Genomic DNA, 72,089 nt, shown 5'->3' on the forward strand with positions numbered 1-72,089 from the left:
GGTATCTCGTTAGACAAGTGACTTTGTTCGTAATATGCTTTCCATTCGACTCCTAAGAAGTTGTTTGATCAAAGTAGCAACATTCAAGGGACCATTTTATGGTGGAGGGCATTTCCAAATTTGACGCATTAGTGATAAAATTGGTATCCGATACCATCCCCTATTTTGACTTGTATCATATGTTCGTGGGGTTTTTAGGTGAACAATTGACATGCCTTTGCATGTGTTTCTAACGGGTGCCACCGGTGAGGCAGGATACACTCACCTTTTCGCGAACACATTGTATCATCACTATTTGATAGATTCATAAATGTTTGCTCACGATACTGTCCGACTCTGCTTTCGGCAGAGATTCCTCGTGAATATAGAAAGGGTCTTGTCGCTTTTATCTACCCAGCAGTGAATGGGTAACCGACAGGATGAGATGGTAATTTAATGGGAATTTAAGCATTCTAGCGCCTCAGACTGAAACACAGTAGGCATGTTACATGTGGTGTCTCTTTAGGCAAGTGACTTTGTTCGTGATATGTGTTTCTTACCCTGCAGTGAATGGATAACCGGTAGGATGAGATTAATCACTGTCTGATCCAGATTCGATTGTGTACAGGCACGTTAACTAGAATATAGCCGAGTGCGGCGTTACACAACGACCTACCATATTAATACAATCTTGTATTACTGACAGGGTTATTTCGAGTATGAAAGAACAAATTTGTATGTCTTTGCACAATGTTTCGCCACCATGATATAGATGGATAATGATTATTGCACCAAACAACATTCATCCCGCGAAGGGAAACACTTAAGCTAAAGGTTTGCACGAGATACTTTGAATGCATATTCATTTCAAGACTGGGCGGATAGTTTGCAACTGAAATGCAACCAGGAAACTTTAATAACTACCACAGTGTTGTTAACATGTTCGGTGCGTGTTGTTATTTTGATGTTTGCTGTGAGTATAACTTAACCCAAGGTACCCAATGACCAGTTGACTATTACCGACAACGTCAGTAACATTTTAGCTGTTCGCAGTCTACTCTGTGACATTGTAACAATCATACGAGGCTCGTACGTGTCATGCAATCTTGCAATGAATTTCGGATTCACATGTCCTCTCTGACAAAGTGCAATATATTCCGATATACACACCATTTGAACCGTGTGGATCAAGTCAGAGATGAACAATTAAGCAATTGGCCTGTGCATGGTAACACGTAATTAAATGGTATATGTGAAACTGTTGCATGCATGTTTACACTTAAATACCAATTTGGCAAACACGCATATCAGTTGCCAACCATATGTAGCTATTTAGACTCGAGACGCAATCAGCTGGAACTATTTAATGTGTGGGTGTCCTTTGGTACATCATTTGATACCTTCATTTGTTGGCTATTTGACATTGCCTGCTTCTAAAATACATGTTGATAATGTGGGAAAAAACGTCAAGCAAAAAAAGGGTTATGATCATGATCTGATATCGTTCAATAACGCTCAAATAGTCAAGTTCCTTCCACTGTTTTTAACATGAAATATACATTTAAAAAATTAGTGAAACCACCTCATCTGGGGTTTTTTCTATTTTTATCTATGTGTAAAGATTCAGAGTGACAAAAAAACTATCCCCAAGATTGTGAGAAAAGAGGGAGCACTTAAACTTTCCAATGGTCAGCTTTCCCTTAATGTCGAGCAATATTCCTAGAGCTCAAGTCCTTGGCGTCTACATTTCACAACTTTTGAGGTACAATCGAGTATGCTTTTTCTCCGATGGTTTCAAAGAGCGTCATATTCTTGCTCAAAAGTTGTTTAGCAGTGATTCATAAACACATGCTTATGATATAGTCGGAATCGAGGCCCGGGTTCGAATCCTCACATACACATAATGTGTGAAGCCTATTTGTGATGTCACAGTCGAGATATTAATGGAATTTTACTAAATGTGGCGTAAAACCAAACTCGATCGCTCAATTTTTCATTCACACAGTAAGCATACAAACCATATCAAATCATATGTGCGAGTTGTGAAGAGCTCTCAGTCACATCGTCAGTCAGAAGTAAAGTACTCTTAAACGGGTAACACGATATTTTACCGACTTGGTGCAAACTTAAATGCAATTGCAAATGCAATTATAAATCTATTTGGGAAAATAAGATTAATCTGGCTTTAACCTTGTGTTGAAGATTGGAACATTAAGTAAGAGATTTATGTAATAAACATACGTAGCCATGTTAGAAGGCTTAAAGCTTAGATTGTCTCCGACATGTTGTTGTTTCAACTGTAGCGTGGTTAAGAATCTTTATTGTCACACCATAGAGATTTCAATATTTCGAAATTATGAATAAGTATGTGTAATAGTAAGGACAACATAACACATTGACCTTATGGTCATTAAAGGTCATAAATCACATTGCTACTGGGTCAAACAGTACAGTTATACACTTATATTTCGTATGATATATGCCAGTTTAATCATATTTTATGACGCGTGTACTCAAACATCAATGCGAGCACTTGGAGGTCATTGCGGGAGATCTACAGTACACACTAACAGTTGGGATTTACGATCTGGCCAATTCAAATAACATTCGCTGTCAAATTATTGAATCATGTGGTGTCTCGGGTTTCTCTTAGGTTTCAGAACATGCATGCTCTCAAACCACAATCCATAGTCCAAGAAAAGGAAAACGCTGGATATAGACGTATAAATAACCTTAAATAAACCGTTCTACGTCGGTGTAATCTCCGGCTTTTGTTGCGGTTTCTGCCGATAAACCCATATAATTATACGCACCAGAAAATCGACACGAACACAAGCCATTATAAACACTTTGAAATTATGGTATGTTCAACGTGGTTGAAATTAACTTTATTATTCGTTAAAAAATAAGGTTTTAGTATTTTATCTTTAACAGTGTTTACACCCGCAAACTCACCACTCCTTGAAGTATTGCGTTTGAAATAGACATCCTGTGTACAGTTCGTGCGTATGTCAGGAGTACGATGTCACCCCCGCGACGTTCATGTATCAAATATCATTACTTTTCCCGTTCACAGCACGTGCTTTGAATTCACTGTTCCGTACCCAGTGAGTATGTCCGACAAGCAAATACAGGATTACGACAAGGGGTGGGTCTATGCCCCTATTATTTTGCCGACGTGATTTTAACGCAAGATTGATGTAAGCAAATAACAGACGCTTGACAGTAGTGTACTAAACATACCCTTAACAAGAAATCCTCTTACAGTACAAAAGAGAGCAACATGTGCTTAAAACACACAGAGCTGGATTAGCCGGCGAGTATTATGTTGTGTTGTTCAGTCAACTAACGCAAGTTGATCAGCTTCAACCGTCCCTGTGGACAGACAGGTAAGACAACTTTGTATCATTCTGATTACTTTGAACAATTCTCATTGTAGGTAAGGTAAGTCTGTCTTTCACTTTGACATGTTGAGTTGTAATGCTTGGTGAAAAGGTACGGTTTACACAATACCTCTCTGTATGTGAGGAACAATGTGTGAAGCCCATTTCTGGTGTCCCCCGCCGTGATATTGCTGGAATATTGCTAAAAGCGGCGTAAAACCATACTCACTCACTCACTCTGTATGTGAATGTAGTTTACAGCAACACACGTAAGCAGCAGTGGTGATATCATACATTATACATATACGCCGTTAGTCGAAAACCACAGTCATATCAAGATATGTACATACGTACATTAATTACGTATATCATATTTACAGATACACCGTTAGTCGTAAACCAGTCATATCAAGAACAAGCTGGGTATTGGTTAGTCTCATTATGTATAATGCCAACGCATATCCTCAGTTCATCAGTACAATACGTATCGGATATAATATATAGATAAACCAATAGGCGTATACTACAGTCATGTCAAGATCAAGCGTTATTAAGGTTAGTTCCATTATGTTTTAATGACAGTCTTCCGATCGTTCAGTACAGTAATTATATCCAGTGTAGACTCAACCGTTATCCGTATATAATTATAAAAGCCATATCAAGAATTTAATTGGTGAATCATTACTGCTAGTATCAAAAATCTGTTTATTCGAGGTGCAGCTTCACCCGATTGTTGTATACATAATGTCATAATTAATGCCTTAATATTGCTCGTATTATCATGTTTCTTGTCAGTGGGTGAGTGAGTGTAGGATTACGCTACTTGTAGCAATATAACTAGCAATAGCACGGGTTAAGACGCCAGAACATTGTAATCGAACAATCTAACGCGGCACAATGGAGTGACCAGCAGACACTTTAACATCTGGCCATAGCCTACTCCACTGTCCCTTTTAATGGACAAAAGTTATATATGTACAAATTGTATGTGTATCCGATATACAAATTCAGCCGTTTGTCGTGTATGTTAGTCCTAATTTATGCATTTTAATTATTAGTATTATTATATTTTAATGAGAATGGATATTAAGCATCGAATAAATCAATCCTTTCTGGCCTATCTTTAGAGTGGTGTTCCTGTGTTGTCTCTCGGGACCATAGCAAAGAATAAATATATTTACTATTTGCTTGTCCTAGGCTTCGATTTATTGACATTTTGTATTATCTAAGATAACACGTCACTCGGTAGTGGGTATCTCCTACAAACGAGGGCGAAATTACCCCGTCCACGCTCAAAATACACCTCCTTATATCAACAGCTCTACTCGTCTGGAAAATTGCGATTTTGTGTTTTGTATATTTCCTTAACTACGGGTAGCTGACTCGCAGTAGGAAGAGCTTAAGAGGAATCGTGTCTGGGTATCAGATTTTCGAGGCAGATCGGTGGATGTTTATATAATTACTCGTTCATGCTTTAAGACAATGTTGCTATAAAATGGCGAAATCAATCCTTAAGATATTGACCTAGCGAGGATTGATCATCTGGTAATATCACAACAGCTATTTAAACACTGGCAATCTCGAATACGTTCATTCATAATTCATACTATACAAATCAATCTTTTTGCTGTGTTTTAGTGGACGTGTGGTATTGTACACATCTAGACTCGGATATACCTTTACGGTGTAATTGCTATATGATTTTAAGAAGAAGAAGAATATGCAATGAATTTAATGAGACTGTCCAACACATTTGCAGTGGAAGCCCAGCTTTGGCACAAACACAGTGTCTTAAGCGTCATGATGGAGTGTCTCGATCATTTTATTACCGTCTTCGCAATGCTTGTGAGGTCCATCCGTGGTTCGACTCAGAATATGTAGAGGGCGTCATGGAAAATGATAAATACAAAATTCTTTGGAATAAGCCCGTATACAGCCTCAGGCGAATCCAGTCCAACAAACCTGATCTTGTCCTTTTTGATAAATCCAATGAAAACATTTATATCATTAAATTTTCTGTCCCTTTTGGCACTAAGGTGATTGACAAGATTCAAGAAAAACAGGGCAAGTATATGCAGACCTCGCTTTCGAAATGTCACGCTTGCATCCCAAGTACCAAGTTGTCCGACTCTCCATTGTTCTCCATGCCTTAGGTTTGGCACCTCCCAATCTGTTGACTAACATTGGGAGAGTACAATGGGTTTGCTGCCAGGAATACAGCCATTCTGATAATCTGGATACTGCAGGAGGCTGCAGTGTTTTGGAGTCATCACATTATTCGAAAAGTTCTGGGTGTGTTCGACTTGGCAGCGCTTCCTGGGAGTAGTCCCATTCGCTGTCTGGGCTGCGTGTAGAGGGGGCAAGGGCCCTGAGCTGATGATGAGTCTAACCGGCCTGACTGTGACAGGATCACCCAAACCCTATTTGCTACATTTTATTTAATAATAATAATGATAATAATAATAATAATAATAATAATAATAATAATAATAATAATAATAATAATAATAATAACCATGAAAAAAGGATCAGAGTGTACTCATATTACACTCTGAACTGGACAACTTTGCTAGAATTTTAAAAAAAGTCAAATTACCATCTCACCCAAGCAGGTACCCATTGACAACTGAACAGAGGCTTGTTATTGAACAAGGTTACTCTTCTTAGTAAACACCACTCATGTTATAACCTGTAGTGCAATTTCACTTTTAGTAGTAGTCAAGCTTGGCGACCGCGGTTACCCATCCATCTAGTTTCCGCCGCCTTGATTAACTTCACCTGACTTGTGACCTGTATACACACTATACGCCCATCCTTTGTGCACGAATTGATTAAAACGGCGTATACCTTACATTTACTCTCTCAATGCACATGACTGTACAAGGTGCACGATCTCATTTCCTTAGTTTGCGCATGTATAAAGTGTACCTTGATTGGTAAAACATAATAATGTAAATTGTGAACGCCAGAGAATAGCCAGTCTCGATTATCCCCCGAAACAGTTTCCATTGTGCGCAAAACATGCAGAATAGCGGTGGAAATGATATGAATGGATCAGTAAAAATCAGTAATAACACCAGCTGTCGCTAAAGGGGTAAGCATGTCCTACCCTTTGAGGACCGGTAGCCATAAAAAAACCCGTATGGCTTAACTAAGGGAGTTTACCTGATCATTAGGCGAAAGAAAATCCAAATATATTTATTGACTCATTTTACACACTAATTGATTTTGCAGGGCAGTTGCAATCAAATACTAGTCTATTTTAGACTGTCACATGCATTACCCTTTCAATGTGCGCATCAGTGGATGAGGTCATGTATGTTGATATATAAATCTGAAATACGTTGCGAATTTATACGTTTGTCTTAAAAAAGAGTGAAAACGAATTATTTCTCCTCAGAAACTGTTGTAAGATGTTCTGTTCAATTGCAGTATTTGTTTCAACATTATATCAGGAGAGTACGCGAGAATAATAAATAATTGTATTCCAATGCAAACTATGGTCACCTGGCATACATTCGATAGCAGTGTCGATAGTTAGTTTCATGTGCGAAAAATATTGAAAGTAGCTATTTTGAAATCCATAAATTGTTGTGATGAACACTTGTATTGACATCTGCGTCAACATAGCGCTTGTGCAAGTGACAGATCTAAGCCTTCCATTTCAGCTGATACAGCAACCTGGTCACACAATAATACCGCGATTTGAATAGTAATTCCGTTTTATCGGGAAAATGAAAGCAACAAAACCCTTTCGATGTTCTTGAAACATCTGCGCCTGAGTTTTGCAGGTCTCAGACGTTTACCCCTTCGGTGAACCCTGCGAGCACGCCATGGCACTGACATACATAGAATCATAATCAAACGGAACCACGGAACCGGGATTCGAACCCATTATTACACATGTCGAGCACAATCTATAGACGCAGGTTTTCGCGCACAACCTATTGACGCAAGTCTTCGCGCCGCCGTTTCAGTTAGAAAGCGCAAGGGTAATATGCATTGCTATATCTAAAATACCTCGGTGTACTCGAACGTTGTTTTAATGTGTGAAATACTAACTGAAGCTACATTCCATCCCCTACTTGGTTCGATGCCGAACTCAATTGAAAAAAAATAATAAATCGTTTTGGTCAATAACATTTCAATATATGAGCGTTCATTTAACACGGCCTTCAAGTTGATGTTAATAAACTCGTGAATAGTAATGTGACTGCGCAATACTTGTTGGGAGGTGGGATAGTCTAGAGTGGGCGAGTGAGTTACGTTTAACGTCGCTTGTAACAGAATTTCAGGCATATTACAGCTTAATATAGGCTGAGACCCCGAAGTGATACAGGGATAAGACGTTTATACTTGATGAAACCTGTGAACACGGGTATGGTGCTGACAAACCTAGAAACAATCGGGACGAACCGGGATTGTGAACCCACGATCATAGGTTTCTGGCGTGCCCAAGGGGCGCAAATCTGCACAGCGGTAAATGGAGCCTTAAACGACTCTCTGTGTCTCTGTGTCTGCCTCTGTGTACGTCTGTGTTTACGTGTCTGAAACATGCATGAGTACATTGCAATGTCTGCAACATACTGATAATTTGTAAGGTTGATATTATTACTTCGGTCACTGCTCAAAGATATCCTATTGCTTTCTCTAAAGGGAAGTGTCAAACAATTTGTGTTTCGGTACAACATTGTTTTTTGACCACCAGGATATCACTCACTTGTATAATAGAATGCTGCCATATCAAACGTTAGCCTATCAAATCTCACCAAAAGATATGAATCACAGCTATTAAAGATATGGGTTTGATATTTTGTAACTGTATATTGATACCGATTAATTGTATTGATTTCATGGATTAGTCACGCAATGCATAGTTTGTATTGATTGCCAATAACAGTTGTGATGACCAATGACACAACAGAGACTTGTTGATTGACAATGCATTATCACCTGATTTTGTTTACAACAATAAATCTGGCAATTATTTTGTAAACAATATCAGGACCATGAATTAGTGAAGGCATACATTTATGGGTGTAAATCCTCTAAACGTCATTGATAAATTATATATTTGGCAAAACAAACAAAACAGGTTGATTTGGAATGAATGGCTATATGGTGCAGTGAGATCACACATTATGGCATCTAAATTATGTTGAAAATCCAATGGAAAGAAACCGGCCAGTATTATTACAATGGCATGAAATACGTATGATAGGTCATACGATAGCCCTCTTTCCATAATCATAAGAAATCTCTGTTCATAGTCTGTTGTATATGATGAGCATGTGTTTATGAATCGCTATCAAATAGGGACGATATATGCAAGCGTATCATGCCCTGCAGATGCCACCCGTCACAAACACATGCAAAGACTAGTCAATTATTCACCTGAAATATCGGGAACATGTACAAATAGGGAATTGCGTCGACATCTTTTTTGTCGTTGACGCATCAAATCTTACTGAGTGTTAAATCTGGAGGACTATTATATTCCGGGCATAAATATTCATTCTTACCCAACACCAGCATGTGTCAGCATGTTTTATTAACGGTACCCGTTAGAAGGATCACCATCTAGAAAGAACGACATTCGTCTTTTGGCGACTTCTTTACAAGAAGGTGAATACACCTACCTCCGCTCCTCACTGAGCGTGGTCACAATGTTGAGTACACACACAATTCCACAAGCTTCACACACTGATGTTTCGTTCTCGAGGGAATCTTTTACTCATTGTTTTTAATATACCTCAACATTTAAACTGGCACCAGTCTGTCTGTGCACAACATACTCATTTGATTCCACGTATACGTTCTCCAAGTATGCCTGTGTTGTTGTATATTGAACGTTTGTCGATCTTACCAAGTGGCAGTCATTCCAGTATCAATAGCTTTGCAGCTGACGTTTATCCTAATCATACAAAGACAGACAAGGTCTCTATTCAATACACCTATTGCAGCATAGATTGGCATCAGATCGTGGATAGTCGAAGAGTATCACATTTAATACTGTAGCAAGAATGAAAGTGGAGCCAGTATGGTGAAAAGGGTTCAATAATCACACAAACCAAACCAGAACGACTCTTCGTTGTCTTTGAGGACCCAATTCGATCCACATTACAAAACGGGGTGCATCTGGGACTGGAACCTGTGATCAGCTTATGCCTCATGAGTATGTTCAGTGCACGGCTTCAATTCACTGAGCCACCCATTCAAGCACATAGATTTGTGTGAAGTATCTGTCATTCTCTCATACCGATAGCAACGAACGTGACAAAGGACACATCATGTCAGTAGTTACACTATGTTCCTATGTGAACCTGTATTTTTTGCGGGGAGCGAAAATTCTCGTTAAAGGCTCTAAAGTAAGGACTCTAAATGTTGAATTGTTATTTCTTCCACCATCGATTTCCGCAAGAATCACGCCGTATCACGTTTAGAAGAAACGCTCTTGTGTATGTACTCAGATCGTAGAGCAGCACTTAAGAACACCTGACACATAGGCATGAACATCTCAAAGTAAGTAATCAGTTTATAGATTCCATTCAAGTAGTCTTTGTAATGATCATCAAGTATTTCACGATTTATTGCTGTAGGTACCTGAACGTACATATTGAGGTCAAATGTGAAATGAAATATGAAACGGTTCATAAAAGGATAACACGTTGCAATCTTTACAGCTGAACATACAGGAGTAGTTGTTTGGTGCTAGTAGCAACATGAGAAAATGGCAAGTACACGTGTACCCACAAGGAATTTATTTGATCTACTGTGTTTGGCCACCGCAACTGAATAGTGTTTCTGGGGCGGTTGGGTCGCACAATGATAAAAGCATTCGCTCGATACGCCGAAAGACTGGGTTAGATTCCCGTCATTAGGAATATATTTAGCGCTCATTTCTGGTGACCCTCGTCGTGATTTTGCTAAAATGATAAACGTTGTGTAAACCGACGCATTTACTATTAGTATCACAACCCCGATTGAAGATGTTATTTCAAACTCCGACCATTCTACCCTCGATTATTTATAAGCGGCTGTGCTACATGTCATGTTATTAATTGCTGCAAGGAGTGGCTGAAAAGTTCTGATCCTAACTGTGACGGACTGCGTTGATGGTTACAGGAGTTGGTTGCTAATTATTTTCCATCATAATCCCATTCGGACCCGTGAATATCCGGGTAGAGAATAGGTCTTAAGCAACCTATGCTTGCCACGAGAAGTGACTATGCTTATCGTTAGAGGCGACTAATGGGATTGAGTGGCAAGGCACGCTGACTTGGTTGATGTATGCCATCTTATCTCTATTGCTTAGATCGATGCTCATGATGTCAATCACTGTATTGTCTGGTGCAGACTCGATTATTTACAGACAGCGGTCATATAGCTGGAATGTTACAGCCATGTTCATTCCTCAGAATTCTCTCAACTCTCTCGTGAGAAATGCCTTGTGTATTGGCTCTGTTACGTGTGGTGAGTCGTCGATCATCAATAATCATATTATATATTTTATCAACATTTTCATTTGTGGTGGCAGTTGAGGGTCTTCCACCGCTGTAGTAGCCAATGTTGCACGAGTGCAGCATTGTCTGCTGAAACCCAACTATCCTATCGGTTGTGTCCTTGTCGTACAGTATAGCCCTCTTTGTTTCATTTTGCAATATCACGTTACCTGATCTAAGTTCAACCGCTCGTATAACAAATTACAGCTGCACTCGTGCGCAATATTACTTCATGAATTAAATCAGTATTGACAGCCGAATAATACGACGCCACAGGGTATACCCGTCAGTAAAATGTTCAACTAATTACAGTTAGATATTAATCCATTGCAGTTCAGCCCGTTCATGAAATTAAGACTTTTAGAACAAAGCATGTGGATTGTGTCCCGGGGGTATAGGCGTTAGAGGCTATCATCATGTTCGTGATTGCATGTTTATCATTCTTTAAATATATGCATGTGCACGTAATAACAGCCCTTGTGAAACTATTTCAAGTTCAGTCCTTAGTTCTGTTGAAATTAATTGTTTAACGCCGCACTCAGAAATATTTCATCTATAGGGCGGCTGTCTGTAAATAATCAAATCTGGACAAAACAAACTCGTGATTGATATTATAAGCAACGTCCCACACCGTCAGGGTAAGATGACACTCAGCCAGCCAAGTCGGGGAACCTGACTACCCGATCTATCGAGTCGCCTCGTACGAAAACTACAGGTTACTGGCGACCTATTCACAATCCAGAATCCCCACGATGGAAATCGTAACCACTACCAAATATATCGCTAATTGCCCAGATTCGATTGCTTTGTATTTTCGTCGTATTCGTTATGTTCATATTTTGGTATGAAATTCGGTAGCTCAGTTAGATATATGATGGTTGGATTGTATCCATAAGATATATACATTGGTTTTGATTGTTTTGTCCAAACATCTGTGGGGCTTCCTGTGTTGAATTTATGTCTCCAGTTCCCCAAAGCTTCCCGAAAGAGTACTGGGAAAGAGTATTATGATGGAGGTCACGTTCACATGCTCGTGAAGATGGAGGTACAGCAGGAATGAACCCTTTCCACCAACAGTTGTAAATAAAAGCTACAAAACCCTTTCCATCTGCATAAGGACAGTTGTTATTAATGTGTTGCTTTCGTCATGTTTTTCTCTGTTCGTTTGTTTATTGTGACAGAGTTACGCATACGAACACTTTAAATGATTTGACGTTTACTTCACTTTAACAAAGATACGCACACAAACACTTTAAAAATCCTTGACTTTTGGTTTAGTTTGACAAAGATACGCATAGGAACACCTTAAAATCTTGACGTTTGGTATATTTTGACTAAAATATGCATACGGACACCTTAAATACCTTGACGTTTGGGATATTTTGAAAATGATACGCATACGAACACGTTAAAAACCTCAACGTTTGGTTTAGTTTGACAAAGATACGCATAGGAACACCTTAAAAACCTTGACGTTTGGTATATGTTGACAAAGATACGCATACGAACACGTTAAAAACCTCAATATTTTGTTTAGTTTGAAAAAGATACGCATTCGAACACCTTAAATACCTCAAATGTCGATGTGTACGCTTGGCCCAATGTAACACACGGATAATTTTGTCAACACATTTTCAAGGAATGCTGGTGATCGAGTGCATGTGTTACAAGTGAAATAGCGCACTGGTTGGTATGGAGACAGGCCCTTTACATCCTGGCATTCAAATAATCAAATTGGTCAAGTATTCATGATAATTGTGACTGATATCTAACCAGACTGTATTATATTAAAGTGTCCTATCGATTTACATACAAGGACAGATGTAATTGAACTTGATTCATACGTTTACAATTGGATTGTGAGAAGAGAGAATCATTACTTTTGTTCTTCAAATTACGGACCTAGAAATAGAAGACATGGTTTCGGTGCATTTTTGCTCTAAAACAGTAAAACATATCTTGAAACATTAAAACTAATACTAAATTAATATTAATCGCCATTAAGACATAATTCAGTTCCAAAAGAAAGAGTGATTTTTTCTTAAATACATGATTCGTACATGTTTATCATTATCAATCAATTGTTTATAAACAACACAACTTTTGATACTCTTTTGATGAAGTTGTACCACGATTAAAACATGAGTGAGTATCTGATACGATAAGGTATACGAATGCATTGTTTAAATTACAAAGCATATAGTTCGTGTTTATCATATTCACATTGTTTTTCTTTAAATAGCTAAGCCAAGCACCTATGCCAAACAGTGTAATATCTCATCTAGATCGGGTATATGAATACATGATGTTTGTAAAGCGTATGATTATGGAAAGAGTTGTGTCGCTTTATTTGCATTGCAAAACATACGACAAATATTTATCATCGCCACGCTGGTTTACTTAGCAAAGCACGGCCTACATGTCTATGTAACACACTGTAGTTGGTGGCAGAACATACCAGACAGGTGACCTGGATAATTAATTACCAAGAACACCGAAACCTGCCAGTATTCGAGAAACGAATGCACTAGATGACATTTACATATATACCAACACAACCATCACCTGGTATAGGCCACACGGAGTCTTGTAATTTTCCGTCTACTTTTGGTAGGTAGTTTATATTTTTCCCAGCCTTTGATCTTAATTGGTTAGGGATTGATCCAAGAAGTTGCACGGTCAAGCCTAACACCAGTTGGAAGCCATTGGTAGAAGAACTGCTATTATAGGATTAAAGTTTGACGTTCTGAAAACAATGCACGAAGTAAGGATAAACCTGTGTGACAAACGGTATGATTATATTGGGTACAAGAACGCACATGTTGTAATTACTGTGTCAAACTGGCGACTGACATGTTATGTTATAACAACGCGTTAAAATTGTATAGAACATTTCTTTCGATATACCGTTGTTTTAAGAAGACGCTTCATTTCAAATAAGTTGGTACTTCAGTTGTACGAAAGACTGTCACACATTTACGACGATTGAATTGTATGCATCCGTACGTCTGTATCATTTTTTTCTGTGAGGATTCTGAACGATTCAGTTTGATGGCGTTGTTCAAACGTGTCACCGTTTCGATATGTCCATGATCCATCTGACCATGTTGCCATGTGTCCAAGGACCGATGTATCCCATGTGAGCATGGTTCCACGATTCCATCTGTCCCTTTGTTCATCGTTCCATTTATCCAACTGTTTACGTATCAACGTTTACATGTGATGATGTATTCCCATGTTCATGGTTTCAGTTATTCACGTGTCCACGTGTCAGTGGTACAATGTGTCCATGGTTTGATGTATGCATGGTTTAATATGTCTATGCTTCAATGTTTCGATGTGTCCATAGCTAAATATGCCCCTGTGTCCGTGGTTTAATATGTCCACGTGTCAGTGGTTCAATGCGCCAATGCTTCAATGTGTCGATGTGTCCATGGCTAAATGTGCCCCTGTGTCCATGGTTTAATGTGTTCATGGTTCAATGTATCCATGGTTTAATGTGTCAATGCTTCAATGTGTCGATGTGTCCATGGCTAATTGTGCCCCTGTGTCCATGGTTTAATGTGTTCATGGTCCAATGTGTCTATGCTTCAATGTGTCGATGTGTCCAAGGCTAAATGTTCCCCTGTGTCCATGGTTAATGTGTCACGTGTCCATGGTTCAATGTGCCCATCTGGCATGTGTCCATGGTTCAATGTGTCTCGATGTGTTTATGTTCCATGCATCTGTGTGTGTATGTGTCATGCGGCCATGTGTCTGTTATCAAGGCATTGCTTCCTTCCCTTTCTAGGTGTAAGGTGCAAGACTATCAGATATAAACAAGTTTATATCGTACGACGTGTGCTATAGCTGGGACAGGACATGCCTAGCCGTTTCTTAAAAACCTGATGTCAGTAATATATGTTTACAGTTATTCATATAATATAGGACCTATCATTTTGCAACTTCTGTTTTGTAAGGACTGTGTTCCTTTTGTTGGACAGACATTCCCACATGAGTACTTCCAAGGTATTGACGTTTTCCATGTGTTGTGTCTTAAATGTACTCTGTGTGTCTTTAAGCAGATAAGTGTTTATTGTATAGTGGTGTTTATGCCTCATTTGTATTATCAGTACTCTATTTTTCCTCCTAATAAAATTATAAGTTAGCTTTTATCTGTTCTTATCCATTTCTCGTGGTTAATTCTGCATGCGTTATTATGTATGGCATATCACTCACAACAACTGCTGTGTCGTATTATGTAAGTGAGTTTATTTCAAACCCAAACATAAATAAATATATAAACTAATTATAATAATAATCAATAATAACGTTACAAAGAATATCTTAACGAAATTAATAATGAATGTAATTTTCCTCCTTAAAAGTCCAATATTTACTTATATTTGAAGTATTAATTTAAACAATACCATTGTAGACAATAACTATTATCCAAATTGAATGAATTACCGTGCAATACAGACAAACCATCCTTAACGGTGTTGATTAAAAAAAATTCATATATTACTTTATATTTATATTTGTACATTACTTTTCTCAATTTCTTTCCTTTTGTGAACAGATTATCGTGTCGTGTTAATAATACCCACAAGGTGAAATATTAAATTCAAATCGTTATTCAATGATATTTGTACGTACAAAACACAATTTGAGTTAGAAATACGTTTACTGTTATATAACGCCAATGTCATATATTTTATTTCACAGGAAAATGGGCTACTTTTTTATGTCCACATCTAGGAGTCATAAAAAGAGCATTAAATACGAATTTAATCAATGTCATACAACACGAGAACGGGGAGCGGTTCTCCTGGGACCTTGCCGCGCGGCCCCCTTCCAGCTGATCAATGTATACCGTATAGTCCCGTTACGTTATCTGTCATTGTTGACAAAACAGCAGAAATAGATTTCGTCTCAAGTGACAGGTGTAAGTGGCAACACAACCAGATCTCGATTACAAGTATTCTACACGTGACTTCGGTACAGTTTGTGTTATTGTGCAATAAAGTGTATTACCAGAGAGGTGACATTTTGCTACGCTTACATTTACGTTTTACGCTTAAATATATCATTATGCAAAAACCTCGATGTTCAGAACGGTAAATATGTATATCTTTTTTGTTATATAGTAATGTATAGGTGATGGTCATTATAATAATTATCCAAAGTGCGTAGATGTCCGAACCCCCATTGTCCTCGGTGCCTTAGGTTTGATACCTCCCAATTGACTGGCATTGGGAGAGTACCTGGGTTTGCTGCCGGGAATACAGCCCTTCTGACAATCTGGGTAATGCAGAGGGCTGCAGTGTTGGGAGTCCTCACATTCTTAGAAAAGTTCTGGGTCAGTTCGACTTGGCAGCGCTTCCTGGGAGAAGTCCCATTCGCTGTCTGGGCTGGGTGTAGAGGGGGCAAGGGCTCTGAGCGGATGATGAGTCTAACCACCCTGACTGTGCCAGGATCACCCAAACCCTTTTAAGTAATAATGTTGAGTGAGTGAGTGAATACCGCAGCGAGTAATGTTCAACCTATATCAGGGCAGCCTACAAACAATCGAGTTTTGATTAAGCAAACAAATGATTTAAAACATTATTACTTGTGTCTCCTCTTCGATCAGAAATGGCTTATGTAATGACACACAGTTATGTGTTTAAAGTGGCATTATCCTCAGGTGCTCATTGCAAACGTTTAGACCCGAGTAAACGGGTGAATATGTTCCAGTGATATACATCCAAGTGTTCAGCTTAGTTGACAGCATGCGCATTTCAAGTGACATTTGTTGAGTGTACTCACTTTAATTTTGGTCATAATTATTTTAGTCAGAAGAATGCTTTGAGAATTCAAATTCAATACACTCGTTTTAAGTGGAATAATGTCCTTTCGGGCATATTGTATTGACATGAATGGTCGATTGGATTGGGCAAAAGTTCTCTAAGACAGGCGTCCCTCTCCCCAATACATATATACAGACATTGATGTTTTTAATATATACATTACAGTTCAAGGTTAAAAACAGAAACATATTTACATAGAAAACAAAATCCATTTTGAACATATGTTTGTAAGAAGAACAAAAACACAACATATATGAACACATTGTACATGTACATACAAATAAATATATGTAGGATTAATCATGGTTATTCAACAGTTTAGAACTGCTAACAGCAAAGGCTCTTATTATTCATCGATCCTAACTTAATCAGAGGTAGTCAGTGTTCTGCCTATTGATTTTCCGCCCTCTAATTACTGTAAGTCCCCATTAGTTTCCTCCAGCAGCCCCGATATCTTATTTCGCCAGATGCTCATGCTGCTCCAATTTTGGCCACCGCGGTCAGTCTGTGGCCTACCCGTGCCTTAATTAGGCCGACGTATCATTTACCTGTGGGACTAATTACTTGATCATACACAAGATAATTACAATGTTAAACTACAATGTAAGCAATGGGTAAATAAATCAAATGTCAGCGTCCCACACATAATGCAGAACATACCATTCGCATACATGTCCCGTGTACCCGTCAGTGTACCTGTAGTGCTTATCCCTGAGAACCATGATAATGCAGCTTTACTTTCTCCAGTTTGGGATGATTCCCCGTTGAAACCTTTCTTGCGAGTGCGAGATGCCGTTTCTTGAACACAATGTAACATGAATATTTGTTTGAACACATCTGTGGCTGTGAAGTCTATACGCCGACTCGAACATTATGTCAACATGACGGTAGGTGCATTTTTCTTTCATCTAAGGGAGACTGTTCTTTGTAGTCGGAAGCTCATGTCCAGTGTAGGTCTAGACGTCTATTTTATGTCATGTGTGTACGTGTAATTAACTAATTGAGATAAATGGACGTGTGATAACCACTTGAATCGAACTTGCAAGGACTGTCATTTAACCCCAGGACAGTTACCTTTCAATGCATATATATATATATATATATATATATATATATATATATATATATATATATATATATATATATATATTGATATAGGTTTACTGATGTATTGGAGAAGATATTGATGCTTTAGGTGTTGACCATTTAAACATTTGTTAATTTTTCAGCTTCAGCTACAAAACCAGATATTTTTTATTTAAAACAATGTAATTTTATGGATGGCAACTTTATTTTCTTAAAAGTCTAATTATGCTTTTCATGAGTTTAGTTTTCGGGCAATTGTTAAAAGATGGTACTTGTTGTTATCCTGCCTGGCGTTTGACATAAAAGGGGACAGAAAACAATGACTGGTCGGCTCGGAGACACACATACACACACATGCACGTTGCTAAAATTTTGCAATAATTTTGTGGCCTATGGTAATTCGGGAAGTAGGCTCGTCAAGGAAAACATACACCCTGAAAGAAATCATGATTCGTACTATCCATGCTTTATAATATGGAATCATGCTAATTTAATGAATCTCGAACTTAGCTCAAGCATTTGTTCAATATTTTAACTCTCATCTCCTATTCTCATAAATCTTTCCATAATCATTTTCTTCGCATGCCCGACAAGAAGTTCAATGGGTTCTCAGTATAGTAAGATTACTTACGCAAACGCAAATCAACGTGTTTCCTGGAATAAAGATTTGATCAGGGTAACTTAAGGCCATGTCCGTACAATTGGCAATGATAAAATCAAATTATACTGACACGCAAAACAACGATTTATCCTATCAATACCATCCCATACATTGATCGACGGATCTTATGTTATCAATAGTAAGATAAACAAAAGGAGAAGACGGCAGCGTCAATTATTGAACCAAACCGACAACACAGTAACAAACATATCTGGAACTGTTCGATACAATGTGAGCTCTCACAGAGCACACAATGCAAACAATCGCCATCACAAATAAACCATTGTAAGGAGCCAGTGTTTCCATCACTTAGAGAAGATTTTCTTCATTCACAGATCACGTGGCCTTTCGTCGGGGCGGCAGGTCACGATTGTCTTGCTCTGCAGAGGTTGGGAAAGGGTTGATCGATGGAAACACACTGGATAAAATGTAAAGTAAGTTCCTTTGAAGATCATCGTATTATAGTACCTGTTGTTCTGTTTATTTACAAACAGTTTTCGATCTTGGTATTTAAAAAAAATGGTTATACATACTTACAGATGTGTTTTGAACATAATTCGTTCATTATTAAGTTACAAAGAAAAGGTTCGTTAAAATATTTGGTAATATAGATAATGGTAAAACCACGTTTTCCGTTCTTATCAATTGTTTATCTAGTACACTTGCGAAAGTACAATGGGCTTTTCTATAAAAGTCATTCAAAGTCAAAATATTTAAAGTATTCAAAATATTCAAATGATACACTGTAAGTAGTTTATGCATGGAAACCAAATTGTTTTTTCGTCACTTGCTCAGTTTGTAGCAGTTTGTAGGAGGAAAGTATTGGCTTCATTCATTCATTTATTTTCTCTGTGTGTGTTAGTGTTAGTGTTAGTGTTAGTGTGTTAGTGTGAGTGAGTGTGTGTGTGAGTGAGTGTGTGTGTGTGAGTGAGGTGTGTGTGTGTGTGTGTGTGTGTGTGTGTGTGTGTGTGTGTGTGTGTGTGTGTGTGTGTGTGTGTGTGTGTGTGTGTCCCACATTGCGCATTATATATCTATATATATATGTATTAATCAGCATCAAGGTTTGTAAAACGTATCGATTATCAATGCTTTGTTAATTAAATGTAAAACCTGATTTAATCAAGAAGAGAACAATGTTGTGTTACAACCATTTAGCCTCATTTTATTCCATCAACTTATAATAGTAAGTCACGTATGTCACAACACGAACAGGCTTTTTGACGAGCACCTTCTGTTCGTGTGCTGTCATTGTGGTGTACTTTCCCATGTCGGTGCCATTGTTAAAGGTCATTTTATATATAGCATGGTACACAATCTATCAAAACTGTTTGTGTGTTCGAGTTGAAAAGACACAGATACAGTTATACAATGTTTAAGAGAAGTTTGTTAAAATGTTTCGAGATGGTATTTGTTCAGTCGCTCGTAATTTAAACAATGCACCCATTGCCACTATCATTAAGAAACAGTAATATTAACAAATTACATTGATATATTTTGTACGTGTGGCAGAAATCTATGGATTTGGACATGCATCTCAGCAACACAAGAAAATATAAATTGTCAGTGCAAGATTAACCGGACAAGATTTTCTGCCTAAAGGAAATTGTTCTTGTAGATTACACGAACTTAGCAATAGACACATAATGGGTAGATGGGGATATAATGAACAGAAAAATATAACAGACTACCGTGACAATGAGATCATCTTATTCAGGACGCTTCCAGCTCTATTGAACCATTAGGATTAGAATCGGTTCAGATTAACCAACTATACGAAAAACATAAGGATATAAGGATCAGAATCGCACAGAAACGGATTTGCGTTGTTAACCACTGTACTGGATAACGCGGTCTCACTATATACAATTAAGTACATACACGGTCGACCTGTAACACTTTTACACTCTAATTAACGCTGTAAATAATTAATTTATGACCCCCTTACCTGTATTAGCTGAATCAGAGGTCAGTCAGTTTCTAAATATGGTCATCGTTAAGTATTAATCTGGTCAGTTGTGAATGAACATGATCACCTCCTAATCGATACATTCGGACACAGAGAACAAGAAGATTGGGCGATTAAGATAACCTCAGTATACGTCTTTTTGTGTATTATTATTTTTGTCTTATCTCGAACAGAGATCAGTACGTTTCAAATATGGTCATCTTTATATATTAATCTGGTCAGTCGTGAATGAACATGATCCCCCCTTATGGATAGATTCGGACGCAGTTTACACGGAGCGTGCGATTGAGATAAACAAAGTATATATGCATAATGTTCGAAATTGATTTTTCATAAACTACTCCTGGTGTGTCGGCTATGAAAAATGCAAGCTTGTATTTTTTCTAATACAAATATACTGAACCGCAAAAGAAACGTCACCATGGATAGATATATGAGAAACCTTATTTGTCCAAACACTGTAAACATACTTTGAGACATATCAAAAAGATGAAATTTGGCAAAACTGATCTTCAAAGTTGAAATTAAAGTGTCAACTGGTCTTAAAGTGAAACACAACACTAGTCTCTGAGAAAATGGAATCACAAGTCAGTATCACGTGTGTCCGCCATGTGCATTGATAACTGCCGTGCAACATGGAATGGATGAGGCCATAGGCCCACACTCTGAGCCCACACTCTGAGGAACTCCTGGCGCAATTCAGCCTTAGGCGGACGTCATTCAGCCGTCTTTGAATATCGTCCCACATGTGCTCAATGGGATTTAAATCGGGACTGAGGGCAGGCCACTGCATGGTTCTGATGCCATTCTGCTGGAGGAAGTCTCTTGTTGCTCTCGCAGTGTGGGCGTGGGCGTTATCATGCTGAAACTCGTGGTTGCGGCGACGTGCCAAATGAGGTATGGCGTGTGATCTCAAGACTTGATCAATTTACCGAGCTGCTGTGACAACATTGCCTCTCCCTGGACCGATGTTCTGGAAGACCACAGGGCCGACCCTCTGTGCAAGACCAATTCCACCCAACACCATGATGCTCGGACCACCCGGCGAGTCTCTCTCAACAACACAAGCATCCGAATAACGTTCCCCACGGCGTCGCCAGACTCTCTCTCTCTCTCTGCTGTCTGCTTTTGAGATACAGTAACGACTCTCGTGTGAGAAGAGGACTCTTCTCCACTGCTGGTGGCGCCAATGTTGGTGCTATGTTGCCCATCGAAGACGGTCCCGGCTATGACATGGTGTCAGAATGGGTCCTCGGTGTGGCCTGTGACAGTGGAGCTGTCTGCTCGTCAATCGTCGACGAACGGTGTTCGCACTAATGTGTCGCTGGTGTGTCCCAATGGTCTGTCGAGCAGTTTCCGCAGGAGTAACAAAGCGATCTTGAAGATGCTGTCGCACAATCTGACGATCCTGACGTCGGGTAGTGACCCTTGGTCTTCCACTACGTGGTCGGTGATCTGTAATGTTGGTGGTCTGGCACCGTTGCTAGAGCCTGTATATGGTTCTCACGTGGACTTGAAACCCATTGGCTACTTGCCGGGCGGTTTGTCCAGCTTGCAATCGTCCAAGGGCTTGGTGTCGCTGATTTCTTGTCAATCTTGGTATGTGGTAGCAATTCAATAACGAATGAATGTTATCTGATTTTTATAGGGCAAGAAATGGGGGAACGGAACTCACGTGCATCATGTTACCATGGCCGATGCCCTGATGCGTTTGGGCGATCGGTTTTATTGTCATCTGCTTAGTGTTTTTGTCATCAAATTTCATTTTTCCGGACAAGGTAATGTTGAATTTTAGAATCTTTGACAAAAAGTACCCAGATATTTAAATGACAACTTTTCATGCAATGTTACTTGGGGTGACGTTTCTTTTGCGGTTCAGTATATATACATTAGGTAAGTCTAAGTTCATAGTTTTCATCACAAAGTGTGTATGTAACGGACCCGAAAGTATGACACGTTAGTGCATCGGTGGGTCCCTCGCAGCAGTATTACAGCAATATCACGACGTTGACCGCCAGGATTTTGTTTCACAGAGTTGTGCAGAGTTGCGTCCCTTGGGCACGTCAGAAATCTATGATTGTGGGTTCGAATCCTGGTTCGCCCCGATTATGTTTCTAGGTTTGTCAGCACCATACCCGTGCTCGTGGGTTTCACCGAAGTGGTAAACGTCTGAGACCTGCATCACTTCGGGCTTTCCTCCCACATTAAGCTGACACGCCGTGATATAACTGGAATACTGTTAAAAGCGGCCATAAACCCAACTCACTCACTCACTCAATCACAATATTGAAGGAATCGACACCGGGTTTTCGGTGTGACGAACGAACTCTTTAACCAATGGGCTACTTCACCTATATTTGGCGAAAAGTACTTTTGACGAAGAGACTGTTTATCTAAGTACGTTTAAAAACCTCACTATTGTTTTTTTATATCAACTCGACACTTAGTTGACATGTTGTTGGTATTGAATGATGCTGAAACACCTCCTGGGATATGGCTTCTGAATTACATTGAAATCGTTTGTTTTTCACGTGGCGTTGTGATGTTGGTGCTTCAATCCATCATTAACACCACCCATTATTCGCCACGCCTACACCGACGAGCTCCCGGTATATACCAGATGTGTTCTTTGTTCTTTGGCATTGTCGAGGAATAGGACGTGTTCTGCGTGGTTAGTGCTATTTTTCTGCTCAGCATGCATGTGTGCAGGTGTAAACGCTATCACACCTGGTCACATGATCGGACGTTGACACCAAATCATGTTTGACCGATGGTCGTCTTCAGACAATGGCTGATCATATGTCCTTAATGTAGGAGTCAGACAACATGTTCAAAATGAGACTATTGTTAGTCCGGCATGGAATGTTCATTGAATGTTTCTGTGGTGTTCATGTGTGTTGTTGAAAGGGTTTCGTGATAATATCCATCAATTAATCCGAAAAAACGCGTAAACATACCACCTTAATCAAAGCTAAGTTGTTGTTTAAACTAGAATGTGTCTTCTGCGGAAGATATCTATCACTATAGTATGGTCTAATCGAGCACATAATTACAAGGTTTACAATACATAAAATCAAAATCAAAATCCAAAAAAAAGACGCGCAAGATACTGCATTGGAAAAGAAAAGCCACGAGCATAGTTTTAATTAAATAGAAGTGCTTCCATAATTTTCTTCATATCAATTTGAAAAGCGTCTCTTATATGAAAAAAAGAAGCTGATGAACCAATAAAGTTTAGAACCTTTTCATGGAGAAAATAAATATTTGGTTTCCGTGGACTTGAATCCATCTATCTGATATAGTTGAGCGGTTACCAAGGGACCGCTTAGAATCCGATGATCACGATAACACATGAGATCCATGCATTCTAGAGGACATTACCTGGTTGCCTGGTTTCAACTGACAGTTACATTAGGAATGCCCATTAAAATGGTCAATAATTTCAATAAAGTGGCCATTAGTCTACCATGAGGACTTTAATCGAATAGTAATTTTGCAGTCATTAAGTTCTGTAACTCATTGCATGTTCACGAAGGATGTTGTTTATGGTCAGAAGCAGAATCCTTGTTAAACCATGATGACGTCACGCTATTGTTCTTGCAGTTGACTCTGAGCCAGGAGTTCACAGGCCATGCTGAACGTGCATTTTAAACAAATCAAACTGGCGCAACTATAGATCATTATGCATAATTATAGAAACATTGTACATCAACCATAAAATGGTTTTTAAGTCAGAGAAATCACTTGAATCTGTTGATTACTCGTTTTCTAAACTCAACATAGGGACAGCCTTACATCTGTCACCAGAATATGAACAACGTCCAAGTAAAATGGTAGCATCAGATATCAGGAACTTACACTATGGAAACCGTCACTGTATACTGACGACACCCGGTGCGTATGTCCTGGCCAAGTACTAAAGGTCAAGGCCAAGTCATCATTGATCTAGAAAACAATCAATCAAGGAAATAGGATGATGCCCTTATTTCCAAAGCATTGAAAGTATCAAACTGTATGACGTTCTTCACGTTCTTGGCACGTTGATATATCCATAGGTTCACATTGATCGATTTATTTAATGGATCAAATGATTTTAACTGATATTTTTTCATGAACAAGTATATATATTTTGTATTGCTATCATTTCGTTAACTACCACATCTTGGTATTTATTGGACCTTTTGTAAAACAGCAACACTTGATACGTTATCTACTTCATACTTTAAATGTGTAACCTGCGTGTCAAATATCGGCACACGCTGGTCTTAAAACATTGATATATAACTAGGTAGCCCCAAGCATTTTATAGTTAACAATATTTCAATGTATCTGTTTTATTATTTTTACGAGAAAGCAAACTATCACCCAATTGACAATATGTAACACCTGCAAATACTGACCTTGCACATGCGTTTGCAAACTGGTTGCCGTTTATTAGATTTTAACATTACGCTCAGTTTATTTTTAACCCTTTGGGGAAATCAATCACGGTCCATGAGATGGAGTTTTTTTCATTCCCACATATTCAGGGGCGAGGTTGTTGTTAAGAAAGCGAACACTCCGACAGGCAATATATCTTACCTTAAGTGTTTTAAGGCATGGCGGTAAAACTCGCACATTTATTTCGATAAATATAACACCCTGATCTGATGACTCATATAACTCATTGCTGAAGGCAGATGACTATATAATTGATTTTCCAACCTATAGTATCAACCGTGTTGATGTTGCTTACCTACCCACTGAGACACACACACACACACACGCACGCACGCACGCACGCACGCACGCACACACACACACGCACGCACGCACGCACGCACACACACACACACACACACTCACTCACTCACTCACTAACACACACACGGTTACACACAAAATGTGCTAAAAACAAGCTTTCAGCGTCCATGAATTTACTAAACAATGTAACCATTAAGGAATACACATATGAATAAATTTTTATATCATTGACGTTTTTATTTTTAATGTGCTTTATTACAGACAGTTATTATTTGAGATAACGTACCACTATATCATATGATAATTATTGTGTAACCTTAAATATAAGCTACATTATGTCGTTATTTGCGCTGTACACTGGTGCACATTGATATATGATTCATATGTCATTTCAACCAAACTTGCATAATTCTGTATACATTAGCTTCTCCTTAAAACATACAAACTGTACCTGTGTTCATTTCCATGCAGTATCAGTATCCCTCAACATACGCTCACTGCACGCTGTATTAACCATATAGTACTTAAATGTGCTTATGCCCATTCCCTTTGATCAAATGCCAAATTAACTCGCCCTGTTGGTATTTTACGTACAATCTGCACTGACCAGAACAGCTAGGTTAATCAAGATTTTGATTGAAGTGTCATAGTCGCCTTATAGCCTGGAGCAACGGCTAACAGGTGACGTGGTAGAGAACAACCCTTTACAACACTAACGTTATGTCAGAGAGGGTGGAAACTACTCCCATGGACGTCATGTCATTATAACCCGGGTGAGGACACATTTTATTTGTGTTTTTCTTAAGATTTTGTTTTTGTTTATGTTTTTAATGTCTATTTGAAATACTCGTCATGATATGGCTGAAATATTGCCGATGTGACGTAAAGCATTAACTCTCTCACTCACTCACTCACTATTTGAAATGACAGTGTTTCCGCCTTGTTTTTATGTAATAGGTATTATTCGTAAACTATTTATTGCCATGAACACCTTTTTTGGATTGGTGTTTTGTCATGGTAATGATTTATTGTTTTAAATGAGCAATTTTGTTTTATGTTGAAGAAATTAATTCGTGTCTTATCTTATTTCTACACTGTCTACATATATAATTTAGGTTTGGTTAATGTCACATTATCACATGGAATATTCACGTAGATATCCTTTTTTCACGTATAAATGCGTCAGAAGATAATGCATTCCATTTGAAACTATTTGCTTTGAAACGCAATCGAACTCCAATCACAATCGCCAGTGTGCTCAAAGTCTTATTTCACACGTAAAGCTACTTCACAGAAGAGCCCTGTCTGTTTGCACTTGTCTCCCTTTAGAAAAGCTCTCTTTCAATGAGAATAATAATTCATTACCGCCTTCAAATGTCTCCCTCCTGGTGGGCGAGAACTGTTTATCAGTGTCACTCGCAAACAGCTGCTCAACAAATATATTTATTTACTAAGTGTAGGATAAAAAATGGTATTTTCTTTGGACCAAACTGGTTTTTTTATACTGATCTACATTTTGGTTTTCTGACTACAGTTAAATCTGGTTACATCTCACTGCGTGAAGTCGTTGTAACCCTACCAACAACGATACTATGGTCTTATATCGATGTATTGCCGAATGATCGCTTGAGGTCACGAGGTTCCAGCAGATTTGAATTATTGTTTTATCTCACTAACTGTCTCTCGTGTAGCGAAATATACAAATGTAAACATTTAATTCACCAGGAACAGGTGTTTTAGGCTGCATCGCATTTATGAGCGTCAGCAATGCATGGAAGTGAATTTTAACTCGTTATATGCCACGAACATTCGGCTACCATGAATTTGAACATGAAAATATAAACATTTTTCAACAGTGGATCATATCAGTACCACCAAAAGAGAAAAAAGCTGTCCCGCTTCGGGAACACAAATGAGCCATCAATGTAAGTAGGGTTGTGGGTGCTCTCGCGTGAATTGGACGCATCCATTTTGTCGACTACCAATTCGCCCTTATTATGTTTCTGGGTTTGTTAGCAAAATATATGTGCTCTGAGGTTTCGTCGCAGCAGTAAATATCTACGATGTGTATCACCTCGGGCTTTCCTCCCACATCAAGCTGACACACCGTGATAGAAGGGAAATACTATTCAAAGCGGCGTTAAACCCAACTCACTAACTCATTTAGAAGGTCACTGGTGGTCATGTCTTGTCTATAAATAAAAGCGACAAAGCCCATATTCATAAGAAATATCTGCTAAAAGCAGAGTCAAGTGTACGATTCCGACTATATCATGAGATTGTATTTATGAATCACTATCAAATAGTGATAATACCAGGTGTTCGCGAAAAGTTGAGCGTATCCTGACCCACCGGTGGCACCCGTCACACACACACGCAAAGGCAAGTAATTTATTCACCTATAAAACATGCTGCTCACAAGAATATGTCACTTGAGACAAATGGAAATTCTCTTAATAAGCTTATATCTCAGTTATATTCTCGTGTTATCGTTCCTTGTCTGAATTATTTCAACATTTCAGAGCTAATGCCAGTATCCGGAATAGGGAAACTATAATATATTTCTGGTACGCCTAAAGACGTTAACTGAGGTTACAATGTGTGACCTCACTGATTACGTGTCACCCAACCCGACGGCGCGGAGAGTTACTTGTGTTATCAAACATCGGTATGATAATTTACAGACGGACGTGCTTTAGCTTGATTCCCTTGTTCAGTCACTCACTCACCCTAACATTAATCTGACACGTCCTGACAATCCACCACACCCAAGTGCCGGTTGCGATGTATGCTGGCTGTGTATGGGGAGTTTGGTAATGTACACATTCTAGAACCGGGTAAATACACCTTTTCATAATCATACAAGATAACTGCTTGAAGAAAAGTCCATTGTACGATTCGACTATATCATAAGCATCAAATAGTGATCATACCTATGTTCGATCGTGGTGCGTGTCATGCACCACAGCGAAATCATCTATTATCAACAAATAGTTTTACTTACGTCGATCCCTTCGCTTTACCCACTGCACCTCGTTATATAAACTGAGGCGCAAAAGAAACCATACCGAGGTTTTTTTATACAATTGAAAATGAAAGAATTGTTGTTTTCGATTTGATTATGTCTTTTCAACCATGACTCATTCTTGCAACAGTTTGTAAAAAAATAAATGGGAGGGTGAAAATATATAAGATAAAAAATAAGATGTCTGACATACCCATCAGTAGTTGTGTATTGTGCGAAAAAAAATATTTTAAAGTTTTAAATCAAATTATATTTTAAAAAATACAACCATGTAGAACTATTCTTTGAGTACTGACTAAGCACCACTAAAGTTCAATATAATATTGCGAACTTGAGATATTTAGAATTGAAAAGCAAACATATGATAAAATCAACTAGCTGGTAAATACTGGTAAAACCTAATTTCCCCTCAATACATTTTAGACAAAACGTTATGTATTTCAAACATATTTTGCACCTTGTCGCTACATTGCTTTTTACAGCAATGCTAATTGTCTTATTGTGTTGACAAGAACGGTATTCTGTATTTGTCAACCAATGTGTACAAATATATTACTCAGATGAATATATCTTTCATGTCGATCAGAACCTAACTTACATGATTAATTTATATAATTATACATCTTACATGTACATGGTGTAAATAATTATTTTAGTTATCAAGCGGTATTTGGCAGTAGAGATAGAGCCAATGCTGATATGGGTTTATGATGTAGCTGGCCCAGGGTTTAGACGGCAGATAATATCATATATTTCCCCACAGGCGCCCCGTGCGTGATGTGGCCTCCATTTTAAATAATCGGATCTTCTATCGACGTATTATTAGGCAATAAATTTTCTTCGTCACCGTCATTCGTTGCGGTGAGACTATGCAGTACTAATCATTAATAGATAAGATAAACTCGCCCTTCCGTGTGTAGAAACGTCTGTAAATATATAACATCAACGCCATAGAATAATCAGTCTTGATTATCTGCCGAAACAGATACCATTGGGCTTAAAAGTCAAAATAGTGATGAAAATTTTGTGAAAAACAGTGATGGCACCAGGGGTTCGCGAAAAGGATCAGCATCTCCTGCTCTACCTGTAACACCCGCCACTCAAAACATACATTTGTGCATGTGGAATATGCGTGTTTATTTATATTGATATAAAAGTATTTTTTAGCAATTTGAATGTTTAAAGAAAATATGCTTATAATGCCAATTTGGCATAATAATTATGCCACAAAGTTAACATTTGAGTTAACTGTTATCTAATTTAGAGATAATGTTTTGTGTGTTTTTTTAATTTTAGCTATAATGTAGCATTTTGATTAAGTGTTGCTTTGAAAAGCTGCAGAATTTGATGTTGTCAAACCAAAGTGGGAGGAAAGCCCAACGTGATGCATGTGGTAGACGTGTACGTGGTTTTGGTGCTGACAAACCAAGGACCATAATCGGTAAGAATGTAGGAGTCGACAAATGGACACGTCGATGGCGATGGCGATTTTATATGCGGCGATTGAAATTACGATGACAATGGCTATATGATAACTTCAATAGTGAATGGGTACCCCGTGTGCAAATAGATCCTGTATTGGGCCGAAAATACTTATTTGAGCAGGACAGCGACAAGTTTAAGCCGTTCGGAGGAATATGTATAGACCTTTGGTGAAATACGTGAACTGTCTGGCATCAATATGATTCTTGTTCATACTTCGCAAGGTTCAGTTCAGATAAGAGTTTGGTAATCTAGTTGTTAAAATATTTGCTCGTTATATCGAAGACCCATGTTACATTGTTTCCCGATATAGGTATAATGTGATAGCCATTTCTGGTGTTCCCTCACGTTATATTCCTGGAATATTGCTATAAACGGCGTAAAACCATACTCACACACCGACGCACCAATAATCTACATAATATCGGTATTATATTTTAGGAACAAGTAGCCAGTGAGAAGTATGTATGTGAGGCATCTGTGTAAAGGGTACATCCATATTTGATCTGCGTTTATCTTAAGATTCGTCATATATTTGGCATATACAGCTGTGATATAATCTGGACATCTCGACATATTGCTCACTTATTATTCAGTAAAACACTTCTGGTAGCCCTGGTCATAAATATATATCAATATGACAAAACGAAAAGGCTGTCCTTCGGTAAATACACGTTATGAGATCCTTCAGCAAATCTTGACCCAGTGGATGTTCCCAATACCCTCCCGTATCGTACCGGCGATGTTGACACTTCAAGTACTTCCGGGTTATCGATCACCAAGGTGGTCTGTTGGTATGTATCAACGGGATATGTTTCATACTCTACCTTCATATTTTATTCCGATTATGATCACATCGAAGTCGATCGCCACTTTGACTTTGACATGTACCGCTGATAATGCCCTCCTGGTCTACGTCAGTGGGACCATAGGCAGATTTATATACGAGGGTTGATTGATAAATTATGAGCCTCACATAGAAAGACTTGAGCTAAAGTGATTTATGTTTCAACATACTCTCCTTCGACGTTGAAGTACTTTAGCCAACGGTGCTAAAGAGATTCTATCCCAGTTTCAAAAACTTCTCCATAGCTGCTATAACGCAAAAAGGTGGAATCGAAATGGGTTCCGGCTAGAACATTCTTCATGATGGAGTCAGATGGAAGTCTCACGGGGCCATATCAGGAGAATAAGGTTGGTGCTGAAGAAGTTTCAAGACACACTTGTGGATTGAAGCTTTGGCTTTAACTGATTTGTGAACTGGCGCTTTGTCCTCATGGAAGAGCACACCTTTTCTCAATTTTCCACTTCTCTTTGTCTCAAATTCAACCCGCAATTGCCTAAAAATGCAGCATAATATAAACCCTTTATTGTCTGACCTTTCGGTGGTGATTATGTCAAATGCTTCCACTGTTTGAATTGTTGTTTGGACTCAGACTGGAAGTAGTGAACCCAGGTTTCATACATAGTCACAGACCGTTGCAAGAACCTATCTGGGTCAGCTTCAGACAGAGCTGGAGTATCACGTGACATGTTGCGTCTATTTTGATCAGATGTCAGAAGCTTTGGAATGCATCGATCTTATACTTTCTTTATTGTCAAAGTTTCTGTGAAAATGGAATATACGCTCCTCTGTGAAATGTCTACTCAACAAGCAATATGACGCCGGTCTTGACAGGCCTTCTGGGAAGGGAGGTCGCCTTCAAGGCTCTCTCTGTCACGCTAACACTCTGCTCCCCACCTCCTTACGGTACCCTTTAAGGTATCCTCCCCTTATGTTCTACGCATATCTTTATGGATGGCTATTGGTGTTTAGCCCCCTTTTCTGCATATATATGACTACATGCTCCAAACTTGTTCATTTTCCAAAGGTCACAGACCCCTGCTATTTTTACTGACAAATTATGTTACTCACAGCGAACAATTTGCTCAATTGACTCACGTTTTTGTGTCATACCTTCACGGCATCATGCTATGTCCACAACAAAATAGTTCACTTTTACGCAATTCCTTCTATGTGTGGCTAAGACCTTATCTATCAATCAACCCTCGTATTTAACAGCTAGATAGGTTTTGAAGGTATAACGATTTTAGTGAAACACATAACACTAGTATGCGTTTAAATTGAGCGTGTAATGTTTATTTGAATTATTGACCACGGCCAAGAATCTGTAAGCATCTTTAACTATAATGAAACTACACTCAGTGTTTTCAGATTTGCGTCTTATACGCATTTAGATAAGGAATGGACACAAATAATATGAGCTGCGAGTGATTGAAATTTCATAAAGTGAAGCATGAATGTTCGATTTGTCTATTTTTTTCTGTTCGGATAAGAAATGCAATCAATGTTCGGACAGCTAGTGTCAATCACTGAGGTTCGACTTAAACAAATACATCCCCATCTATAAAAAGCGCTGGCCACCACACATACCTTTCATTTGTTATTGGTACAGGGGCCACCCTGGAACACTCATTTTAAGATCTAGAATCTCCCCAAACGTATTACCCAGGGATCTCAAATGTTTAGACCAAGGTAAATCCGTGAATACTGTATAACATGATGCAGCAAGATGCCAAAGCTTTAAGATACGCATATACATACCTCTTTAACATGAAACAAAATCAGACCAAACTTATCAAAAAAGATACGTTTGGCCATAAATGAATTCACTGACAATGTGACAAAGTGCAACAAATCTATTTTCTGTATAAATATATTTTGCACCCATTTACGCGATTAAGGTGACAGATATCAGCGACATGTACTAACTCAAAATTCATAAGGAATTTAGTTTTGAAACTAAGCATTAATCAAAGCATGGACTACTGTTATATTACGTAGTCTAACTAATATCCTAATCTTAATCTTCATGATGCATTGAACCAGCCTGAATTGTCCTACTGAACGCTTTCGATAATTTAATATCTGGTGTCCCCGCCGTGATATTTCTGGAACTCACTCACTCACTTTATTTTGATGTGCCATTTAACGACTGACATATTGTCCTAAGGTACATATAGCTTAATAACGCTTATCGTTGATTGCATTGATTATCCCCACTTCTGCGTGGGATATCTTTTTTTATTTTCTCGTGGGCAAAAATATTTGATAGGATTAGATTTAACTAATGCCGGTTTGAATAAGAATACCCCAATGCCTAAGAGGATACATCATCGCCAGCCGATACTTTACAGCTCAGAAGCTCACGGCCAGGTGCCTACTAATCTGGTCGGTAAAAGTAAAGTGGGTCTGTACATGAGCATCTTCCCGAGGCAAGTGTAGCCACTAGCCTGTATCAAAGCCTAGTTGCTAGTGGAAACAAGACTTTGATAAAAAGGGAAGTGGATGCTCTTGCCTCAGGAAGATCATTCATGAGAGGATATGTACTTGTTTGTTACACTTTTATTGAACAATCTGCTTCGTCTGCATTAAAAACGAGGATTGGCGGAAAGGTTCTGAAGCTAACTACGAAGGGTGTATAGTACACCCTTAACAGTTTGCATGAATATAGTAAAATAATTTACTTGCCTAAAGGGCTGCATTTGAAATACACATCCCGACAGCACATTTCTGTCGGCATCAAAGTGGCCAGGTATTCTCTGTTTGTGAAAATGGACAAAATGGACATCGCTGTATCTCCAACTGAAAGGGCTAACTCCAACAGCCATCCGCGCAGACATAGCGTCAACCAGAGACTAAACAACAGTCAAAGCAGTGGAAACATCTAACGTCTCCTCTTTCGAAGAAAACAAAGTATGTTCCATCAGCCGGCAAGGTGAAGGCATCTTCTCAGGCAACTAAGTGATAATATCAAGGCTTATCGTCGTGGAAAACTTGAGATTATCATTCATATGTTTCTTGGACTGAGCAGAGAAACGACTTAAAAGTACAACCAAAGATCTATTTTCAAACGACAGGCAAACATGGCATTTTATGGATGACTACTTATTTAGTATTTGTATTGACATTTCGGAGATGGTTGCTTCAGGTGGTTCTATTGACTTAACATGTTTTGTTGACAGGTGTAACCGAAAGACACCCTATGTTCTGATTTCTCTACATGTTATCCCACCATGCATAAGTGTATCCGATATTTCCTTGGTATGTGTGTTAAATATAACTCACATTCCTACGACGGACAGGGTGTACTTTACAACTCACGCAATAGCCTCATAATTGGTTTCAGTAGCATATGAAAGTCGTCATATTACCAACTGCATTGTAGTGCACTGATGAAGAGAGCACATTATATAAACAGGAACAGTTTCTGATTAAAATGCTTTTGTTCAGAAACTGCTGTGATCGCGTGACATATGCATATCTGCCGTGTATGTACAGTCGAGGCAGCATTACGACATGAGAAACAATTAAGGATGCACACATTCTCTTCACACCACATATTTTCATTTTAACACTTACTTTCATTCTCTCTGACAAATAATCTCATACATTACACATTCCAAAACAAAAGCACACTCGCATCATGGAATGTATTCTCATTTTCATAATTATTCCCAGTCTCTCTAACGTTATCAAATTCAAAACGTCAGTTCTTAGAGAATAATCAGTCTCGAATATCCGCTATAATAGATTCAAAGAGTCGTTTCGGGCAAATAGTGATCACACGTCAAAGGTATGCTTCACTTCGGGATTTCCTCCCAATCAAGCAGATTCGCCGCGATATTACAAATTGTACAAAGTTTCGTTATACACAACTCACTCAATCTCGCACACATTGTCCTACTCACATATGTTGTCCTCCTCACACACATTGTCACCCACACACACATTGTCATCCACACACACATTGTCATCCTCATATACATTGTCATCCACACACACATTGTCATCCTCATATACATTGTCATCCACACACACATTGTCATCCACACATACACATTGTCATCCACACACACATTGTCATCCACACATACACATTGTCATCCACACACACATTGTCATCCACACACACATTGTCATCCTCACATACATAGTCATCCACACATACACATTGTCATCATCACACACATTGTCATCCAAACACACATTGTCATCCTCACATACATTGTCATCCTCACATACATTGTCATCTTCACACACATGGTCAACAACACACACATTGTCAACAACACACACAAATTGTCATTCTCACATACATTGTCATCCTCACACACATTGTCATGCTCAAACACATTCTCATCCACACATACATTCTCATCCACACATGTATTGTCATCCACACACATTGTCATCATAACACACATTGTCAACAACACACACAAATTGTCATCCTCACACACATTGTAATCCACACACACATTCTCACCCTCACACACATTGTCATCGTCACATACATTGTCATCCACACACACATTGTCATCCGCATACATTGTCATCCACACACATTGTCATCCTCACACACATTGTCATCCTCACACACATTGTCATCCTCACATACATTGTCATCCACACACACATTCTCATTCTCACACACATTGTCATCAACACACACACATTGTCATCCTCACACACATTGTCATCCTCACACACATTGTCATTCTCACACATATTGTCATCCACACACACACATTGTCATCCTCACACACATTGTCATCCTCACATACATTGTCATCCACACACACATTCTAATTCTCACACACATTGTCATCCACACACACACACATTCTCATCCTCACACACATTCTCATCCTCACACACATTCTCATCCACACACATATTGTCACTATCACACACATTGTCATCCTCACATACATTGTCATCCACATACACGTTGTCATCCATACACACATTGTCATCCACACACACATTCTCATTCTGAGACACATTATCATCCACACACCCATTGTCATCCTCACACACATTGTCATCCTAACACACATTCTCATCCACACACACATTGTCATCCTCACACACATTGTCATCCTCACACACATTGTCATCCTCACATACATTGTCATCCACACATACACATTCTCATCCACACACACATTGTCATCCTCACACACATTGTCATCCACACACCCATTGTCATCCTCACACACATTGTCATCCTAACACACATTCTCATCCACACACACATTGTCATCCTCACACACATTGTCATCCTCACACACATTGTCATCCTCACACACATTCTCATCCACACACATATTGTCATCCTCACACACATTCTCATCCACACACACATTCTCATCCACACACATATTGTCATCCACCCACACATTGTCATCCTCACACACATTGTCATCCTCACACACATTGTCATCCTCACACACATTCTCATCCACACACACATTGTCATCCTCACACACATTGTCATCCTCACGCACATTCTCATCCACACACATATTGTCATCCTCACACACATTGTCATCCTCACACACATTGTCATCCTCACACACATTCTCATCCACACACATATTGTCATCCACCCACACATTGTCATCCTCACATACATTGTCATCCTCACATACGTTCTCAACTTAACACACGTTCTCACCTTTACACCATTTTTTCGCCTTTTACGTCATAATTTTTAACCTCACACACATTCTCACTTTCATACAAATTCTCATCTTCACGCATATCACCCTATCACACATTTTTAATCTCCAACACATTTTCATCCTCATGTAAATTATATACTAGTAATCCTCACATACATTTACCTCCCCTCAAACATGCCCATCTTCACACCTTCACACAATTTCTCACTCTGGCATTAATACGCATTATAACATTTCCGCTGACCCCGACCTCGGTCGTCGCCTTCATGTCCTAATTAGTGACCATTCAGTCCCAGCCACACCTTTCGGAAAGTTGGTGCTTTCAATGTGGCTGATTACTCGATCTGCGTTCGAGGCGAAGAGGTACACTAACGCTGTTACATCACTGCCAAGCCGCCGCGATTGTCATATGTGTCTGGACGCAGGTTCTGGAGGAGACTAACCGCATGTGGTTATGACGCTGATGTGTGTGCTTGATGACTGGGACACCCCGTTAATGAAAGTGACTTTAATTAAAATATATTTTAACATGAACTGTCACCGATTTCGATTTCTTCGCATAACGATATCATATAAAAGCAGTTTCTGCTAAGTTTGAGACTGGGCATTATTTTTATGGGTGGGGAATGGTATATGACCAATTCAAATGTTGTGACAAACAATAAAGAAGATAAAAAGGTTTCACATCTTTACGATCTGTACCGTCCTCTAAATGCCAAGCCAAGATTTCAAATAAATGATACATCATTTCTTCCGTCAGTGTCCACTGCAACAAGTATATCTGGGTATGTGTAAATAAAGAGTCCATCTCAAGACATGTTTAAGTCTATTTAGTTATAATGTTATGTACCAACAGCGGCTCGCCAATTTTCCCTGTCGTGAACCTTAAGCTTTACCCGAACCAGTCACGCTAAGTTACCGTACTGTCGAGAAACGTCCCCCTCGGCGGAGCTTATTTCAAGCTTGATTTAACAATAGATACCAAAGCGCTGGATATTTTTTCCAATAACGTGTCTATCCCTTTAGCTCTTGCCCTTATCCCATGGCATTCTGTCCTATAGAAGCAACAGTACCTACTCGATTGAAATGTATTTTATGGGTAAAATTTATATTCATATCTGTCAAAGTTTCAAGCAGGTGCGTGCTCCAAGATACCCTGACGCCCGTTAAATGGATAGTGACAAACCTCGATAACCCGTCAGAGTAATCCACTTTGAACTTAACCAATAACAGAACTGCGAGGGCGAGTGTTCATCTGACGGAAGCAGTTACCTCCCTTGCAATGAGTGAAAGAAGGCTGATGTTTCCTACGCTGTTCAGGTTAGGGATTGAGTGTGTCGTTTAGTGGTGCATTCAAACAGTATATCTGGTAAGACCCCCAGTATCGGACTAATGCTATTATAGTCTCCGTCGGATACAGTTGTATTCGTTGTAGGATTGTGGTGTGAGGCACTGAATGGTCATGTCACAAATGGGTCCAACTAGTTTTACTTTGTGATTCCTGATGTTTGTGTGTTTTCTTGGATATAAATCATGGATCGCGTTTCTTGATGTGAGTATAACATACTGGTTGTGTTTTTTTCAGTTGATGGTTCTTCGTTCGTAATAGACACCGGTCAGTGTTATTATTATGTCTGTATAGTTAATTATTCAAAGTGTTATGCAACGCTATGCGTCGTTAGCAACGGCTGAGACTACAAGCTTTAGATGGACGGTACATGTTGCTTTTACGTAAATATTTTATTATCACAACATAATTATATATCATTAAAGTACATCTGTGGTGTCTTGTACCTATTTGGAGAGAAATATCCATCCTAAACAAATTTCAATTCAGTGGTTCAATATTTGGTAATGTAACAGTTATATATTATACACATTTTAATTTAGTTTTTTTCCTTTCTATATTTCAATAACGGTTAACTTCAAGTCCATATGACAATGAAAGACAATATCAAGTGTTTGTGTGACATAGGCTCCCACTGACCCCCAGCTCATCATCCTCGCGTATATTGTAGATGAAGTATGGTGTCGTCCCTGATGTCATCTGTAGATGGTGTATGAAGTTGTCACTGACGCCGACTGTAGATCGTGTATGAAGTTGTCACTGACGCTAACTGTTGATGGTGCATGAAGTTATCACTGACACTGACCGAAATTGTAATTGTTATTGTGTGAATGGCGGGTACTGCCGGTAGGGCAGGACATGCTTACCCTTTCCGCGAACACCTGGTGTCATCACTGATTTTCAGGGGTCCATTCATATAATTTTCACAGCTACTCGCCCTCTACACTAAATGGAATCTGTTTCGGGAGATAGTCTGGACTGGTTATTCTCTTACACTGACAATTTATATTTCATTAAAATTGAGAAACAGCAATTTAGATAAATTGATTACTGAGTAGATATACGAACAGTGGGAAACCCGGTATAAATCAGATGTCGACAAATTAAAACTACTGTGGCTATAGCCACACTTTATATGCATCATTAATAAAAGGTGTTTATTGTATTATCTAATATCATACCCTTGTTCATAATATTCATCTCCTGGTGGCAGTTGTTGAAGCGTTCGCTCGTCAGCCGAAGGCCAGGGTCAGATTCCCCACATTAGTAAAATTACTCGCACCGGAACAAATTGCGACGCATTATTACTTATATGGTGATATGTCAGCTACCCAAAAACCGACTGTTACTGGATTTAAAAATTGCATGAGTAGATTTTTACGAATGACGTAAACTTTTTTACAAATTTAATTTAATAATAACAGTGGGCGCTTCTAAATCTAAACAAATATATATTAAAAAAATAAGCCAATAGCTCATTCTGTTTTTCAGCCATACACGTTTCTGTTTAAACTGAGGCTGTAGGTCATCACAGGTAAGACTCTGGGTACAATATGGGCATTTCTCCTTGACTGACATGCAAACACGTGATAGAGTTCTACATTCAATATTATACTCCTTGTATTAATTGAATGTCAAGATGAAGCGTCTATCCATACATTGCGTTTTAATAATTTAAGGTCACGGCGTCTGGGTAGAGAACGGACATGGCATTCACACGAGGTTACTGCAGGGACACTTACGGATAGATGTAGATCACCGTAGCCTTAAAACCTAAAATAAGACGGTGAATACACCTCACCCAGCTGCTAATAGTTGACCGGTTGTGTGTGGGTGCATGTGTCTATGTTAAAGCAAGTGACGGCTAACTGTCCGTGGGGTGGTGCTTCGTGTATGTACGGGCATAACTCCTTATTGAAATGGACACGAGTCTTTGTCTGACATGTTAAGATAACATAGCAGAACGTGGGCATGTTCATTTCATAACAAAACTAGTAATCATTATCACCTGTTCTTATTGACATAAGAGGACAACCATGGCGATTCACTGACATGGTTGTATCAACGATACGCCCCAAGAACAGAGTCTCATTCAACAGCAGCTCCTTCAGTCCAGTTTAGTTGTGTCTGACATGACTGTGGTGGAGGTAAGGTCTGTTTTGTGTGTGATGCTGAATCATAGATGGATTTCTTTTATAGAAACATCGGGGCTGTCGTATGGTTAGAATTAGATTACACGTACTTCTTGTTCTAGGCTAATACATCCGTTTAAAGCGGATTTTTTTCTGACTGTTTAACGACTTTTTATGCAAGGGTATTATGTATCGACTGTCAGTTTTCGTTTATTTCCTATTTGTGAATTTGGTGATTTCATTTATCCAATTATCCATATACTTATAACTGTTGAACATTATCTATGAAATGTATAGTAGTAGTATAATCCATTTTGGGAGTCAAACCTGTGTGTTCTGCGCAACACGTGAACGCTTGAAATAATCTTTAGCGCCCACCCACCCACCCCTACCGGGTACCCACCACCACTAATAACCTTATATATTTCTCTATTATTTTACCTGTATCGGAAATTCTTCAGCCAAAACATCAACCCTGATATTCTAAACGACGTGATATATTTGTAATTTAGTATAAGCCTCAACAAACGCTGTTAATCTACCTAATAACATTGTTGTCCACGTTTACACATGTAGTTATGTACCGACACAACGTGGCCTTCGTGATATGTACATGTGTTAATTTCACCGTCAAGGCCCTGACCTCACCAACACCTTGGCCGGCCAGATGTCTATACTGGTCGTCTCTTATGACATAATACTCTCTCGAGATCCTATCAACGCTATATAGGATGCTTCCAATGATAGATGCAATGTTTGATCAAGGCTAAAGCTCGTGTATAAACTATTGACATTGTCAGTCATAATTGTTGTCTAAATATTTGGTCTGCATGGTACTTGTTGACACTACAGATTTATGCTTTAATCTCTTCATTTAGAACGAGACCCGCTTTTCCCGTTATCTTTAAATGGACCGAAGGACTCCCTTTACATGCATTTGACTGTTTAACAATCCGATTATTTCCGTTCATTTCTTTTGATAACCTTATCGGTAGTAATGTACATCAAACTCATTCAAAATATTGGTGTGAAGTTTATATAAATGATGGTATATGTATGTTTAATACCTTCAATCTGATTGTTATTTCTTATGGCATTTCAATATTCAAACTCTCTAATTGGTATATCGTTACAATAATAGATTTTATTAATATGTAAATATTACATAATAAGTTTCATGCGCAACTACTTTTGATTAAGGTCAGCTGATAGTGCATGTGATTTGGACCTGCCCTGCTAGCGTTCATTCGTTCCAACATTCGTGTATATTTTGAATTAGCAGTGAATGGGTACCAGGTAGGTTGAGAGGCTAATGTGAAAACAAAACACCTCGTAATCAATAGACAAGATACCCAGGAAAAATCCATGGAACTGCAGAGTTGCCTCCCTTGGGCACACCAGAAACCTATGATTGTGGGTTCGAATCCCGGTTCGCCCCGATTATGTTTCTAGGTTTGTCAGCACCGTACCCGTGCTCGTGGGTTTCACCGAGGGGGTAAACGTCTGAGACCTGCATCACTTCGGGCGTTCCTCCCACATTAAGCTGACACGCCGTGGTATAACTGGAAAACTGTTAAAAGCGGCGTTAAACCCAACTCACTCACTCACTCACTCACTCACTCACTCACTCCAGGGAACTGAGACTGTTGTTTAAATACACACTAATGAGTTAACCCAAGCGTTTTGAGCGTTTTATGAGTAGAAAATAATTATCATCGATTACAGTTTTGAGTAGAAATTAGTTTGTTCAATCCCCGCTTATACCACTCTTAGAAAATGCGTGTATCATTTTATATTGTGTAAACTGATATAAACATGTATTCATTCACTACAGAACAAACATACTTATATAATCATATAACGGTACCCATATGAATGTATGTCGACAATAAATAGGTACGATTCGCCTTTCAAACATTTAGTGTACTACCTGCTTGTAAAAGAGACACTGAGATACACGGTGTTAACATTACATGATAGGAATATATCAATCACAGTTGAGTATTGTACTTTATGTGATTATAGCAACATGTTAAACCCGTTGTGCAGTGTGTGAATTTGTCGAGGTCACAGCAATGTCGAACGTAGGTAGAAATCGCTGTATTAATCCGCGATTAAGGCCACAGAATTCTGTAAATCTGCATTATAGGGTTAATCCAGGGAGACCTACGTAGAAACATGGATTATATAGCCCTGCTGGTTACATTCTCTTAATCCCACAGCCACTTGCTTTGAAGCGAGCCTCAATTGTTCCCGGCTGCACATAGTTAATTTATGATTATACTCAATAGCACATGCAGGCCACTTTCTCATGTGGCCATGTATGAACTCGTTATAAGGATATCACGAATGCTCCATGCTACACTGGAAGGGAGACAAGTGGGTACACATAGGTTATCCATTCAAATCTATGGTAAAGTGACAAGGTAGTTTGATTTGTTATAGGAAGCTTTCAAGAGATTTGTAGTCTTTTCTTTCAGTTGCATTGGATATACAGATTATTTTTTCAGGTTTATATCATGCTGTAAAGGCGTTTGGATTTGTTTCTAAGGTACTCTTGTACATTATTGTACCATGGCTTGTTCACTGACTACTAATATTCCAGTCATTCGTATGGGTCAAACTGTTAATACTATTGTATTTATTATACATTGGTACTTCTGTTTACACTTGATGGTGTAAGGTATACAAATATGAACCCTACTTATGTGATCCATTCATATTTATCTCACCGCAAGTTTGCCACAAGGCCAATGGAATCTGTTTCGGCGGATTATCGAGACTGTTTATTCTCTGACTTTGGCGTTTTATATTTATATATTTACGTTTTCAATGTCTGCGTTTTTCATGATCCCATGCAAGGTGGTAGTGAGACTACTTTCGTAATTAGTCCTGTGAATATTAAACACATTGAACAATCCATCAGAACCATATTTCTAAATTTAATTTCGATGTCTTTTTTCCACAGATTTTGACCTCCGTTGATGCCTGTGATGATGTCCATTCAAGGCTAACATCTTAGAGGGGAGATCGAGCCCTAGAGCACAGTCTCCTATGTCCATCCGTCTGTCCGTCCACAGACCCAAGTTGACCATGCCTGCTCTCACCGAAGCCTCCCAAAGACCAGCTTGCATGCCCGGATCTAAGGACGAATGCTTACTGCCACGAATCTCACAACGAGGCTCCTGCTCTGACTCCGACTCAGTCGTTGAATGCAGAAGAGGAGCCATAGCCCGAGTTCCGCCCAGTGCTGCTTCATCTGTGTCGAGTAGTCCAGTCAAGCTACCCGCCATCTCCGGGAAGGCCAAGTCCAATAGTGTTTCCAGTCTGTCCAATGGGATGTCTCCTACCCGGAGAGAGGACCAGAGATCCAATCTGTGCCGCTCTCCGAGCTGTCCCTCCAACCTTGGATTCTGGTACGATCGTGACGGAGATACTGAGACACCGACTCCGGTTGACAAAGCTTGTTCATACCCAGTTTCTCAAATTTCGAAAAGGGATTCTGGAGATTTGAAGTTACCGAACATCAAAGATCGGAATTCAATGTGTAGTGGAACAAGCCAGATCACTGTCCGGAGTCTGGCCACTCAAAGAAGTCCGACAAAGTTCTACCGAGATATCAGTCCGCACACAAGACGAGACACGTCGGTATCTCTCCCCCTCAATCGGGAAATCACAAAGGACATATCCACCCCACGAGCTGAAAACGTCCTTGACAGTCAAAGGTCAAACACCCAAAGTGCACTTTTACTTCCGATTAGGAATTCGGAATCCAGATTGTCTCTCAAAGGCAAAAAGAAAAAGAAGAAGAAACAAGGTTCGCGTCAGAACACCGATGTCAGTATTAACTCCGAGAACAATGTTGTTGATGGGACGGGGGGTTCCGAGAATTACGAACAAATGAAAACCAAGATGGAAGCCATTGATGCGCACGGATACTTCTCCGACGCAGAGGGAGCAGGGATGAGTGACGAACGATTCATTACCAAAGTCAAGGAAGAGAACCATGTATCTAAAGGAAAAGACGGTATTGTCAAAGTCAACAAGCGTCATAAGCTAAAGAAAAGGATGACGGACAACAATTTGTACTTTGAGCGAGAGTTAACGCAGGTGAATGCGTGACTTCAATACTTGCAATGTTTAACCTACCTAAGGACACAACTGTTTGCTCAAATATGTACATGTGTATATATGGCTTTAAGAGACGGTTGAGGATGTGGCGAATGTATAAAAATAATTTAATCTGTGTGTTAAAATCAAACGTTTTCGAGAAAGTGCTTCTGTTATATATTGTTTACCTCAATGTAGAAGATTGTCAAACATGAGAAACTCGCGTTTCTATGCTCATACCAAGGCTGTGATAGATCCAGGTATTTGTACATAAGGATGGTGTGACGATATATGTACATTCATTGTTATGTGTTCCGCACAACAGAGACAATGAATACAATGTTACACGTGTATTCCATTGCATAGTATGTGTAAGATATGTATTATTTATAACAGAGCGGCTGGTACACTATATTTAATATTATTCATAATTTCAGAACCTTACCTACTCCCCAACTCAGCTATAGAATGCTTCAGAAGTGGTGTGGGTTGGCTTAGTGGGTAAAGCGTTCTCTCGACACGCCTAAACGCCGGTTTGATTTATTACATTGGTACAATGTGTGAAACTCATTTTAGTGTCCAACTGGGGATACCAAACTCACTCACTCATTACACTTCAATCAAGACGTGTTAGGTCAGAGCTTATTTGGGTACAATGATAACCTTTTATGTTAATAAATATATATCGGGTATGTTTCAATGTGGCCCAACTTTTGGATAAGATAGATAAAATGCCAGATTAAATTAGGGATTCCTAATGTATGACAGAAACAAATATACAGGTATCAACTCTGATTAACTTTTATGCAAAGAGAACTGGCTCGGAGGTTCTTTCATGCAAGGATATTTACCAAAGAAAGGAGAAATAATACTAACTACAGAAAAAAATAAAAAAATATATGACTGAACTGTAGGATGGCAGGGTTTTACATGTTATACCACACAAATTGCAAACCGAGATACAGGCATCCCCATTGGCAGTAATTGTACTCCTCTTCTTGCGGGTCTGTTTCTTTATGCATACGAATCGCAATTTCTGCTCGGTTTGGCAAAGACAAAAGGAAGTTTAGGTTAAGCTTCAGGTATATCGATGATCTGATATCGTTATAACCATCATAGAACCAATTCCCTTCCACTGATTTACCCACCTGAAATAAAGGAGGACAGTGAGACCACCTCATCTGTTTCATATTTAGATCTGTGCTGGAAGATTCAGAGTGACAAAACACTTTCCACAAGACAAAACGGATGACTTCAACTTTCAAATAGTCAACTTTACCTTTGTGTCGAGCAATATTCTTGCAACTCCAGCCTTTGGTATCTAAATTTTTCAACTTTGGAGGTAAATTCGAGTAGGCTCTTTCTGCCAAGACTTCAAAGATCGCCATACGAGTCTTACTCGGAAGTTGTTTGATGTAGGTTAAACATTTAAGGCCTCAATAAATATTTCCTAAAACAGTTATGGAAGCCATTTGGAGGACATTCCCAAATTTGACGCATCTCTGACAAAAATTATGTCCAATGTCCTTATTTTGACTTGTACCATTAACAATTGACTTAACTTTGCATGTGTTTGTAACGGGTGCCACAGATGGGACAGGATACGCTCACCTTTTCGCGAACACCTGGTGCCATCATTATTTGATAGTGATTCATAAACACATGCTCATGATATGGTCGAACTCGTATTCTTATGAATATGGAAAAGGGTTTGTCACTTTTATTGTTAAGAAAGTGAAATATCCTAGTGATAGAAGAGTTTATAATTTATAGGGAATCTTTTATTACCATGTCTGTTGCGATATTATTCGAAGGCAAGCTGACGTTTGTGCTTGACAACATTTCGCGCGTACCTATTTGTGATAAATTAGACACTCTTGTGTCAATAGACAAATATACGATATGAAATAGGTCAGATATATACATTTTCAAGAAATACACATGGCGACTTTCTTAACTATGAAATCCTACTTAAGTGCCAAAATGATCCCATTATAATAATTATCAATTTTTATTCGAATACACGTTAGGTTTCTTTTTTCCATTGCCTCTTTAAGATAAGTATGTACAGCTTACCTTATTTCAATCCAACATTTATTTCTCGGTATCAACTATATCAAGGATGATTCAGTTTCTTATGAATTATAATACTTTCCTTATATTTTAAAGTAAGAGATCGATATATCTAAGGTAATTCTGTTTAAAACAAAATCTACCTAACAATCACAATCATGCAAACTAGAATTCCAGACCTCCTATCTGTTTAAACCTTCAAACCATCATAAAAAGCTTTTGGTTTTAGTTCTTTTTCCTCCGCCATGTTGCCTTGTCAAGCAGATGTCTTACCTTTCAATTTTTAAAAGATGTCTTTGTTTGTTTGAGTTTGTTGTAAAACCTATCAGCTTTGCAATGACATCTTGAAAAAAGTCATCCATGTTAACTTGTATCATCATAAACGTAATTTATCAGTTGTCACATATATGTAATTATTTTGCATTCCCGTCCAGTATATGTCTGTGATCTCACGACCAATTTGCTATGTATTATGTGTTATACTATTTTGCTGAGGAATGTCTATAACCTATGTTTTATCGGAGAGATTCGCAATGCCCTTACAATTCCGTCCAAGGACTTTGAATTACGTGTGCTCCGTCCGGTATCAGATGTATTGCCATACATGGTTTAATCCTGTGTTGTGTGTTTCTATTCGACCCTGTTAAGTCTGTCATCTTGTATGCACGCCATCCCTCAACTAATAAAGTTCATTCGTATACTTTGAATAGTCATGTGTTTTGTATCAATTGTACATTTCAAACTATTACATGCTAGCTACGAATAGGATTTTTTATTAATAATAAACTGAAATCAAAGTTCACGAGAACCACGGCAATGGATCCAGGGATGGGTGTAGGTTTACGGAAATGCGAGCCCTGGAGATATAGAGGATGCTTCAGATACGCCAACTTGTGGCGTCTAAATTTCTCAATTGCTTAGGTACTTTAAAGAACATACATTTATTTAAATTCCACGGAAAGACACACTTTGATATTGTTTGTAGTTTAACGCATCACACTGCAATGATAAATATTGTGAACAACAGTCCACGCCGACGGTGAACGATGACGGGCCATTAACCAATCACCGAGCCTGGCCACTATATCCCTTTGGGCACCTCTTACGACCAACATAGGTTGCTTGGGACCTTATCGAATCCGCAATCCCAATGGAGACTTATCGTTTGAATCAAAGGCCTGGTTAAGTTATCTTTAAAACAATATGCGAGACATGCAATGGAATTTTCCAAATACGACGTGTCGCTCTTCTACATGATGAGCGGTGCTGTCTTTGTTATGACCTGTACATGGAGTTTTCACAAATCCTTTCGCACTGACACTTACATTTTTAATGAAAATTCTGTGAGTGGCGGGTAGAGCCAATCGGCAGAGCAGGACATGCTTATATTTTTGTGAACACCTGGTGTCATCACTGATTTTTAATTTTCTATTCATTATTCTCATGTCCTCTTCGTCCATGGAATATAGATATTGGAGACTGATTATTATCTAACAAAGGACGTTTTAAATTTCTACAGAAAGAATGGATTTGATTTTCCCGATACTAGTTAAATCCTGACCAAATAATATGCCTTTCAAATTGTCAAACAGAAAAACCTACGCAACACCATGTGATGATTACATCTCACAATAATTGAGGTGGCGTCATGGTGGTCACCAAGGATATAACGTTTGGGTACTCATGATAAGGTAAAGACTGTTTGTAACAATACTGCAAATTTGACAGGAATGCTTGATGAAGGACTCCCTTCTGGACAAAGAGATATTTGAGTGTCAAGATATTTCAGCCAATACACTGATTTTACATGGAATGGGATATATCGGAAAATTCAAAACAGAGGAGGTTTTTAACATCGAACAATTAGTTAAAGCTGAAATAAAAATTAAAGAAACTGAATCAAACAACGGCAGCAAGATCACAAGTTCGCTCATGTAGCGAAATGACTTCATGAATATATTTATATTAAATATAGTGATACACAGTAAAGTTACAACGCAAATGTGATACCATGCGACAATATGTATTCTTAAAGAGAATTATAATTTTTCGAAATGTATCCAGTTAGGTAAAGACAAGCGTTATGTAAATAAACGCGAGAAACCATCTGAATCACTATCCATTAGTGATGATACCAGGTGCAAAAACATGTTCATCTGAGACAACACGGCGAGATTATGGTACAAGTCAAAATGCAGTTACAGTTACATTACTTGATTACTGTATACAGGAATTACAGAATTACAACAATCAGATGAAATTATCAGAGATTATGACATATTGAATGTTTCAATTTCTAACCACTTTCATAGGTTTTGACATCAATAGTGAGTGAGTGAGTGAGTATGGTTTTACGCCGCTTTTAGCAATATTCCAGCAATATCAAGGCGGGGGACACCAGCAATGGGCTTCACACATTGTACTAATGTCGGGAATCGAACCCGGGTCTTCGGCGTGACCAGCGAACGCTTTAACCACTAGGCTACCCGACCGCCCCTTGACATTAATAGTACTGACTTAATACGGCTTCAAAAGCAAACATGGCAACATATCAAAGTCTCATTTTGAAGTACATTTGCATACTGTTTATATTCATTAATCCCACATTGTACTATACATAAACAATATAAAACTTTTGATGGATGTCAAGATGTTAACAACGGCTATGTATGGTTTCTAAACAATTTTGAGAGGTATTGCAATATTGCTAATGACAAAAATTGTGAAATTATCTTCCTCTCAACCAACAAAGTACATATCTACCACGAAACAGGAATTCCGAATGCACGATAAGAAACTTAAAACGTACGGTCAAAACTTCAAATGTCACATCAGGTCAAACTCTTAACAGAAGAAATTTGGCTGACTACAAATGGTCCTATTTATACAGAAATCCTCATTTGTTCTTAACATAATGAATTTAACAGTGGTTACTTTCATAACCGAATATCGTCACGATATGGCTGAAATATTGCCGATTTGACGTAAAGCATTAACTCACTCACTCACTCATAAACGAATAAATTCAAAGATAAGCTACACTGCATTAAAAATTGAATGCACGCTAAAACCTGAAACGTCATTTCAAACTCAATTTAAAGGCACTTCAAGAACTACGAATGCGACTTTGAGCGTACCACATATATTTCTTTTTATAAACCATAACATTTCATTGGGTACACAATATTGCCAAGTGTAAGTGTGATTACCGATTTGACTCTTCTGGGGACCTTTTAGAACCTTGACTAAGCGTTGTACTACAGTTTGAATGAAAATATCCATTTTACCCCAATATGCATTCGATGACATGCATCAACCACGTCACAGAGCCTGACCACCAGATCCCTTTAGTCGCCTTTAACGGCAAGCATGGGTCGCTGAAGACCTATACTTCACGGGTTATTTCTTTTATTTTGCTCAAATGACACCCAATTCATACTTCACTTTGCGTACCACACAGACAGACACCTGTGTCACTCACGATTAAAACAAAAGTTTAAAGTAATAGCTGAATTAGGATGCAAATTTCAATTTAACATAGAGAAGTAGCAGGGTTAAGATAACCTCTGCTAACTACCTAGCTAGGTACAAACCATATCGTGATTTAAAAACATCAGACGTACCTACTCAATTATTTGGACCCAATTTCTCTCCTTTTTGGTCACTTTAATTACTGTACTAATCCGGGGTAAGCACTAGTATAACATTAGGGGCGGTTAATGGTCGCTATATGCTGTCGTAACATGCCAAACCGCTTCCGAATGACGTTGACTTGTTAATGCAGGGGTTGTACTTACATATGTTTACCCAGGTGGGTTTAAATGTAGCCCTTGGGTACCTGACCATACTGCGCACGCGCTTACCACTCAACCTTGAGCGAAGGAACATTGTTCTTTTCCATGTGACACATTCTTGCATTGATTTTAAAATGCCGTTACTGTTGTATTAGACACAATATGTAGAAACGATGTACACGTAGAACACTGACAGTTACTGTGTGAATTACTCAATCAATCCTTCTATTTTTGTCCTTTAATTGTGTGTGTGTGTGTTGGGGTGGGGATGGGGAGGGGGATTGGGGTCACAAATAGGGGCGGCGTGGAAACATTTAAAATGATAAATTAGAACATTATTTAGGGGTCTCTGGTTACTTATTATGGTGAATGGATGTGTGATGTGGGGGTGATGTGTGGCGGTGTGTGTTCATGGAAGAATGTTACAAAGTGTTACAAATTATACATAAAAGTGGGGGTCAACAAAATATGCTACATTCTTACACCAATCTCATTTCACTAAACAGATATTTATTCGTGAAGATATTTTCTTTGCCAGACCGGATAAACCAAACATGAGCATTATATGCTTTTAGTCGGATAACCGTCGCAAACTAACTATGACAGTATAACATTGATTTCGACTAATGGACTTACGTCCGTTCTTAATTGAGTCTGTTCTCTTATGCAAGATTGTTTCAAAACAAGTTAATGTATCCATTCCATGGACGATCAAAGAAAACTCCACACAGCCTCTTCACCGATAGGAATACTTCAACAACATCTTCAAATTTTAAATAGGACCCGCATTTCTCTTGGATGTAAGTTGTAAAGCTAGCCTCTGCGCTGTCTGGAGCTCGGGGAGGTATCCATGGCTGCCAGTGAGATCTTTGCGTGCCACAGTCCCAGGTCATTATACAGATGAATTAATGATATCAGTTATATTAAATGTTAATTGGCTTTTTACAGCTCCATGTTACCAACCCGATGCGAGTAGCGTGCCGCACCAGGGTCACTGGGATAGGAAGGTGATGAGGCTCAGGAAAAAACGCGGCTATGGTTATCGGTGTCAGTAGGGAAATAGTTAAAAACCGTTGTAGCTTTGTTTGTTGATCTTGGTGATATGACTCCAGAAAAGATTGTGACGTTTTGTTTGGACTGATGATTAGGTTTTGTCACACACGGAGCTCACACTGTTGTTTAGATTCTTACTGTTAAGTAATAACATATGACATATCCTCCTGTTTATGTTTTGCGGATTAACACTGATGATATTGGTAAGGTTACAACATTTATAAGAAAAGAATCTTATTTTTATTTTATGTTTTGAAACGGAAGTAAACGAATGCCATGTCGAAATCATGATTGGTTTGTTAAAAGACAAAATGGTCTGACTCCTTGATCTGTAATTCTAGAAGATTATCGTGCCAAATGGTATCCAAATAGATTCACGTGCTAAACGTAAAAGGGAAGCATGCATAATTTTGCATCGCGAATAATCGATTTTTAACATAATTCATGAATTATCTTTAATCACGCCTATCACGAGCTGTCCTCCCTTCATCAGAACATTTGAGGGTTATCTTGGTGGTTTTTCCAGATAGTAGAAATACCCACAAAAAAAATACATTTTTAACCACCCCGGGTTGCATTTCAATACTGTATCTGCGTACCCAATACATGTGAGAGCTTCGTTGCTTATATAAAGTGTCAATGCAAGAGAATAACCAGTCTAGGTTATCAACCGTAACATATTCCTTTTGGCACAAAGAGCAAAATAGACGTGAAAATAATATGAATGGACCACTGAAAATAAGTATTGACACCAGGTGAGGGTAAACAGTAAACCGGCAGTACTCGTCATTCATACAATTTGCATAAAAAGTTACACAACTACTGCGATGCGACGACGTTGATCATATTAATAAAGCACGCCACAAAAATGGTATGCCCGCCGTCTGATTTCAAACATTCTATTTTATATATGACAGTCGTGAGTGAGTGGGGGAGTTGGATTCAACGCAACTCGAACGCTTTTACAGTTATATCTCGGTGTGCACGTATCGGTTTGATGTGGGAAGGAATCCTATAGTGATGCAGGCCTTAGACGCAACTTAGCACAGCGCATTTCCAAGGGAGGCAGGTGGCACACACACACACACACACACACACACACACACACACACACACACACGCACGCACGCACGCACGCACGCACGCACACACACACACTAAAAGGACAAAAATAGAAGGCTTGATTGAGTAATTCACAGAGAGAGAGAGAGAGAGAGTGTGTGTGTGTGTGTGTGTGTGTGTGTGTGTGTGTGTGTGTGTGTGTGTGTGTGTGTGTGTGAGTGTGTGTGTGCAGTAGGTGATGTGCAGGGTCCTTTCATTCTGGTTGCTATGAGGCGTAACGTCTCTCCAATATATTGCATGAGATCTCAAACTTCACGCCCCATAGCTACCAGAATAAAAGAACACAAGACATCTCGAGGTTGTGATGGAGGACAGGCTGTGTGTCTAGGACCCTCCGTGACGATATCACATGTTTCTTGTCTTTGTCGAAGAGATTGATAGACGCTTCATTCGAGACATGTTTGGTTGACATTTATAGAACAAACAGTACAAATTACACCGAGGAGAGCGAAACTGTCTCCTTCTGTCGTCTGTGATATCACGCGCTTTCTATTGAAATCAAAGAAAAAGGTGTATGCTTACGGTACAGTGTTTTACATTGTGATACCCGACTTGTGCGTATCGGTTATCTCCCCTGGTACGCCTTTAAAACCTTTTCTTGTCTCAGTGAGGGATGAGTATAAATTCTCAATTACTATTGAAAGATAATTTCATGTAATACCTACATCGTCATTTGATCAGAACCACATGGTCAATGTAATAATATCCTGCAGTGACTTCTTCCTACCTGTGTCAAAGCTATTTATTACGGTGGCCCATACCCGCCACTGGTGAGATAATTTTTCACTGTATGCCTCTATATTTTATCTCACCAGTGGAAGTATCTGGCGGTCGCCAGATAAAATATAGAAGCATGCAGTGAAAAATTATCTCACCAGTGGCGGGTATGGGCCACCGTAATTTAGGTATGTTTTAAACAGAAAAGTCAATATCAGGTGATGCGTCTCAAACGTTTGGCGCCGAAGAACCGGGTTCGATTCCCGACATGGGTACAATGTGTGAAGCCCATTTCTGGTGTCCCCCGCCGTGATATTGCTGGAATATTGCTAAAAGCGTCGTAAAACCGTACTCACTCACTCAAACGTTTGGAGGCTAAAATTCTTGAAAATATTTTGCTATCAAATTCTGTGTTAAATGATTTTCTGTGTAAAAATCCGTCAACCTGAACTTCCAGCAAAAAAACGGAATAGAATGACAATTTATTTAAAACGTTTTTGTTAATTTTCTTTTAATGATAACAGTAATGCGTGTATTTATATAGCACATACATGGCACAAATTGTGTGTACAGTGCGCCTTGTATTGAGAGTGTTTGTTAAAAGGGTGTGTTTTAAGTCGGGCTTTAAGAGCAGGGATTGAAGGAGATAATTTCAAATTATCTGGACGAGAGTTCCATAGGGTCGCTGCGGAATAGGAGAATGTTCTGATTTTCAGAAAAGAAAATAGTTTCTGTCGTCGAGGTCGGACAGTTCTCTCTGGAGAGTAGAGTTGTAAAAGTTTAGTGAGATATTTTGGGGCAATGTTGTTGAAACATGTGTATGCATTGAGAATGATCTTGTCTTCAATTCGAGCTGCAACAGTGAGTCAATCGAGTTCTCCCAGTGTGATTCCTGAGGACTCTGCAATCAAGATTGTATAAGTGTGATTTAGACTGATCAATAACAACCTACTGGTATCTGTCGCTGAGGTGAGAGATAAACCACGCAAGAGCTGTGTCCATGATGCCGAGGTCCTGCTGTAGGATGTTGATGAGAACTCAGTGGTTGACAGTATCACATCTAAAAGCCTTTCATTTCAATGGTATTTAAAACATATACTTACATCGACAAAAAAAACCCTTTCAGTTTAATGTAAGACCTACCAGACGAACCGCTATATGAATGATTGGTCCTTGGTAAACAGGTTGTTCTCCGTTAATATTGATCGATTCACCCAAGTAAAACTCCTTTGAAAGTCTACGGATTGGATTTGCTCAAACTCTAGTTGGCCTTCAAGTACTTTCTTTAAAACCCGTGCTATTAATCAATACTCCAGAGAACCTATGTACTATTGCACGTCGCAGACGTCGCAGATGTGGACACACGAAGACATTCTCCTGGCAACAGCCTGTTACACCATTACGTCCTTATTGGCAAGAATATTTATGTTCTGGAAATAACCCTTGTCAAATGTTTGCAACAAACCAGGTATACATTTGATCATAAACATGCATTTGGAGCGTTTTGCATGTTTGATGCCACGTACGTAAGAGTCTTCAGTACGTAGTTAAAAGAATTAATGTATCCTTGGTTCTATTGCTATATATAGCGGAAGGTCCGGGTTTCGACCCCCGGCCGCGTCATACCAAAAGACGTTAAAACATGGTACTTGTTGTTACCCTGTCTGGCGCTCGGCATTAAAGGGCTAAAACAAGGACTGGTCGGCTCGGAGTCAGTTTACTGTGTCTGAGTTGGGTTTTCATGTTAAACTGCGGCATGGGATCTCAGTGTGCTAGCACTATAAAATCGGCATTAGTCCGGACAAGTACAATCAGCCACACACACACGTGCATGCACGTCGCTATATAAGTGCAATAATCTTGGACGCGACGTTAAACCCAATTTCACCTTACCTCACCTCCATTGCTATATTCTAGTGAGTGATTTGGATTGTACGCCGCTTCGAGCAGTATGTTATAAAATATATTCCTCCTAGCAACATCCTGTTTATACATTTCTCTTTAATCAGGTGTATGTAAGCCTTCACGCCATATTACATTGTTACAGCAATTACAGCCCTTTGTCTGCAAGAGCCAAGATGGTTAGTATGAAAGATAAACATTGCAATGATTCTTATTATAACAGGATTGGTGAAAGACATTAATGTGTTAAATGTATACAGGGTTGGATATGTAAAATATTTATCGGGAATATAAACATTACGTAGGTTATCATAAGCAGTACATAGCGATAGGAAATGGTATTCGTTTTCTATGTATGCACAGAAGCACATTCCACATAGTCTGAGGCTTCTAGGCTTATTCGTATATCTATCCGTTTCCATATTCAGTTAGTGCGAGCCAAAATTGGACCAAAGCAATACGGAATTTCTTAATATTAACCCAACCAAGATATGGTAGCACGTCAAATACGTTATTAAATATTAAATAAAGTTTTAGAGCCTGACGATAGTGAAGTGTGCCATTCCTGTAGGTAGATATTTTGTGCCCTAGCCATAAACTCGGAAATAAAAGAATTTATGCTACCAAGAAACTGTCGTTCCCATATATATCCAAACCCCATGTCATATAATAACATCTTCATTTTCGATACCCAATAAGCTTTACCATAACTGGCATCTAATAATAATAAACTGTAACATTTCCTTGGGAAACGAGTAGTTGGCATATTTAACAGTATATCAATATTTGATGCAGCGTTTGGAAGCAAAAATATAGATTGGATATCTACCACACTCACCACGAGCAATGTGGTTAGAGGTCGATACTTTAAAGCCGAGTAAATGTTTACACGCTAGGAGAACTATATCAACACGACCCCATACCTCGGATCCATAACGCAGGATTGGCATAACTTTAGAATCAAAGATTCTGAAAAAGATAGTGCAAGGAATAGGTTGTAGTTTCGACACAGATTTTAGAATGGCGAATAAGGATTTTTTATTTACAATAGAGTTGCTTATGCCAGGATGAAGTTAGTGAGAATATAAATATTTATATCAGGATACACAATTGATTAAATTACCCCCGACATTACTACATGTTTTTATTTGTCTAAATTTACAGAAAGATTATATTCCAAACAATGTTCTTCCAGTACATTGACGCCCTTTTGAAGCCCATATATGGTATTAGAGAAAAGTATGACATCGCCAGCAAATAACAGGAAAAACATTTGGGTTAATTCAGGATGTAATTGTATACTAGGATAGCAAACCGATTCAATTTTATCTGCTAGTTCATTTATGAATTTAGTAAATACGTAAGGACTGATAACACAGCCTTGGCATACCCCAATTTGCATTCAAAGTAAGATTTATTTAATTTGACACATGACGTCACATAATCGTAGATGGACCGGATACATCCCAACGTTTTTGGAGACACACCTTTATGTTGTAAAACTGACCACAATTTGGATATACACTCTTCACAAAAAGAAACGCATAGGTGTTTTGAGAATTCCAATTAGAATTTTTTTCCCAGCAATCGTCATAAAGACAATTCTTATGTTTGATTCCCGTTAATCATGTCATGCTTGTTGTGCATTGCGCGCAAACACATCTCAAAATGTTTTTTTTGTAAACGTTTATCAGCAAAAATGCAAAGGATGCACGGAAATTGCTTTCAGAAAAAGTTTTCAGCACAATGCACCTGCAAAGTGTTGGAAACTAGAGTAGAGACACTGACTATAATAGACCGTACAAAACTCATCAGTTCATTACGAATTTTCTGACGTGAACGGAAGTCGAAAATGCCAAGATTAACTTCAGCTGACCGAAATATCGCCATTGGACGTTTGGAAGCAGGGGAGTCCCAGTCTGCCGTTGCAAGACACTTCAACGTTCACCAAAGCACCATATCTCGACTATGAGATCCCAGAAGTGGAAGACCAAGAGTGACCACCCCTGCTCAGGATCGGTACATCCGGTTGCATCACCTTCGGAATCGATTTGCTACAGCAACGGACACTGCAGGACAAGTGCCTGGTATTCGAAGAATTTCCGACCAAACCATCAGAAATCGTCTGAGGGAAGTGGGAATTCGAGCGAGACGACCAAAAGTTGGACCCGTCTTGCGATGTCTACACCGTCAACGACGTGTCCGGTGGTGCAACAGAGTACAGGCATGGGATCTCAGGAACTGGCGACGTGTTTGGTTCAGCGATGATTCACGTTTTCTTCTTCAACGACGGGATGGAAGACAACGTGTATACCGACGTCGACATGAACGTTTTGCGCCGAACTGCGCTCGACAGGTGGACCGATTTTGTGGAGGGAGTGTCATGGCGTGGGGAGCCATATCCTACACAGGTAGATCACAGTTAGTGGTTGTCCAGGGCAATCTTACAGCAAACCGATACATAGACCAAACTCTGCGTCCTCACCTCCTCCCAACTTTGGACCGCCAGAGGGAGCTGTTCCAACATGACAACGCTCGGCCCAACACAGCATTTGCAACAGTGAATTTTCTTGTTAATGAGAACACCAAAGTCCTTCCATGGCCGTCTAAATCGCCTGATCTCAACCCGATGGAACATTTGTGGGACGAACTTGATCGACGCGTCCGTCAACGTCACCAGCGTCCCAACACACTGGCACAACTCGCCAACGCCTTACAGGAGGAATGGCTAAAAATTCCCAACGAAAAAGTCTGTGCCAAGGAGGTGTCGAGCAGTGACGGCTGCAAGAGGTTGTGTGACCAGGTACTGACCACGACGCCCCCTTGTGGCTACACGTGCACAATGACTGAACTGAATTAATGCTGACAATGACGACAATGCTTTAGTCGATCACTTTGTCTAATTTCATTTGATTGTGTTCACGCATATTCTGTTTAGATACTTTTACATCCGCTTAATAAATATCCTTATTTTATAACTATGCGTTTCTTTTTTGGAAGAGTGTATTAACCAAATTAAACGCCTTTTTCAAATCGACGGAGAAAGCATATAATTTACCCTTCTTTGACAGTATCTTGTGTGTTACTGACTGTAACATAAATATATTATGCACAGTTGAATATTCCGCTGGAAATCCTGCTTGTACTGAAAATACGCAGTACCGTAATTCCCCTATAGTTGGAAACAGTATACACATCTCCTTTCTTATGTACATCTACAGACCACTGAGTTTGGAAACTACAGTTATCAAACAGAATATTGAATAAAATGGTTCTGTAAGGTGCGAACACGTCACCCGAATGCTTAAATATTTGTGCAGTTATCCCACCAGTACATGGAGATATTTGACACTTAAGCGTGTCAATTGATTTTATCACTTCATCGAGTGTTATTGGCGAGTCATGAATAGCTATAATGTTACTATCAGAAAACTGAGAATTGACACTACAAACGTTCAATCAATCATCATTATATTTTCAATACATATAGGCCACAGGCCTTATTATTACCAATTCCTCTTACGATCTCCTTTAAACTGCTAATAAAGGAGCATATATGTACTTTAAAAACCAAAACATATGCTTCATATTGCTTTCTGTTAATTACTTTTTCTTGTTTATGTTTGGTCGAAATGTTTGATAATATGACCTAAATGGTTTTGTAATAGAATTACGGTTAGTGTCAATTAATTGTCATCACGTTATTCAAGAGAATCAAGTGTATGATTTCATCAGAATAACTACCAGCCACATTAACCTTAACATACCGGGGATTTCGGGTGGCCCAGTCATCGAAGGAGCAGAAATTCGTTGCCCAGAGTTGCGTGTCTTAGTCGCAGCAGGGTCCTCTAATCGGTGGTTCAAACAGTTGATTATGATCCTCATCATTCTCTTAATTCCATACCTTCGTCTCCCAGGAAAATCAACTTTGGTCCAGGAAACGTTAAATATCGACATTTTGGGTGTTGTGCTTCGTTATTCAACTCAGCAATATTCCAGATATATGACGCCGGTCTGTTTCCAACAGATAGGTATTCTTTAGTGTGAGTGTGTACATCCTTATAGTTGCGTTGTCACAATAATGCTAAATATTGAGACTGTAACAGATGAGCGCAAACAACGACTAACGAGGATACATAGAATAGGATAACACGTCTCCAACAATTGAACTTGAGCGACATATCTGCTGAGATGGTCAGCTGCTTTGGGCAAGTATTTGGAACGAAGAAGGCAATTAGGACATATTTATCGCAACAGTTAAAGAGTCAAACGCGACATGAGACAGTCACACGCTCTGTCAATGGCGCCGTCAGGATTTCGAATGCTATATGCTATATAACAAGCCCGACACTGTCAAACCGTGTCAAGTATGGAGTGAATATGGTTTTACTCTGCATTAAATCCAGACACATTTAATGATGTGGGGAATAAAACCCGGACCTACAGCATAGAGAGGAAACGCTTTCACCTTTGACTACCCCGTCACCCTACCCATCTGTCTCCCTGGTAAGTGAGATCGACGTATCAATGGATTTCTTGGCTTGTCGTCAATCAAAGATACCGATACTTCTTGCGAAGAGCTGAAAGTTTGTTTCAAAACAAGAGGATTCAACTCGATAGATGACATGGTTCGCTGCAACGCAATCCGCCATTTCCGATCCGATGTTAATGTTTATGCATGACATCGTTTTTTTTCTCTTTGTGCAGCGAGCGGAACATTGCTTTGGAGTCTTTTGCAACAACAACTTAAAGAACCATAAAGATAAACATAAGACTTGGAATATCTAATGCAGTAGAACTCCAGGCTGCGCTCCACTGGATTACAATACAATACCATATACAATAAATCCAGGCCTTGTATTTCCGATGACTAGGAGGTTTACTGTTACAAACGTATCAGAGAATAATCAAAACCTGACAAAAACATCAAAGGTATGCCCAGGGCATGTTTCTCAAAATAAAAGAATACTTATAATCCGACGTCTTATCTTAAAACAACTAAAAGTGTAAATCTCAAAAGAAAATTAACAAATCGATAAAATGGCTTCTGAACGATTAATAATACTGTAGGTGAACATCAGATTGCACTCTATTTTAACATTGTAAAACCACAGGGAGCAGAGATAGATGAAATAAACATCTTTCTATTTATCTTTTCTATGTAAACATCATCGATTTATGAACCTCTTTATAATTATTTATCCTTGAGATCTGTATAAATTATTTACAACGAATGTTTACGTGGTTTGAAAGAAAGTATGGATTTTCCCCATGTTATGTTTCCCAACACTTGTGTCTCTTGTTGCTAGGTATCCCAATATTTTCTTTCAAACAATCTGTTTTTAACTGTGATCATCTGAACACTAAACTATTTGGGGAGCATATGACAGTTAGTTTTGTATAACTTAAATTCTGAAATTCAATAAAACAATATTAAACATTATGCTTTTGTATACACAAATCACAAAGCTGTGTAAACAACAACCCATGTAAACAACTATTATGCTCACAAGGTTATCACGTGAGGTAAGAAATGGTGCCTTAACATTGCGATCAAGCTCCACAAGGGAGTAGCAGAGATTGTGAGGTCTAATTTAAAGCAGCATTTGTTCACGACACTTTGTTGGGTCTGAAATTTATATCTGTCTTCAAATATATATAACCATCATTCGCAGTCATGTCAAAGAGGCTGAGTTTGTCAAACTTACCTTTGAAAGTTTCAAACATAATTTAGATCTATAATATTATCAGTCAGATTTCATATTTTTCCCATCCCGACGTCAGAATAGAACATGTTACCAGTTTAATTTAGATCTAGGCACATAACGATTGGATCACCATATTTACGGCAAATCATATTACCTGTCTATATTACAAAATCGTTTCCAGTTTGGGTGACGAGTGTCACAGTCTTTTAAGGCGCAATAATTCGCTGCTGAGATGTGCTGTCACTTAGGCATGCCAGGATCCGGGGATACTTAGTTCGAATCCTTGATTCGCTCTGATGTACTGTTCCAAGAGGTGTTCAACCCAACTCACACTCACATGCAGTTTGCCTCATGGAATGAGTATTTGAGCAATTCAGTAATAACAACTGAATAGAAGACATAATTTTAGCTTACATGGATTGTAAAATGTTATCACTTCAGTTGTTCTCGCCGACAATCTAAAACCGTCTCTACTCGATTCCTTCACGCTCGAGTTGAGAGTTGTCTAAATCAAAACTATTTCAGGATTGACACTTCATCACAGTACTATTTTGTATATTTCCTATCGCAATACTACTTGATCCTTATCTTCTGAGTAAGTGTGTTTTGTATAATTATATATACAAATATTTATGTTCGATCTCAGTTACACTGTGTTTGCACATATTGTTCGTGTGTGTGGTGTTTCGCTATCCACGCACAGTTTTATCACATGAATGAAAAATTCTTCAGTAGTATATGTTTTCAACAAAGATATTAACAAAACACAATCGACAACCAACAGGAAGTGGGACATATTGTAGTGTTTAACAGAATTGTTCCTGTGACTATGAATAATAGAACAGCATGTCAATATTATTTCGCAACACATATTCATGAGTCAATCAATAAGCAAATACTTTGTTACATTTTTATTTTCAAAGGGATCAGTTGAAAGTCAATACCAAGTGCGACGAGGTCAGACGGTAGCGAAGGCGCCAAACTAAGCTGAGAGGCAAAAGAAAGTATACCGAGTTTGTGTTTCATGTTAATTTGATTATGTCTGTTTAACCATCACTACTTCCTGCAACAGTTTGTAAAAAGTTATCTGTGCCTGTTTATTTTTGTGTAAAAATAAATTGGTTCATTTTAAACGGGGGTAAAAAAATGAATTGGCAACAACATGTCCCTTACCATGTTTGAAGTGTTATGAATTTTGTGCAAAACAATAAGCAAATGTATTGATTTTCAAAGATAAATGTCTGAGATACCCATCAGCAATTGTGTATTATGCGAAAATGTTTAATTCTTTAAAGTTTGAAATTAAGTTATATTTTAAAAACTAAAACCATGTAGAAGTATTCTTTCAGTGTCAATACAGTTCATTTTGGGGATATAATTATCAGTGCCCATCGACGGCATTAACCAGACCCAAATCGTAGCCTTTACCGGAAACACGGTTACACAGTATACACTTTTAGTCACTGGGGTCGATTATTGAAGTATAACCACAGCTATACAATTGTGATAGGTGTACCTTCAAACACTGGTAGAGACGCGGATTGCCCAGTCGTCTAAGGCGCCACAGGTCACTGTTGCGTTCCTTCTTTAGACAGCGAGTTGCGACGTCATCAGTCTCCCCAAACACCTCGAGTATTGGGGTTAATCATCCGAAACATAGCACCTAACATAAAACGCCAATGAATGGTTGATAACCTGACACCTGCTAAAGGGAACTGTGTACTACGTGAAGGTCCACAGACACATAACATGACAATCAATAGTTGATAAACTTGACACCTACTGAAGGGAAGTGTGTGAAGGTCACCAGATACGACCTCAAAATTTTGAATACTAGTATTCCAATATATATATACATACATACATACATACATACATACATACATACATACATACATACATACACACACACACACACACACACACACACACACACACATATACATACATACATACATACATGTGTGTGTGTGTGTGTGTGTGTGTGTGTGTGTGTGTGTGTGTGTGTGTGTGTGTGTGTGTGTGTGTGTGTGTGTGTGGGCAACTCCAGAGTAAATCAGTCTCGATTATCTGCCCAAACTGATTCCATTGTGTGTAAAAGGCAAAAATAGTGATGAAAGTAATGTGAAAGGATCACTGAAATCAGCGAGGTAACCGGGTTTAAGCGAATAGGCATGTCCTGCTCTCCCGGTGACACCCGCCACTCACTATATCTAGATGGTGCGTCGTGGGTTCGGTTTATGGTTGCTTTTAGAAATTTCCAGCAATATCACGACGGGGAAACCAGGAATGGTCATCTCATATCGTATCCATGCGTATATTCGAACCCGGGTCTCGATACGAAGAGCCAACACGTCATCCACTGGGCCGGCCATACAGTGGAAGGCAATGGAGGACATGAGGAAATGTAGAAACAAACAATACAAAAATCATCATCTGTGTTTATAGTGTTTAATGCACAATTATATAGAAGAGTAACAATTAATTTGTAACAAATCAACAGGCATTGAATCATAGCTTGTAAACATTTGCGTTTTATGTGAGTCATGGTGATTATATCACAAAATATAATTTCTGTATAGTTTACTGATTGAGCTTCCTGACAAAATATTCGCCTTACCTTCAAAATTGCGATATTTTACAAGCATATAAAGGAGATATCACACTGAGCTTTCTTATCACAATTTGAATAAAAACATTAAATAAAACAATTAGACCACATGATAGTGAACAACTACCTACCCATCCAGCTACACTATGACAACAATTAAATGTGAACAAAGTAGAGGATTTCTAACATTTCACAAAATATAGTTCTGCTTTGCTCCACGCGTGTGACAAACTCAACTAATGTTATAGGTTGCATAACACCAAGATGGGGGATTTATCAGAGTATGACTCATTTAAAATACCAGCACAATGTATTATTTGTTTTACACCAGTGCCGATCAACATGTCATCTTTGATCTGTTTACACATGTTGTAACGGCAACTAAGTCGATCATGAATCCTTACTCAATGCCCGAGGAGTTGTTTTTGTCCCGACTGAGCTGGGACACCTGCGGGTTATTCGATCACCACGTAATTCCAACGTTTAGTTCTTTACAGTGCTCTCGGGGGAACTAGTCCCGTCGGATATAATGTACATTCACGGTTAACCGGTCTAAACTAGTTCACCTTCACACTCAACAAGTCTAAACGAGTTCATCTTCACCGTTGACCAGTCTGATATAGTGCACCTTCACGGTTAACCGGTCTAAACTAGTGCACCTTCACGGTTAACCGGTCTAAACTAGTGCACCAGTACCTGAATCAGCGGCTGCCAGAAGTCGATGTTACTGTCACAAAACTTACACACCAGAATCCACGGGAATGTTGATATATCAGATTCGACCTAATTCGTCTGTTAACATAAAAGACGCCTGAATTGGTGTCATAAGTAATAAAGATCTGCCACCTGAAATACTTTGAAGCTTCTGATGTTACTGACGTTATGTTCAAAGCGGGGTTCTTCCCCCGACTCTTTCACTCAAACACACTGTAGAAATATAGGTGTTGCTCGATTGTATCTACCTTTATGGAAGGACAGCTTCCATTTGTCAAAACGAATAGACATGTACTGAGTGCAAAAAGCATTAGCATGAGAATCTGTTTGCCGTATTTCAAGTGAATATCTCTTTGAAAGGATCGATATTTCTGTGAGAAAACTGTTAATGTGAAGGTTACATATGTCTCCCCGTGTAGCATCCATTGAAGTGATGTATAATTACCAAATTGGTAAATCGTTTTAAGTAAATCCCACCTATATATACTGATGGCGTCAATTAAGGGAACGTATATACGGGGAACATTCAAATATCTAATGTTATGTAAATCATCTTTATTGAACGAAGCAGTTAGTTCCTGCGATGGGCTCTCTTACTTTCCTTGGTATAGCAATGCATACATTAAAGGGAAAATGTTTCCCGGGCTTTGAAAGACGTACATATATTTTTGGTGACAAATAAAAACAACGTGCCAAATCACTATTGACGTGCTGAGTTGTTGGATAGGCATTTCTTTGAAGTTTACGGATTGCAACGTAGACACAATAACTTGTTAATAATACTGTAATAGCAGTATACTTTATTACAGTAGAATAAAGAAGCTGTTATCCATAAATTGTGTCGACTTTGTCACTAAACCTCACCGAGACATCAATGCAAATCTTTGAATGAACATTGAGGATGAATGGACAAATACGAAACAAGTATGTTAAGGTTTCTATTATTATTATTATTATTATTATTATTATTATTATTATTATTATTATAGTACAAGGGTTTCTCCCGCCTCCGTGTTCTAGTGGTAGATCGTCCGCCCGGAGAGGGGAAGGTCCGGGGTTTCGAACCTCGGCCGCCTCAAACCCAACAGACATTAAAACATGGTACTTGTTAAAAATAATATTCGGTCTGGATTCAGTATACAGTGTCTGAGTGGGGTATTCATGTTCAACTGCGGCATGGTACCTCAGTGGGCTAGCACTATAAAATCGGCATTAGTCTGGACGAGTGCAAGCAGCTACACACACGTGCATGCACGTCGCTATAAAATTGCAATACTATTGGACGCTATTAAACCCCATTTCACATCACCTCACTGTTACATTTGTATAACACTATCGCAATGCAGAACTTAAGTTTCAACTCTGTGCCTTATAACAGCCTTTAATCAGTTGATTTTATTTAATTGTCCAGAAACGCTTTCAAATGTATGTCTCTACAAAACTAAATCCCAGATGCGGTTTCGTGGGTCCATTGGTTGCAGAGGAGAATATGTTTACAGGTGACGCCGATAAAGACAGACAATTGCCAGGCGGCCATGTTGTTTTAACTGGTCACCTGAAATGTCCTTATTAGAGATGTACCTGGTAACCAGCATATAACAGCATACAACTCGTAAGGCACTTGTGTAGCCAGAACACAAAACTGTACAAAATATTAAACAGCCAAACGAATTCGTTGTATGGAAAAATATTTGTCTTATCAGCAATGTAAAAGAAGTGTTTAGATTTACTATTATGATCAAAACAAGCGAATCGTGCAAAACCAATCTGTTCAATATGATCAACTTAAAAATAGTTCCATGTAGTTGTACTGCAATACTACATTTCTGTGTAAGGTCAAACATAACGGAAAACTGAAAGCCACCACTCCAGGGCACCGCTCCATAAAGCTATCTTAGCGCTACGACTATCGTAAGCCAGTGTTAAAGTATGGGAGTTACCATCACCTTAGCGCTAAGATGGCTTTGTGTAACGGGGCCCTGGATCATATATCCTCTTTGATTGCACCATTGCTAATCTAACGGACAGGTGCAACATTCCTTACGATTTGTTATGATTATGGAAATGGTTTTATCGGTTTTATTTGCAGTTCTTTCAATGATGTGCTTTTCCTTACGTATGCAAACAATGGATACGCATAACCATATTCTTCCCGAGACGGTGAAAGTCACGCCAAGCCACAATGGAGTACGGCGTCTGAGACAAACATGCCGCTACAGCAAGATATGAAAAATCCTGAATATTTAACATACATATGAACATATTAATGTGCTAATGCAGCATAAGTGCAGGTGCGAGATCTATCAAGCTGCCCCCGCTGCACCTGCTACCTTTGCTCCTCCTCCCATTCCTGCCGTAATGACGGCCTTTACCGCCATTACCAACACAACGGCAGTTACAACAGCGGCAGTACCCCCAAATACAACTGCCATGATGAGAGTTTTTTTATTCAACTTGCCCTCTTTCGGAGTCTTTTCTGTGGATACGTCAGGATTTGATGGATCCTTGGGATTTGTCGGAACTGCAGGATTTGATGGATCCGTGGGATTTGTCGGATCTCCAGGGTTTGATGGATCCTTGGGATTTGTCGGGTCTCCAGGACTTGATGGATCCTTGGGGTTTGTCGGAACTGCAGGATTTGATGGATCCGTGGGATTTGTCGGATCCCCAGGATTTGATGGATCCGTGGGCTTTGGCGGATCTCCAGGATTTGATGGATCCGTGGGATTTGTCGGATCCCCAGGATTTGATGGATCCGTGGGCTTTGGCGGATCTCCAGGATTTGATGGATCCGTGGGCTTTGGCGGATCTCCAGGATTTGATGGATCCGTGGGCTTTGTCGGGTCTCCAGGATTTGATGGATCCGTGGGCTTTGGCGGAACTGCAGGATTTGATGGATCCGTGGGATTTGTCGGATCCCCAGGATTTGATGGATCCGTGGGCTTTGGCGGATCTCCAGGATTTGATGGATCCGTGGGCTTTGTCGGATCTCCAGGATTTGATGGATCCGTGGGCTTTGTCGGATCCCCAGGATTTGATGGATCCTTGGGCTTTGTCGGATCCCCAGGATTTGATGGATCCGTGGGCTTTGTCAGATCTCCAGGATTTGATGGATCCGTGGGCTTTGTCGGATCCCCAGGATTTGATGGATCCGTGGGCTTTGTCGGATCCCCAGGATTTGATGGATCCTTGGGATTGGTCGGATCTCCAGGATTTGTCGGATCTATTTGAATTACAAAGGGTATTACCTTATAAGTTTCATCAATATTTATTTCCCGCAAGATCATCTTATATTACTCGCTTATCGTGTACTTCCGTTACAATTGATTGTTTGTTGCTATACTCCATCGTCATTAATATCGAAACCAAAATTCGTCTCTGGACTAAGCAAACCAGAGCCTGGAGGCATCAATGTCCAATGTCATCGGGTAACGATGACAAACACTCAGCCAAGTCTCAGTGCCTGACTACCTGATTCCCATTTTCGTCGGTTCTTACAACAAGCATGAGACAAGAAGGAACAACTGGGACCTGGAATCAGAGTTCTTCGTATACTTGCCGGATTTGCAAGAGTGCATAAAACCAACGCGACTGTCGTGAAAATGCAGTTTTATGACGTCAATTGTACGTGTACTTACTTGAGTTATCTGGTGATCCTGTTGTCGTCATGTTATCTCCTTTTGCTGCAATGAAAAACATACTTGCAAAACGTAGGACATAGGCTGTGTGTCTGATTTCGCTGCTGCAGAAATAGTCCAGAGACCCTTGCAATACACAAGATACATCCATAGAAATTGCAATATACAAGCTACATCTATAGAAAATTACAAAGGATAAACATATGCTTATCTCCTCGTGAAGATGCAGACATAGAAATTGTAAGGATAATTTGTTTTATGACTAGCACGCCTAACAGAAACCTGTCCTTTGACATGACATGTGTTATATCCAGTGGATAGCTTATTTCTTTCTTCAACAGCGCTTCGGTAGACACAAAAGACACAGGCAGCTTAGAGAACGGTTGAAATCTGCCCACTTAATTGAGAAAGACTTTGACGTGGTATCATCACTAATTGACACTGATTTAAGAACACACACACACTTATGACACGGTTTGAATCGAAAAACGGACAGAGATTTCTTATGATCATGAAAATGGTTTGTTTCGCTCTTATTAACGTGTTTTAAGTGTTATCTTTTACGGGCTGAATCGACTTGTAACAGCCGTATGATGTGGCTGTGTTTAAAGCATGAAACTTTTCAAATAGGAATGTTTTTCAGTATATTTACACATATGGCGGCCATAAAAAGAATTCAATATGGCGGGTGGTCATTGGTGGTTTTTGACACCATCCTCGATTACCCTGGGTATTATATCGCCTTTCTATTATGAGGTATACCGCGGATCCATCCGCCACTACAGTTTTGTTTGACGAAGTGCAGTCCTAGTCCCAATCTCTCTTATCATTAAACTCTCGCTCATGGGTTTTAAATTTAACGGCTATTTTGAGCGTCGTCTACTTCTTTCGAATCAGACTCAAAACGAAGCTACGGTGGTGAATGGGTCAACGGTATTTATCTTCACAAATTGGAGATAAAATACCCCTGATGGTCGTGGATTGTATGGCAGCTGCATGCTCAGTGTTTTTCTGATTGTGATAGTATCACAGTTGGCATAAAGTAACCCATATGTGGTTAGACTCCACCTCGCTAGCATGTCTACATGTATGTTTATGGTGGGATCATGTCCGTCCACTTGCCCACACAGGTCCAACACACACTGTCTAGTTCTAGTACTGGTGGTTGCCCGTCTTTACTGATAAACAGGATTTCATTACCTTACAATAATGGTCCATTGGATAAAGTTTTTAGTTAGTGTTCAGTAAACTCGACTGCGTTTATGATGGGTATCCGCCGGTATCAACCCCCCAAAGTGTCCATTACGTTTTCAGAAGTCAGGACTGTGTCTTTTTTAGTTTCCAAAGGGGTAGTGATAACGTTTGACTTCAGAAACATGCCCCTCCGGCCTTCACACTCAACAAAATAATATGGAATCTGCATCAATTATGTATCTATGTACAACTGACTCACCATTTCCTCCTGGTTTCCCGCCTTCCTTTCCTACAACAGAAATTGTCCTTTTTCTCTCATCTATCATCAAAACACTACACAACTAAAGTCTATTGTTAGGTTCACGATCATAAATGGATGGCTATTTAATATTTATTTTGGATTTAATCAGACAACTCCATCCATGAAGAGGTTATTTTCACAATCAACACTAACACTGGACAAAAGACGTATAAGGTAGAAGGCTATTTCATTTGCGATGTACTCACCTGAGCTTTCTGTTGTGCCAGTTGTAGTTGCTTCATCCCCACTTGTTGTCGTCTCGCCTCGACCTGGCATCCAGAAAATTGAAATACGTCAGCTTATTGTAAAAGGCAGGTACAAATCAAAGAGCAAAGTAAGACAAAAGTAAGGCTAATTTGATAGGATTGACATGACTAAATGTACATGTATTCATTATACCATCAGTTTTATGTGTCGCAGAAAGAATGACGATGAGCGGGCTGACTGGTGCCACTGATTCAGCATGTTTTGAAGCATAGTGTTTGATTAAATGACAAAAAAACTAAATATTTGGAACTTTAGCAGTGCAAATTCTGAACAGGAACTTTGGCCAAGAATCGAAAAATCATGCGATTTTGAGTTTCTGGTGATGCTAGTTCCCAAAATAAAGTATGGCCTCGAGGTTTTCGACTATATCTCATTGTGCAACTAACGCCAGTGGCTAGAGCCGAGTGTCTAGTTTTAAAGGGGTATTTACAGTGAACAGTGTTGAAATCGTTCCCGTAAAAACTTTGTATGTTGACCCCCTTAAATATACTCTTTAAAGGTAGGAGATAGTCGAAAATAACAGTCAATGAGTGATGCACAAAGAGGTACCTAATGACGGTATTGGGTGGATAAGAAAAAAGGACTAGGTGTAACATGACCATCAACATAACATATTGTGGGAGGTTTTAAGAGTGCAAACAATCAAGAAAAAATTTCAGATGTCAAAACTGTGTCTAATTTTGGTTTCGAAAGGGATGATGGTAATGTGTACTCTTCAGAAACATGCCCCTCCGGCCTGCACACTCAACACAATAATATGGAATCTGCATCAATTATGTATCTGTGTACAACTGACTCACCATTTCCTCCTGGTTTCCCGCCTTCCTTTCCTACAACAGAAATTGTCCTTTTTCTCTCATCTATCATCAAAACACTACACAACAAAAGTCTATTGTTAGGTTCACGATCATAAATGGATGGCTATTTAATATTTATTTTGGATTTAATCAGACAACTCCATCCATGAAGAGGTTATTTTCACAATCAACACTAACACTGGACAAAAGACGTATAAGGTAGAAGGCTATACATTTGCGATGTACTCACCTGAGCTTTCTGTTGTGCCAGTTGTAGTTGATTCACCCCCACGTGTTATGGTCGTCTCGCCTCGACCTTGCATCCAGAAAATTGAAACACGTCAGCTTATTGTAAAAGGCAGGTACAAATCAAAGAGCAAAGTAAGACAAAAGTAAGGCTCATTTGATAGGATTGACATGAATAAATGTACATGTATTCATTATACCATCAGTTTTATGTGTCCCTGAAAGAATGACGATGAATGGGCTGACTGGTGCAATCGATTCAGCATGTTTTGTAGCATAGTGTTTGTTCAAACGATAAAAAAAACCCTCAATATTTGGAACTTTAGCAACACAAATTCTAAGCAGGAATTTTGGCCAAGAATCGAAAAATCATGATATTTTGAGCTTCTGACGATGCTAGTTCCCAAAGTACGGCCTCAATCAAGTATGGCCAAACAATCATGAAAGTTTTTAAGAAGTCAAAACTGTGTCTAATTTTGGTTTCGAAAGGGATGATGGTAATGTGTACTCTTCAGAAACATGCCCCTCCGGCCTGCACACTCAACAAAATAATATGGAATCTGCATCAATTATGTATCTGTGTACAACTGACTCACCATTTCCTCCTGGTTTCCCGCCTTCCTTTCCTACAACAGAAATTGTCCTTTTTCTCTCATCTATCATCAAAACACTACACAACAAAAGTCTATTGTTAGGTTCACGATCATAAATGGATGGCTTTTTAATATTTATTTTGGATTTAATCAGACAACTCCATCCATGAAGAGGTTATTTTCACAATCAACACTCACATTGGACAAAAGACGTATAAGGTAGAAGGCTATACATTTGCGATGTACTCACCTGAGCTTTCTGTTGTGCCAGTTGTAGTTGATTCACCCCCACGTGTTGTGGTCGTCTCGCCTCGACCTTGCATCCAGAAAATTGAAACACGTCAGCTTATTGTAAAAGGCAGGTACAAATCAAAGAGCAAAGTAAGACAAAAGTAAGGCTAATTTGATAGGATTGACATGACTAAATGTACATGTATTCATTATACCATCAGTTTTATGTGTCGCAGAAAGAATGACGGTGAGCGGGCTGACTGGTGCCACTGATTCAGCATGTTTTGTAGCATAGTGTTTGTTCAAACGATACAAAAAACTTTAGCGGTGCAAATTCTGAGCAGGAATTTTGGCTAATATTTTTACCCTAACTTTGCCTAGACGGATGATAGGATGGGCCCGGTCCTATCAATCGGCAGGTCATGTGCATTTAGTTTCATTTGCACACTGTTGTCAGTTCATGCTTTTGACTTGGCCTATTTAAAAATTGATTGAACATTATATTTGCCTCGAGCCTTAATGCCAAGAAAGTGGTGGCTTATGGGCCAATCTGATAGAACATTTTTCTTTTATTTCTGGTTGAGTATATCCTCTTGGTATGCTTGGTGTCGCCTGTCGGAGGCCCACAGGCATATGGCATTGTCCTTTTTGACACTCCATGGTGGATGGGGACACAATGGGATGAAACACAATTAATACCAACATGGAACCCCCTTTGGAGAAATGCTCTCATTGAATCTCATGACTGGTTTGACACTGTAGATGATAGTCCACGGACTTCTCCTGTTACTGTTGACAACTTGCCTCGATTCTTGGTGATATCTGCTTCAGATTGCAACGCTTTAAAGCTGAACCCCTTTGCAATTGAGAAAGCAATACAAGGCATAGCTGAGATGTGGCAAATGCCAAAAGATTACAGTCTGGGTGCTTATTGATAGAACGTAAGTGACACAAACAAACCATCAATTTGCTATCACTTAGGTTACTTGCCAATGTTCCAGTTGAGGTTTCCTGACACAGGTCACTATATAGTAGTGAGGGAATTGTTCAAGATAGAGGGCGATTGGTGGCAGATATGACTGAAGATGAAATTGTAGTTGAACTGAAAGGTCAAGGTGTAACATCAGTGAAGAACTTTTCTGCATAAAAGACAAAATGAAGTTGTTCTAACCAACACTTATCTTTTCACTTTTGGATTTCCTAAAATCCCAGATTCACTTAAAAGTCTTGGTATTGTAACAACAAGGTGGATAGGTACATCCCTAATCCGCTACAAAGTCCAACAATTTGGTCATGGTTCTAAGTCATGCGATTATCCAGCTGCTTGTCATCGATGTGGTGGCAGTTGT

The 72,089-nt window shown here is 39.1% G+C and overlaps 2 protein-coding genes across 9 annotated transcripts in view; one reads left to right on the top strand and one right to left on the bottom strand.

Annotated features, from left to right (window-relative positions):
* Positions 1-3,171: 3,171 nt before the first annotated feature.
* LOC124120012 lies at positions 3,172-46,553 on the top strand. 4 transcript variants are annotated; one of them, XM_046482745.2, is made up of 3 exons: positions 3,172-3,368; positions 18,778-18,876; positions 42,638-46,553. In XM_046482745.2, exon 3 carries the CDS (start codon positions 42,724-42,726, stop codon positions 43,789-43,791), a length of 1,068 nt encoding a protein of 355 aa, XP_046338701.2. In that variant the 5' UTR covers positions 3,172-3,368; positions 18,778-18,876; positions 42,638-42,723; the 3' UTR covers positions 43,792-46,553. The 4 variants fall into 4 exon arrangements, with proteins under 4 accessions (XP_046338701.2, XP_046338712.2, XP_046338694.2 ...); XM_046482756.2 differs by lacking the exons at positions 3,172-3,368; positions 18,778-18,876 and adding an exon at positions 25,884-25,924; XM_046482738.2 differs by lacking the exons at positions 3,172-3,368; positions 18,778-18,876 and adding an exon at positions 37,571-37,741.
* Positions 46,554-62,583: 16,030 nt separating this feature from the next.
* Positions 62,584-72,089, bottom strand: part of LOC124119979 (sporozoite surface protein 2-like) — a 16,283-nt gene continuing 6,777 nt past the window's right edge. Inside the window, exons 2-10 of one of the 5 annotated variants that reach the window (XR_007223081.1) lie at positions 70,760-70,825; positions 70,513-70,542; positions 69,921-69,986; positions 69,674-69,703; positions 68,813-68,875; positions 68,565-68,594; positions 67,112-67,156; positions 63,450-66,696; positions 62,584-63,418 (exon numbers count right to left, since the gene is read on the bottom strand). Coding sequence is in view for 4 of the 5 variants with exons in the window: in XM_046482705.2 (XP_046338661.1) it covers positions 65,777-66,696; positions 67,112-67,156; positions 68,565-68,594; positions 68,813-68,875; positions 69,674-69,703; positions 69,921-69,986; positions 70,513-70,542; positions 70,760-70,825 (1,250 nt within the window). In the remaining variant the exon portion in view is untranslated. Of the gene's footprint in view, positions 66,697-67,111; positions 67,157-68,564; positions 68,595-68,812; positions 68,876-69,673; positions 69,704-69,920; positions 69,987-70,512; positions 70,543-70,759; positions 70,826-72,089 lie in introns of all 5 variants that reach the window. The other 4 variants (XM_046482705.2, XM_046482712.2, XM_046482727.2 and 1 more) reach the window with 4 other exon arrangements.

The sequence above is a fragment of the Haliotis rufescens genome, unplaced genomic scaffold (assembly GCF_023055435.1).
Source record: "Haliotis rufescens isolate VD_foot unplaced genomic scaffold, xgHalRufe1.0.p SCAF_3, whole genome shotgun sequence".
Classification (NCBI taxonomy): Eukaryota; Metazoa; Mollusca; class Gastropoda; order Lepetellida; family Haliotidae; genus Haliotis; species Haliotis rufescens.

What these genes read in the sequence shown, in the direction of transcription:
- LOC124120012 (XM_046482745.2), top strand. Translation starts at nt 42,724, where the DNA reads ATGTCCATCCGTCTGTCCGTCCACAGACCCAAGTTGACCATGCCTGCT.